The sequence below is a fragment of the Triticum aestivum genome, chromosome 7D (genome assembly GCF_018294505.1).
Source record: "Triticum aestivum cultivar Chinese Spring chromosome 7D, IWGSC CS RefSeq v2.1, whole genome shotgun sequence".
Classification (NCBI taxonomy): domain Eukaryota; kingdom Viridiplantae; phylum Streptophyta; class Magnoliopsida; order Poales; family Poaceae; genus Triticum; species Triticum aestivum.
This window is the reverse complement of record NC_057814.1, coordinates 577,506,588-577,578,676: the sequence shown is the minus strand read 5'-3', so window position 1 is coordinate 577,578,676 and position 72,089 is coordinate 577,506,588. Positions and strand designations below refer to the sequence as shown.

Here is a 72,089-nt window from a genome sequence, read left to right as displayed (position 1 = left end):
GATCGAACCCATCACAAAGCACCTCTGTCATTGCAAGAAAAATCAATCTAGTTAGCCAAACCAAATCATAGATCGTAGAGAAATACGAAGCTATAATAATCATGCATAAAAGAGTTCAGAGAGGACTCAAACAATATTCATGGATAATCTAATCATAAACTCACAATTCATCAGATCCCAACAAATGCATCGTAAAAAGTGATTACATTGAATAGAACTCCAAGAACATGGCGAAGAACATTGTACTGAAGATCAAAGAGAGAGAGAGAGAGAGAGAGAGAGAGAGAGAGAGGAATCCAACTAGCTACTAACTATGGACCCGTAGGTTTGTGGTAAACTACTCACACATCATCGGAAAAGCAACAAGGTTAATGTAGAGCCCCTCCGTGATTGATTCCCCCTCCAGCAGAGTGTCGGAAAAGGCCTCCAGATGGGATCTCGTGGTACAGAAACTTGTGGCAGAGGAAAAAGTATTTCAGGTGGTTCTCTGGTGGTTTCCTAATTTTAGAGAATTTATAGAGGCGGAATTAGGTCAAACAGAGCAAAGGTGGGCCCATGAGACACCTTTGGCGCGCCCTGGTGGCTCGTGGGCACCTCCTTCGTCTTCTGACTTCCTCCAAAAGCTTCTAGTGTCTCTTATGTCCAGAAAAAGAATCTTCATAAAGTTTCATGGCATTTGGACTTTGTTTGGTACTGATATCCTGGAACACCAAAAACAAGTAAAAACAACAACTGGCACTAAGTTAATAGGTTAGTCCAAAAAATGATATATAATTGCTTGTAAATGCATATAAAACATCCAAGATTGATACTATAATAGCAGGGAACAATAAAAAATTATAGATGCGTTGGAGACGTATCAAGCATCCACAAGCTTAATTCCTGCTCATCCTCGTGCTTCTTCTTTGATGACAGGCTCTCCCACAAAACGCTAGAGTTTGTAGTCATGGTGGCCGTGGTGCAAGGGAGGAGGATGTGGAGCGGATGTGTTGTGGAGTTAGCCAGGTGTGACTGCCTATAAATAGCGGATTCTGGTGAGGCCAACGATCCAGGTGCGTTAATGTGTCGCACCGGAGTTGGTTCCTTGACCGGCGAGCATGCTTAATGGTGGCATACGGACGGACGAGCATTGAATGGGTGTGGTAGATATCCGTCCTGTCCTGCCCAATAAACATCTCTCACGCATTGAATAGGTGCGGACACCTTGGACGCGGCGAGGGCGACGCTCTCTCGGCCGACGGGCCGCTTCAAAGCCGGCAGTGAGAGATCGCATGCCTCTGGGCCGGCGTCAATGTGGAGCGGCCGTTGTACAATGGCATGAATGCAGGTAGCTGGCATCCAGCAGGAGCATGCGGGGGTGTGGGAGGAGGGTTTTTGGTGGGCCAGGTTAACCAAGAGCGGGCGTGGCAGTGGTCCAGACGCCTGCAAAGCCCCCCTCCCCCTGCTTGTCTCCATTTTGCGGAAAAAAGCACATCTGGACTGGCCTGCGGACCGATGCAGGACCAAGTTGGATGCCAAACATGTTCGGAATGCGTGGTACGGACGGTTGCGGTCGGTCTGAGGGTCGGCGTTTGAAGATGCCCTCAGTATGTTTTTAGCTCCAACCACGACTGGCTAGATTATTCACATTTTGCCCATTTTTTGATATTGATCGAAGTAAGTACGCTGTTTCATATACAATGCTTATAATTGCATATGTAGCTGTATGATTTATGTGATTATCATAGTACAATGAATATCCTATTATCCACTCTATTACCACTCAATTTACAAGAGCAAACGTAGGAACTGACATTATATATACAACAATATCAATGATGTCCTAGTTATTATTGACATGTAATTTTCCATTGCTCCTATTTTCAACTAACTTCCACAATATATTCATATACATGTAAATTACTATTTTTGGTGTAAAATGGGCATTCACCATTCAAACTTGTATACTAAATTAAATAATGTAAAAAGCAAAATGGTTAATGACAGATTAGTACTTCAATTCTTTTCATGGATAATTTTTAATATGTTAAACAAAGTTATTATGAAGTCCCAAGTTTTTCTAAAGTTCTTCTTGTATTTGCTGATAGGTGATTATATTTTTTGAAAGGAATATATATTGACTGTTGTATGCAAGAGAAATCTAAGCAAAACATTTTTTTCAACCAAAGAATTTCTTTGCTGCATAGAAATAAAGGCTACAATCGATAGACACACAAATAGACCTGATACGGACATCATGAGTGTATTTCGGTTAACGGCCTCAGTTTGTGATGAGATGACTCGCTTAATGTGGCAATACTGATGGGGCATAGAGGGGGGAAAAGGAAGACGCCATGCCTAAGTTGGGATAAAATAATCATGTCAAAATCTAAAGGAGGTATGGGATTCTGCGATATGCATGCTTTTAACCAAGCGCTGCTAGTGAAGCATGCTTGGCAGCTCTTGGAATCTCCGGACAACTTATGTGCACGACTTCTTCATGCAAAGTATTATCCCCACAAGAATGTGATGGCGTGGCATGGTGTGGTATAGAGCATGGACTTGAATTGTTAAAGAAAGGGCTCATTTTGAGGGTGGGCCATGGCACTTAGGTTCGTACTTGGCTGGACCCATGGATTCCTTGTGGTCCTACTTTCAAATCAGTCACTCCAAAGAGGAATTGCCGATTGAACTGGGTTTCTAACCTCATGCATGACGATGGCACTTGGAATGTACATTTACTTAACACACACTTTTGGCCTATGGATGTGTTGCACATTCGAAAAATTCGTACATCGGAGAAAAGTGGTCATTTTACCGTGAGAAGTGCTTGTCATTTAGCTATGCAAAATCATGAGGAAGCCTTCTCCAACGGAGCGTCTAGAGTTCATCCTGGTGGTGCAAGAAAATTTTGGGACCTGATCTGGCAGACCAATGTTTCGCAGAAGATGAAGGTAATGGCATGGGAGATTGCTATGGGCACCCTTGCGACATTTAAATGCATGCAATATAGACATTTGCGTACACGTGCAACTTGCCCGCTGTGCGGTGTTGAGGACGAGAGCTCTTTTCATGCCTTGGTGACCCTGCACATCAGCAGTACAACTCTAGGAAGGTATGAGGAGAATCTGGCCACTTCCAACGAATGACCAATTAGTAGATACTGGGAAGGAATGGCTGCTAAATGTGCTCTCAAACTGCATAGAAAGAGCACGAGATATGATCATTATTTTGTTGCCGAGGATTTGGGACTTGCCGACAGATGTTGTGCATGGGAAACATAATGCTCCGGTACAATTTTCAGGTCACTATCTGGATAGCTACCAAAATTCTATCTGGTATGCTAAACAACATAGCAGAGATGAGATGTTAAAAGGTAAGATGGCATTGGGTGATGGTTGGTCTGAACCCAGAAATAAGGGAATTGCACCGATTCCATCATGGTTTGCTCTGGCTATCGGGCGGGTCGCCTTGTCGGCCGATGGGTCCTTTGCCTAGGACGGGTCGGCTGGTGTAGGAATGATCTCAGAGACTCGGATGGACATATGACTTTTGCTGCTTACCGATATTTCTTTTTCTGCAATGACGCTTTGGAAGCGGAACTACATGCAACACTAGTGCAGAACCGGGCTTTAGCGCCGGTTCGTAAGGGCCTTTAGTGCCGGTTCTGCAACCGGCACTAAAGAGTGGAGACTAAAGCCCCCCCCCCCCCTACTACCGGTTCGGCACGAACCGGCGCTAAAGTGCCACCACGTGGCACGAGCCAGGCCCGGGTGCTGGTAGACCATTAGTACCGGTTGGTAGTACCAACCGGTACTAAATGTAGGGGGGGTTGGTTTTAATTTTTATTTTTCCATCAATTTTGTGTTTTCCATTTAATTTTTTTTGTTTGCTGGTATTTTACGATACTACATATTGTACACGTTATGCATATATATAAATAGATTTTCTCGTAGAATCGATCATATATATATATATATAATTGAATGTATCACAACCATCATTAATTATTCACACATACACATGTATATATATACAATTTCTCCTACATGTTGCCTTGGTGCCTTCGGAGCACGATGACAAGTGGTTCATGGGGGCGGTAGCGGGTAATAGTATTCTCCTTTAGGATCTATGACCTGGTCGAGCAAAAATCCCGCTATTTCCTCTTGAAGTGCTCGTATGCGCTCTGTTGGTAGGAGCTGGTCCCGCACCTCTTTGAACTGTTAAGAAGGAGATCAATATGCATGTGTATTAATTGTGTGACTAGATATCGACAATCATGTAAGATTTGTGAATAGTGTTCTGGCAAACGTACCCAGTCCTGTCTATCAGATCTGCTCCTTTCGGACGCCATCATGCGAATGTTCTCGCAAACGTAGTATGCACACACTTCAGTCCCCGGCGCCTGCTTCAGGGTCTTTACGAGAATAGAATTTAATCAGATAATTATTAATCAAGCATGTTAATTAATTAATGGTATTGAAACAAGAATTAAAGAGATGGTAGCTAGCTAGCTAATACTACTTAATTACTTACCTTGAGTCGATACCAACATAGCTTTTGTCGCCATTTTCCTGGAGTCACCTTGATGTACTTTGCCCAAGCCCTGCCCGCCGGCAAAGAAAATTAATAAAGGGGTTATTAAAAATAGTTCATATCAGGAAATGAAGAACTAAATAGGCCGAGATATAGTTAATATTGATTGAAATAACCTGCCGACTATCCCCTTCACGATGCTGTAGTCACTATCTTTTTTAAGTAGTGAGTCCAGTACTTCAACTTTTCCTTCGTCAACTTTAATGTCTAACAAGATCCAGTGGAAGCTGCATGCGCATAAGTTTGCATGTATAAATTAAGCGGGCATGTGCATAACACTAATCAACTATAACCCTAAACCCTATACATTTATTAACATCTAGCTAGTAAACAAAAACAGAATTTGTAGTACAAGACAGTGTGACTCACTCGAAGTTGTAAGGAAGTAGTATATCTTCATTACTGTTGAGGCGCTTCAAGAACTCTACCATGTTTTCCTCTACATCTTGTCTACACCATTCCAATTTTCATGTGTATTCATTAACGGTATTTGGGTCAATGAACCCAATGCCATAGCGTCGAGATTTTTTCATTTCATACATCTTCATCCTGCATAATACCACAGAAAAGAATATATAGTGAGGATATATAATTACAGGTAATCAATGATCAATCAATGAGCACTAGAGCTAGCTTGAGACTTAAATTACAGAAAGAAATCACTTACAGACAATAGCAACTGACGATAGATTTGTCGAGTGCATCTTGATTGAATAACTGAAATAGTTCTGAATACTCAACAGACAGAGCTTTCTTATTAAAATAATGATCTTCCTCGACTTGCACCATGAGGGACTCTCGATTGGAAATCTTGGTAATTTTCATGTACCAATCATGCAACTCATACATTCTCGTTGGGAGGTTCTTGACCTCCTCGGGCTCGACCAAAGGTTGGCCCCGGACATATTTCCGTTTTATTTCCTCCTCTCTAAGCGGAGACATGGGCTCGATATCGAGGAGTTGTCCAACAGTGATCTTGAGCATTTCAGCCTGCATTATATGCTCCTCGGTTATTACCACATCGCCCAGCTCGGGAACGTAAACGGTTTGCCCACAATAATATTGGGCGCGCGTACTCTCATGTGTTGTTGGCACAACAAGCGCGTGGGTCGATTGCGCCGCCTGTTCTCCCAGCTGGGGAACGGTTTTCCCGCATTTTTTGACAGCTGCTTGTTGGCTCGAGCTCGAGCTCGCTTCTTTCTGTAGTCGTGCTCGATGTGCCTTCCTGATTTGGCGCTCATAGTCTGAGTCAACAGGCTTGGGAGCTGGTGGTCTAGCCATACGAATGAAGTGGTCAATCTTTTCCTCAGGCACTTTCTCCCTCGGCGGCGTTGTTGGTTTCGGTCGAAAATGAGCGTCCACTTCGGCCCGCACTATTGCATCGTTTTGCTCCTCGGTCATGTCGTAAGGCCTCTGAGGAAGAGGAGCGAGGCTGCTTGGACCATATTTATATCGCTTGTCTCCGCCTGTACTTTATGTACTACCTCGACTCGTACCGCTACGCACCATAGCTGCGGCGTGTCTCTTCTGCGATTGCTTAGGCGGCGGAGACGGCTGACGTGGCTTAGTTGGAGCAGGAGGAGTGGCCTGACGCTGTGCCGGACTTGAAGCAGGAGGTGTGGCCTGACACGGTGTCGGACTTGAAGCAGGAGGTGTGGCCTGACGCTGTGCTGGACTTGAAGCAGGAGGTGTGGCCTGACACGGTGTCAGACTTGAAACAGGAGGAGTGGCCTGACGCTGTGCCAGACTTGAAACAGGAGTCTGCTCACGCGTTCGTGGACTTGGAGGAGCGGGATCTGCTGACACGGTGGCGGACTTCGAGGAGGAGTCGGCAGACGCGGTGTCGGTGGACTTCGAAAGATGATGCAATCCTTTCTCCATAGGATGAGACGATGTATGGCCTCTCCCAGTGTGTGCTCGTCGTCACCTCCAGGAATGTCAAGCTCTAGCCCCGAATATGGGTCCACCACCTCATCAACCAAGACACGAGCATAGCCCGCTGGAATCGGGGCGCAATGGAAGGTTGCTTCGGGGGTAATTGTAAAAGCAACGGCGTCCGCTACCTTCATGGATATGTTCAAGTGTAGCTCACAGTTAGTGTTCACTATGATGTCATCCACAGGGTATGTATCCAGCAGTGCGTCGCCCGGGGCGGAACCAACGCTACTGCTCGGCATGGATGGGACAGTGCTATCCAATGCTGGATGATCATCCGCTTGCTGCTGCCGCTGCTGAGACCCCCTTTCCTGGCTAAGTGAGTCGATCTGCTGCTGCTGCTGCTGGAATTTGAGTGCCAAGTCCGCGTGCCTTGCTTCTAGGCCTTGAAGGCATTCCGCGTCCTGCTTCCTCTGCTCCTCCTCCAGCTTCCTCTTCTTCTCCTCCTCCATCTTATTTCTTGCACGGGTCCTGTAGTCGTTGTTCCATTCCGAAAAGCCCTCATACCAGGGAATAACGCCCTTGCCTCGTGTTCTTCCCGGGTGTTCAGGATTTCCCAGGGCGCGCGTAAGCTCGTCGTTCTCTCTGTTGTGCTGAACACCCCCTTTCGAGCATCTTCTATTGCGTCAAGTAACTTTTGTTCTGCTCCTTTTAGACTTGCCTCTTCGAAACCAGGCATGTCTTCGGGTCCAACCCCCCCCCCCCCATGCGCATAGAACCAAGTTCTGCACCTGGGGGGCCAGCTCCTAGTAACCGGAGTGACCCCTGCATCTGTTGGAAATATGCCCTAGAGGCAATAATAAATGGTTATTATTATATTTCTTTGTTCATGATAATTGTCTATTATTCATGCTATAATTGTATTGTCCCGAAATCGTAATACATTTGTGAATGCATAGACCACAACGTGTCCCTAGTAAGCCTCTAGTTGACTAGCTCGTTGATCAACAGATAGTCATGGTTTCCTGACTATGGACATTGGATGTCATTGATAACGGGATCACATCATTAGGAGAATGATGTGATGGACAAGACCCAATCCTAAGCATAGCATAAAAGATCGTGTAGTTTCGTTTGCTAGAGCTTTTCCAATGTCAAGTATCTTTTCCTTAGACCATGAGATCGTGCAACTCCCGGATACCGTAGGAGTGCTTTGGGTGTGCCAAACGTCACAACGTAACTGGGTGACTATAAAGGTGCACTACGGGTATCTCCGAAAGTGTCTGTTGGGTTGGCACGGATCGAGACTGGGATTTGTCACTCCGTGTGACGGAGAGGTATCTCTGGGCCCACTCGGTAATGCATCATCATAATGAGCTCAATGTGACTAAGGAGTTAGTCACGGGATCATGCATTGCGGTACGAGTAAAGAGACTTGCCGGTAACGAGATTGAACAGGGTATTGGGATACCGACGATCGAATCTCGGGCAAGTAACATAGCAATTGACAAAGGGAATTGCTTACGGGATTGATTGAATCCTCGACACCGTGGTTCATCCGATGAGATCATCGTGGAACATGTGGGAGCCAACATGGGTATCCAGATCCCGCTGTTGGTTATTGACCGGAGAGGCGTCTCGGTCATGTCTGCATGTCTCCCGAACCCGTAGGGTCTACACACTTAAGGTTCGGTGACGCTAGGGTTGTAGAGATATATGTATGCGGAAACCCGAAAGTTGTTCGGAGTCCCGGATGAGATCCGGACGTCACGAGAGGTTCCGGAATGGTCCGGAGGTGAAGAATTATATATAGGAAGTCAAGTTTCGGCCACCGGGAAAGTTTCGGGGGTTATCGGTATTGTACCGGGACCACCGGAAGGGTCCCGGGGGTCCACCGGGTGGGGCCACCTATCCCGGAGGGCCCCGTGGGCTGAAAGTAGAAGGGAACCAGCCCTTAATGGGCTGGGGCGCTCCCCTTGGGCCTCCCCCCATGCGCCTAGGGTTGGGAACCCTAGGGTGGGGGGACTTCCCCCTTGCCTTGGGGGGCAAGGTAACCCCTTCCCCCCCTTTGGCCGCCGCCCCCCGTTGGAGATCCCATCTCCCAGGGCCGGCGCCCCCCAGGGGCCTATATAAAAGGGGGGGAGGGAGGGCAGCAACCTACAGCCTTGGGCGCCTCCCTCCTCCCCTGCAACACCTCTCTCTCTCTCGCAGAAGCTCGGCGAAGCCCTGCCGGAGACCCGCTACATCCACCACCACGTCGTCGTGCTGCTGGATCTCCATCAACCTCTCCTTCCCCCTTGCTGGATCAACAAGGAGGAGACGTCGCTGCACCGTACGTGTGTTGAACGCGGAGGTGCCGTCCGTTCGGCACTCGGTCATCGGTGATTTGGATCACGGCGAGTATGACTCCGTCATCCACATTCATTGGAACGCTTCCGCTCGCGATCTACAAGGGTATGTAGATGCACTCCCTTCCCCTCGTTGCTAGTACACTCCATAGATGCATCTTGGTGAGCGTAGGAAAATTTTAAAATTATGCTACGATTCCCAACAGTGGGATCAGAGCCAGGCCTATGCGTAGTTACTATGCACGAGTAGAACACAAAGCAGTTGTGGGCGTTGAGTTTGCCAATTCTTCTTGCCGCTACTAGTCTTTTCTTGTTTCGGCGGCATTGTAGGATGAAGCGGCCCGGACCGACCTTACACGTACGCTTACGTGAGACAGGTTCCACTGACTGACATGCACTAGTTGCATAAGGTGGCTAGCGGGTGTCTGTCTCTCCTACTTTAGTCGGAACGGATTCAATGAAAAGGGTCCTTATGAAGGGTAAATAGAAATTGGCAAATCACGTTGTGGTCATACATAGGTAAGAAACGTTCTTGCTAGAAACCTACAAACCACGTAAAAACTTGCAACAACAATTAGAGGACGTCTAACTTGTTTTTGCAGCAAGTGCTATGTGATGTGATATGGCCAGAAGATGTGATGAATGATATATGTGATGTATGAGATTGATCATATTCTTGTAATAGGAATCACGACTTGCATGTCGATGAGTATGACAACCGGCAGGAGCCATAGGAGTTGTCTTTATTATTTTGCATGACCTGCGTGTCATTGAATAACGCCATGTAAGTTACTTTACTTTGTTGCTAAACGCGTTAGCCATAGAAGTAGAAGTAATTGTTGGCGTGACGACTTCATGAAGACACAATGATGGAGATCATGGTGTCATGCCGGTGACGAAGATGATCATGGTGCCCCGAAGATGGAGATCAAAGGAGCATAATGATATTGGCCATATCATGTCACTATTTGATTGCATGTGATGTTTATCATGTTTTTGCATCTTATTTGCTTAGAACGACGGTAGTAAGTAAGATGATCCCTTATAATAATTTCAAGAAAGTGTTCACCCTAACTGTGCACCGTTGCGAAGGTTCGTTGTTTCGAAGCACCACGTGATGATCGGGTGTGATAGATTCTAACGTTCGAATACAACGGGTGTTGACGAGCCTAGCATGTACAGACATGGCCTCGGAACACACGCAATACACTTAGGTTGACTTGACGAGCCTAGCATGTACAGACATGGCCTCGGAACACGGAGGACCGAAAGGTCGAGCATGAGTCGTATAGAAGATACGATCAACATGGAGATGTTCACCGATCTTGACTAGTCCGTCTCACGTGATGATCGGACACGGCCTAGTTAAACTCGGATCATGTTTCACTTAGATGACTAGAGGGATGTCTATCTGAGTGGGAGTTCATTAAATAATTTGATTAGATGAACTTAATTATCATGAACTTAGTCTAAAATCTTTACACTATGTCTTGTAGATCAAATGGCCAACGTTATCCTCAATTTCAACGCGTTCCTAGAGAAAACCAAGCTGAAAGATGATGGCAGCAACTATACGGACTGGGTCCGGAACCTGAGGCTCATCCTCATAGTATCCAAGAAAGATTATGTCTTAGAAGCACCGCTAGGTGATGCACCAATCCCACAGAACCAAGACGTTATGAACGCTTGGCAGCAACGTGCTGATGATTACTCCCTCGTTCAGTGCGTCATGCTTTACAGCTTAGAACCGGGTCTCCAAAAGCGTTTTGAGAAACATGGAGCATATGAGATGTTCGAGGAGCTGAAATTGGTTTTCCAAGCTCATGCCCGGGTCGAGAGATATGATGTCTCCGACAAGTTCTTCAGCTGTAAAATGGAGGAGAACAGTTCTGTTAGTGAGCACATACTCAGAATGTCTGGGTTGCATAACCGCTTGTCTCAGCTGGGAGTTAATCTCCCGGATGACGCGATCATTGACAGAATCCTCCAGTCGCTTCCACCAAGCTACAAGAGCTTTGTGATGAACTACAATATGCAGGGGATGGAAAAGACCATTCCTGAGGTATATTCAATGCTGAAATCAGCGGAAGGGGAGATCAGAAAAGAACATCAAGTGTTGATGGTGAATAAAACCACTAAGTTCAAGAAGGGCAAGGGCAAGAAGAACTTCAAGAAGGACGGCAAGGGAGTTGCCGCGCCCGGTAAACCAGTTACCGGGAAGAAGTCAAAGAATGGACCCAAGCCCGAGACTGAGTGCTTTTATTGCAAGGGAAGTGGTCACTGGAAGCGGAACTGCCCCAAATACTTAGCGGACAAGAAGAAGGCCGGCAACACCAAAGGTATATGTGATATACATGTAATTGATGTGTACCTTACCAGTACTCGTAGTAGCTCCTGGGTATTTGATACCGGTGCGGTTGCTCATATTTGTAACTCAAAACAGGAACTACGGAATAAACGGAGACTGGCGAAGGACGAGGTGACGATGCGCGTCGGGAATGGTTCCAAGGTCGATGTGATCGCCGTCGGCACGCTACCTCTGCATCTACCCACGGGATTAGTTTTAAACCTCAATAATTGTTATTTAGTGCCAGCTTTGAGCATGAACATTGTATCTGGATCTCGTTTAATTCGAGATGGCTACTCATTTAAATCCGAGAATAATGGTTGTTCTATTTATTTGAGAGATATGTTTTATGGTCATGCCCCGCTGGTCAATGGTTTATTTTGATGAATCTCGAACGTGATGTTACACATGTTCATAGTGTGAATACCAAAAGATGTAAAGTTGATAACGATAGTCCCACATACTTGTGGCACTGCCGCCTTGGTCACATTGGTGTCAAGCGCATGAAGAAGCTCCATGCAGATGGACTTTTGGAGTCTCTTGATTACGAATCATTTGACACGTGCGAACCATGCCTCATGGGTAAGATGACCAAGACTCCGTTCTCCGGAACAATGGAGCGAGCAACCAACTTATTGGAAATCATACATACCGATGTGTGCGGTCCAATGAGTGTTGAGGCTCGCGGAGGATATCGTTATGTTCTCACTCTCACTGATGATTTAAGTAGATATGGGTATGTCTACCTAATGAAACACAAGTCTGAAACCTTTGAAAAGTTCAAGGAATTTCAGAGTGAAGTTGAGAATCAACGTGACAGGAAAATAAAATTCTTACGATCAGATCGTGGTGGAGAATATTTAAGTCACGAATTTGGTACACACTTAAGGAAATGTGGAATAGTTTCACAACTCACGCCGCCTGGAACACCTCAGAAAAATGGTGTGTCCGAACGTCGTAATCGCACTCTATTGGATATGGTGCGATCTATGATGTCTCTTACCGATTTACCGCTCTCATTTTGGGGCTATGCTTTAGAGACTGCCGCATTCACTTTAAATAGGGCTCCGTCAAAATCCGTTGAGACGACACCATATGAATTATGGTTTGGGAAGAAACCTAAGCTGTCGTTTCTAAAAGTTTGGGTGCGATGCTTATGTCAAGAAACTTCAACCTGAAAAGCTCGAACCCAAATCGGAAAAATGCGTCTTCATAAGATACCCTAAGGAAACTATTGGGTATACCTTCTACCTCAGATCCGAAGGCAAGATCTTCGTTGCCAAGAACGGGTCCTTTCTGGAGAAGGAGTTTCTCTCGAAAGAATTGAGTGGGAGGAAAGTGGAACTTGATGAGGTGATAGTCACCCCTTCCGAACCGGAAAGTAGCGCAGCGCGGGAAAATGTTCCTGTGGTGCCTACACTGACTGGGGAGGAAGTTAATGATGATGATCATGAAGCTTCGGATCAAGTCACTGAACTTCGTAGGTCCACAAGGACACGTTCCGCACCAGAGTGGTACGGCAACCCTGTCCTGGAAATCATGTTGTTAGACAACGGTGAACATTCGAACTATGAAGAAGCGATGGCGGGCCCGGATTCTGACAAATGGCTAGAAGCCATGAAATCCGAGATAGAATCCATGTATGAAAACAAAGTATGGACTTTGACTGACTTGCCCAATGAGCGGCGAGCCATATAAAGCAAATGGATCTTTAAGAAGAAGACGGACGCAGATGGTAATGTGACCATCTACAAAGCTCGACTTGTCGCTAAGGGTTTTCGACAAGTTCAAGGGGTTGACTACGATGAGACTTTCTCACCCGTAGCGAAGCTGAAGTCTGTCCGAATCATGTTAGCAATTGCCGCATACTATGATTATGAGATATGGCAGATGGACGTCAAAACGTCAATCCTTAACGGCTTCCTTAAGGAAGAGTTGTATATGATGCAGCCGGAAGGTTTTGTCGATCCTAAGAATGCTAACAAAGTATGCAAGCTCCAGCGCTCAATCTATGGGCTGGTGCAAGCATCTCGGAGTTGGAACATTCGCTTTGATGAGATGATCAAAGCGTTTGGGTTTACACAGACTTATGGAGAAGCCTGTGTTTACAAGAAAGTGAGTGGGAGCTCTGTAGCATTTCTCATATTATATGTGGATGACATACTATTGATGGGAAATGATATAGAATTCTTGGAAAGTATAAAGGCCTATTTGAATAAGTGTTTTTCAATGAAGGACCTTGGAGAAGCTGCTTATATATTAGGCATCAAGATCTATAGAGATAGATCAAGACGCCTCATTGGTCTTTCACAGAGTACATACCTTGACAAGATATTGAAGAAGTTCAATATGGATCAGTCCAAGAAGGGGTTCTTGCCTGTATTGCAAGGTGTGCAATTGAGCACGGCTCAATGCCCGACCACGGCAGAAGATATAGAAAAGATGAGTGTCATCCCCTATGCCTCGGCCATAGGGTCTATTATGTATGCCATGCTGTGTACCAGACCTGATGTAAACCTTGCCGTAAGTTTGGTAGGAAGGTACCAAAGTAATCCCGGCATGGAACACTGGACAGCGGTCAAGAATATCCTGAAGTACCTGAAGAGGACTAAGGATATGTTTCTCGTTTATGGAGGTGACGAAGAGCTCGTCGTAAAGGGTTACGTCGACGCTAGCTTCGACACAGATCTGGATGACTCGAAGTCACAGACCGGATACGTGTATATTTTGAATGGAGGAGCAGTAAGCTGGTGCAGTTGCAAGCAAAGTGTCGTGGCGGGATCTACATGTGAAGCGGAGTACATGGCAGCCTCGGAGGCAGCACAGGAAGCAGTCTGGATGAAGGAGTTCATTACCAACCTAGGGGTGATTCCCAATGCGTCGGGCCCGATGACTCTCTTCTGTGACAACACTGGAGCTATTGCCCTTGCGAAGGAGCCCAGGTTTCACAGGAAGACCAGGCATATCAAGCGTCGCTTCAACTCCATTCGTGAAAGTGTTCAAAATGGAGACATAGATATTTGTAAAGTACATACGGACCTGAATGTAGCAGATCCGTTGACTAAACCTCTCCCTAGGGCAAAACATGATCAACACCAGGACGCAATGGGTGTTCGATTCATCACAATGTAACTAGATTATTGACTCTAGTGCAAGTGGGAGACTTTTGGAAATATGCCCTAGAGGCAATAATAAATGGTTATTATTATATTTCTTTGTTCATGATAATTGTCTATTATTCATGCTATAATTGTATTGTCCGGAAATCGTAATACATGTGTGAATGCATAGACCACAACGTGTCCCTAGTAAGCCTCTAGTTGACTAGCTCGTTGATCAACAGATAGTCATGGTTTCCTGACTATGGACATTGGATGTCATTGATAACGGGATCACATCATTAGGAGAATGATGTGATGGACAAGACCCAATCCTAAGCATAGCATAAAAGATCGTGTAGTTTCGTTTGCTAGAGCTTTTCCAATGTCAAGTATCTTTTCCTTAGACCATGAGATCGTGCAACTCCCGGATACCGTAGGAGTGCTTTGGGTGTGCCAAACGACACAACGTAACTGGGTGACTATAAAGGTGCACTACGGGTATCTCCGAAAGTGTCTGTTGGGTTGGCACGGATCGAGACTGGGATTTGTCACTCCGTGTGACGGAGAGGTATCTCTGGGCCCACTCGGTAATGCATCATCATAATGAGCTCAATGTGACTAAGGCGTTAGTCACGGGATCATGCATTGCGGTACGAGTAAAGAGACTTGCCGGTAACGAGATTGAACAAGGTATTGGGATACCGACGATCGAATCTCGGGCAAGTAACATACCAATTGACAAAGGGAATTGCTTACGGGATTGATTGAATCCTCGACACCGTGGTTCATCCGATGAGATCATCGTGGAACATGTGGGAGCCAACATGGGTATCCAGATCCCGTTGTTGGTTATTGACCGGAGAGGCGTCTCGGTCATGTCTGCATGTCTCCCGAACCCGTAGGGTCTACACACTTAAGGTTCAGTGACGCTAGGGTTGTAGAGATATATGTATGCGGAAACCCGAAAGTTGTTCGGAGTCCCGGATGAGATCCCGGACGTCACGAGAGGTTCCGGAATGGTCCGAGGTGAAGAATTATATATAGGAAGTCAAGTTTCGGCCACCGGGAAAGTTTCGGGGGTTACCGGTATTGTACCGGGACCACCGGAAGGGTCCCGGGGGTCCATCGGGTGGGGCCACCTATCCCGGAGGGCCCCGTGGGCTGAAAGTGGAAGGTAACAAGCCCTTAATGGGCTGGGGCGCCCCCCTTGGGCCTCCCCCCATGCGCCTAGGGTTGGGAACCCTAGGGTGGGGGGACTTCCTCCTTGCCTTGGGGGGCAAGGCAACCCCTTCCCCCCCTTTGGCCGCCGCCCCCCCTTGGAGATCCCATCTCCCAGGGCCGGCGCCCCCCAGGGGCCTATATAAAAGGGGGGAGGGAGGGCAGCAACCTACAGCCTTGGGCGCCTCCCTCCTCCCCTGCAACACCTCTCTCTCTCTCGCAGAAGCTCGGCGAAGCCCTGCCGGAGACCCGCCACATCCACCACCACGCCGTCGTGCTGCTGGATCTCCATCAACCTCTCCTTCCCCCTTGCTGGATCAAGAAGGAGGAGACGTCGCTGCACCGTACGTGTGTTGAACGCGGAGGTGCCGTCCGTTCGGCACTCGGTCATCGGTGATTTGGATCACGGCGAGTACGACTCCGTCATCCACGTGCATTGGAACGCTTCCGCTCGCGATCTACAAGGGTATGTAGATGCACTCCCTTCCCCTCGTTGCTAGTACACTCCATAGATGCATCTTGGTGAGCGTAGGAAAATTTTAAAATTATGCTACGATTCCCAACAGCATCCTCCATCTCTTGCTCAGACTTATCCCACTTAGGCATTGCCACCGCGTAGCCACCTGGACCCAGCCTATGGAACTGCGTCTTTTTTGCGGCATTGGCCTTGTTTTTTCTTGACCGTTCCTTAGATAATTCTGATTCCTTGAATTTCACGAAAGCGGGCCAGTGTTCTCTTTGCTTCTCCAGTGTTCCCTTGAATTCTGGAGTCTTCCTTTCTGCAGCGAGGTAGTTGGCCCATACAGTTTTCTTGTGGGTGTTGAATGCAATTGCCATCTTCTTAAGAGCAGCGTCCTTGACTTTCTGCACATCTGCATCAGTGAAATAATCTGGTAGGGTGAAATGTTCCATCAGAGATTCCCAAAGCTGTTGTTTTGCTCTGTCGTTGACCCAAGTAACATCTGGGCATTTAGTTTTTGGCTCTTTCCATTCTTGAATGGAGATCGGGAGTTGGTCCTTCACAAGAAATCCACACTGACGAACGAACTTGTTCGCAATGTTCTTAGGCGTGAGGGGTTCGCCACTAGCTTTGATGGAATCGATGTTGTACTTTACACCCTCCTTCAACTTTTTGCCCGGGCCGCGCTTTGTCCTGCTGTCTGTAGAAGCAGATTTGCTCGATCCGGAGGGCTGAAAGAAGAAAGATCAATTCGTTAATATATCTTCAAATAAAAAAACATGTGATGATCACTAGATGCCTGCTTATATAAATATACCTCGCCGGTAGTCTTTGTTATTTCAAGATCAACATTGTATTCATCATCATAATCATTGTCTGCGTCATCATAATCATAATCATAGTTCATGACTTCATCAGCTCGGTCGTCGAGATCGAATATCTTATCATCACCCTCCCCGGTATTGTTCAGATATTGGGAGCCGTCATTTGCTTCATTCAGATCATCTGGCCTGCTAGGGCTGCGTATGATCTCGAACAGAGCCTCTTCTCCCTCTCTGCCGGTATTGTCCGCCATAGCTTTTATTTAACTAATACAGAAGAAATATAAAACAATTTAGTATTCAAATTACAATGCATGGATGCAATCAATAAGGAAAAACTGAATCATATAGTACATAATATGCATCGTCTCGAATAATATATAATCTCGAATACATCGTCTCGAATAATATATAATCTCGAATACATCACTGGCTAGGTAGCTAATAAAGATCGAATACTATAGAAGAATCTAGGCCACTCGCGGTTCCTGGGGCGCGGGCGGTGGACACCCAAAGACAAGGAACCATCACATGATCATATCTCCGGTTATCTGCCCAAAGAACCTGCCAGGTATTGGAGAACCTGACGTCCATAGCAGCCATGTAGCGATGGACGTGCTCGTCCTCCTCCCTGACACGACGACGCACCACCTCCGGCGGGGCCGGCTCCCTCTGCACCGAATGTGGCCCACGCGAACGCCACCAAAGGAGATCAGGGTCGACGACGGGACCCGAGGCCGGGTTCCTCACCAAGCGGCGCGCCCCTCCAGGTAGCACCTCCCAGTGCCAGCCCGGCGGAGCCCAATCCCGGACATGGGCCAGCCGGACGTCGTCGCGAATGGGTCGACGGCGAGGATGCGGGCCGGGCATCGTCGAGAACAAATACTATATGCCCGCAAAAAGTAACATTTTTTAAATGATTGGATTGTGATAACTAAAATTCTTTATGCAAATTCTAACAATTTGACATTAATCTAATTCATCTAACTAAAACTAATTCTAAAATTTCTATATATATAACTAACATTTCTAATATTTCTATAACTAAAAAACAAAAAAATTGCTAACATTTCTATAAATATTTCTATAACTTAAAAACAGAAAAATTTATAACATTTCTATATAACTAACATTTCTATAACATTTCTAATATTTCTATAACTAAAAAACAGAAAAATTTCTATAACTAAAAAACTACAAAACAATGTGTGTGTGTGTGGACATGGCGGCCGGGGCAGGAGCTCACCGGCGAGGCGAGGCGACGGGGGGCGGCGACGGGGATGGGGACGGGGCGGTGACGACGGGGATGGGGACGGGCCGGGTGGGGACGACGGGACGACGGGGCGGGGCGCGGCGACGACGGGGACGGGGACGGGGCGGCGACGGGGACGGCCGGGGCGGCGACGACAGGGACGGGGCGGCGACGTGGGCGTCGACGAGGGGTGGCGACGGGGGGCGGCGGGCGACGGGGCAGAGGAGAAGAAGCAGATGAGAAACTGAATTTTTTGAAGTGTTTTCTTATATAGGATGGGCCTTTAGTACCAGTTGGAGCGACCAACCGGTACTAAAGGTCAATTTGGCCAGGCCAAGCGGCGGGAAGCGCCCACCTTTAGTACCGGGTGGTGGCTCCAACCGGTACTAAAGACCCTCCCTTTAATACCGGTTTGAGCCACCACACGGCACTAAAGGTGGTGAGCTAGCGCAGGTGCGGTGTGTTATGTTTAGTCCCACCTCGCTAGCCGAGGGGCGTCCGCACTGGTTTATAAGCCCCAGTGCGGTAGCTCTCTCGAGGTCCTCTCCAAAGCAGGCGTACTGGGCCTAAATGTTCTATGCTGCCATGTGGGCCTACTGGGCCTTTGCGGGCCTGCATCCTGGCCCAACAACAGGTTGAGTTTCTAGTCGTATGCAGGCCGCTGTGGCGCAGTAGGCGGGCTTTTTTATTTTCTTAATTTTTTTGCTTTATTTTTTTGCTTTATTTATTTTTGAATTGTTTTTTTGCTGTATTTAGAGTTTCTTTGTGAATATTTTTGCTTTAGGTACAAAAAATTACAAACTTTCTATTAGTGTCGGTAGTTTACAAATTTGAATAGTTTACATTTTAAATTATTTGAAATTTGTGTGAATCACTAGTTTGTGAATAACTTAACTTTGAAAATAGATTTTCAGTGATTCTTTTTTCTTATGTTTAATATTAGTGTGTTTTATCATTATATTCAATTTGGTAATGCTTAGGTTATTTAAAAAATGAAATGCCTTTGTAACGGATGAGTTTTCGTCCGAAACCCTGATACTTCGAAAGAGATTGTCCATTTTATACACGAAGTGCATCCAGTTTTTGCGGTAACCCTCTCTACTTTTTTGCACATGCTATGTGGGTGAAATTATGATACCATGCTAACTTTCAACCTTTTCTGAGTTCATTTGAAATGCTTTTCAATTTCAGGGTCATTTAGCTGAAAAAATCAGTAAATGCATGAAAGAATTTTTTTGCACATAAAATTTCTTCGCGTTTCAAATGCCAAAACACATAACTACCCTAACTATTACAGAGATTCCCTCCTGGGTGTGAAACACAGAAGAAAGTGATGATAGTGAAGCCGATCACATCCCAGATCTTTGGGTGTGAAACTTTTTCTTCGCGTATGTCCCTTTGCGCCGTAGCCATGGAAAATCTTCATCATTTAACTGGATGCTCGGGTCAATATTCACTGTGAATGGAGCAATTTCATCAAACTTTTCATAATCTTCTGACATGTCTGTCTTGTCATCCACTCCCATGATGTTTCTCTTCCCAGAAAGAACTACGTGGCGCTTTGGCTCATCGTATGATGCATTCGCTTCCTTATCTTTTCTTTTTCTCGGCTTGGTAGACATATCCTTCACATAGAAAACATGTGCCATATCATTAGCTAGGACGAATGTTTTGTCTGCATACGCAAGATTGTTGAGATCCACTGTTGTCATTCCATATTGCGGGTCTTCCGTTACCCATATCGTGCCATATTGACCCATTTGCACCGAAACAAAGGGACCTTCAAACCACGTCCATAGTCAAGTTTCCATATCTCCATTATGTAACCATAATATGTTTCCTTCCCCGTCTTGGTTGTTGCATCAAAGCGGACACCACTGTTTTGGTTGGTGCTCTTCTTATCTTGGGCGATCGTGTAAAATGTATTACCATTTATCTCGTACCCTTTGAAAGTCATTATATTCAAAGATGGTAACTGGGACAGCGAGTACAAGTCATCTTCAATAGAGGCGTCATGCATGGTACGTGTCTGCAACCAGCCGGCGAAACTCCTAGTTTGTTCACGTGTAATCCAGTCATCAGACCGCTCCGGGTGTTTGGAGCGTAGAAAATTCTTGTGTTCGTCCATATACGGAGCCACCAAGGCGGAATTCTGTATAACTGTGTAGTGTGCTTCAGTGAGAGAATGTCCATCCATACATATTTTTTGATTCCCTCCTAGCGTGCTTTTTCCATCCAGTCTGCCCTTATGCCGCGATTCAGGAACACCAATCGGCTTAAGGTCAGGAATAAAGTCAATACAAAACTCAATGACCTCCTCATTTTCATGGCCCTTGGAGATGCTTCCTTCTGGCCTAGCACGGTTATGAACATATTTCTTTAAGACTCCCATGAACCTCTCAAAGGGGAACATATTGTGTATAAATACAGGACCCAAAACGTTAATCTCTTCGCATAGGTGAACTAGGACGTGCGTGATGATGTTGAAGAAGGATGGTGGGAACACCAACTCGAAACTGACAAGACATTGCACCAAATCATTCTCTAACCTTGGTATGATTTCTGGATCGATTACCTTCTGAGAGATTGCATTGAGGAATGCACATAGCTTCACAATGGCTAATCGAACGTTATCCGGTAGAAGCCCCCTCAATGCAACCGGAAGCAGTTGCGTCATAATCACGTGGCAGTCATGAGACTTTAGGTTTTCGAACTTTTTCTCTGCCATGTTTATTCTTCCCTTTATATTCGACGAGAAGCCAGACGGTACCTTAATACTGAGCAGGCATTCAAAGAAGATTTCCTTCTCTTCTTTGGTAAGAGCGTAGCTGGCATGACCCTGATGTATGCCGTCTTTTCCATGCATACGTTGCTGGTCCTCCCGTGCCTCAGGTGTATCTTTTGTCTTCCCATACACGCCCAAGAAGCCAAGCAGGGTCACGCAAAGATTCCTCGTCACGTGCATCACGTCGATTGCAGAGCGGACCTCTAGGTCTTTCCAATAGGGCAGGTCCCAAAATATAGATTTCTTCTTCCACATGGGTGCGCGTCCGTCAGCGTCATTCGGAACAGGTTGTCCGCCAGGACCCTTTCCAAAGACTACCTTCAAATCCTTGACCATATCATGTACATCAGCACCAGTACGGTGGCGAGGCTTCGTCCGGTGATCCGCCTCACCTTTGAAATGCTTGCCTTTCTTTCTTACGGGATGCCTGCTCGGAAGAAATCGACGATGTCCCAGGTACACATTCTTCTTACAATTGTCCACATATATACTGTCGGTATCATCCAAATAGTGCGTGCATGCGCGGTATCCCTTGTTTGTCTGTCCTGAAAGGTTACTGAGAGCTGGACAATCATTGATGGTCACGAACAACAAGGCCTTTATGTCAAATTCTTCCCCATGTGCTCATCCCACGCACGTACACCTGTTCCATTCCACAGCTGTAAGAGTTCTTCAACTAATGGCCTTAGGTACACATCAATGTCGTTGCCGGGTTGCTTAGGGCCTTGGATGAGCACTGGCATCATAATGAACTTCCGCTTCATGCACAACCAAGGAGGAAGGTTATACAAACATAGATTCACAGGCCAGGTGCTATGGTTGCTGCTCTGCTCCCCAAAAGGATTAATGCCATCTGCGCTTAGACCAAACCATACGTTCCTTGCGTCATCTGCAAACTCCTTCCCGTACTTTCTCTCGATTTTTCTCCACTGCGACCCGTCAGCGGGTACTCTCAACTTTCCGTCTTTCTTACGGTCTTCTCTGCGCCATCGCATCGCCTTGGCATGCTCTTTGTTTTGGAACAAACGTTTCAACAGTGGTATTATAGGAGCATACCACATCACCTTGGCAGGAATCTTCTTCCTGGGGCGCTCGCCCTCGACATCACCAGGGTCATCGCGCCTGATCTTATAGCGCAATGCACCGCATACCGGGCAAGCGTTCAAATCCTCGTACTCACCGCGGTAGAGGATGCAGTCATTAGGGCATGCATGTATCTTCTGCACCTCTAACCCTAGAGGGCAGACAGCCTTCTTTGCTTCGTACGTACTCTCGGGAAATTCGTTGTCCTTTGGAAGCATATTCTTTATCATTACCAGCAACTTTCCAAATCCCTTGTCAGATACACCATTCTCTGCCTTCCATTGCAGCAATTCCAGTGTGGTGCCCAACTTTTTCTTGTCAGCTTCGCAATTCGGGTACAACAATTTCTTGTGATCCTCTAACATGCGCTGCAACTTCTTCTTCTCCAAATCACTTGCGCAGTTTCTCTTTGCATCGGCAATGGCCCGACTTAGATCATCAGCGGGCTCATCTGATGCCTCTTCTTCAGCTTCTTCCCGCATTGCCAGCTCAACTTCTTCCCCCATTGTTGTATCATCGTATTCAGGGAACCCATGGCCAGGATAGCTGTCGTCGTCCTCTTCTTCTTCATTGTCTTCCATCATAACCCCTCTTTCTCCGTGCTTGGTCCAAACATTATAGTGGGGCATGAAACCGGACTTAAACAGGTGGACGTGAATGGTTCTTGACGTAGAGTAATTGTGATCATTCTTACAGACTAAACATGGACAAGGCATAAAACCATCCGCCCGCTTGTTTGCCTCAGCCGCAAGCAGAAAAGTTTGCACGCCATTAATGAACTCGGGAGAGCATCGGTCATCGTACATCCATTGTCGGCTCATCTTCATTACACAACACCGAATAGACCAAATTAATACAAGTTCATACAAGACTTAAATGCAACAAACAAATAACTCTCTAACTAAAGAATTTAAATGCAACAACAAATGCGATCAAGATCGCAACTAAGTTAACAATTGACCCAACAGCATAATGATACCAAGCCTCACTATCAATGGCATATTTTCTAATCTTTCTAATCTTCAAGCGCATTTTCTCCATCTTGATCTTGTGATCATCGACGACATCGGCAACATGCAACTCCAATTCCATCTTCTCCCCCTCAATTCTTTTCAATTTTTCTTTCAAATACTCATTTTCTCTTTCAACTAAATTTAACCTCTCGACAATAGGGTCGGTTGGAATTTCTGGTTCACAAACCTCCTAGACAAAAATATCTATGTCAACTTGATGGGCATAATTTGTCATAAAAACGAAATGCAACAACTAGTTTTAAAAGAGAATATACCACATCCGAATCATAACAAGGACAAGGGCCGACGGGGACGGATATCAAAACCATGGCACTATGTATAACAAACAACGTACGGGTAAGATAATTATACGAGTAACTATATATCCAAATCACACAAACATCAATTTGGTAATGTAAAACATTCATGAACAAGAGGCTCACCACAAGGTGGTGCCGGCGACAGAACGGTGCGGGCGATCGACTGTGGTTACGACGGAGATTTAGAAGGCACTAAGTAAACCACACCTACATATGCAAACTAAGTGTTAGTTTTGACCACAAATTGCATATAAATCATATACTAGCACATATATTTTCTACCAAATTACTAAACTCACAAATTAATCACTATACAAAGCATTGCAAGAGCTAATCTAGCAATGAGAGATGAAAGGACAAAGTTGCTAACCTTTGTGATCATTTGAATGGATGGGGGCCTTCAAATCTTGACAAATTTTGGGCAAAATGTGTGATGAGCTCGAGAGGAAGAGGGGAAGAACAGAGAGGAGAGGGGAAAGGGGAAGAACAGAGCGAGCTCGGGTGGACGAAGGGTTTATGTAGGACGACCTTTAGCACCGGTTCGTGCCATGAACCGGTACTAAAGGTGCTGGAGGGGCCCCGAACTGACAACATCCTGCCACCACTCACTTTAGTACCGGTCCGTGGCACGAACCGATGCTAAAGGTCGGCCACGACCGATACTAATGAAAGCAAGCAAACCGGCACTAATGTGCTTGACACTTGACCCTTTTTCTACTAGTGCAATAAGAGAGGGCCTCGCGTTGGCTTTGGGACGATCAAACCTTCCAGTGATTATCCAATCTGATTGTTCGATGTCGCTTTCTTCCTTGTCCATGGATAGACTTGATAAATCGACTTACGTTCATTTAGTTTCGGAGATTAAGCATCTACTTGTTGGCAGAGAGTTTGTTCCTTTAAAATTTTCTAGAGCTCAAAACAGAGTAGCAGATCGCTTGGCGAACTATGGTAGAATAGAGTGTAGCACGGCTTGTTGGCTACATGATTGCCTACTTTGTATCGCTGAGCTTTTGCCAGCTAACTGTAACTCTGCATCTACGGAAAAAATCTCTTTATCCTCGAAAAAAAGACCTGATTTATCTTCTGTTTTTTTCTCGCAGGAAAAACACCTGGGTTCTCAACCTGAATTCTGTAGTTGTATTTTTTTTCTGTAGGGTGTAATTGTAAGGTCCAGAGGCTTAAAATAACCTCTTTCTTTTTCTTTCGATGGAAATAAACATGTAATGTGAAAAACGAAAAGAGTGGCGTATATCTCAGGCCTCTGCATCATGAGAAGTAAACATGCCACTCTCATTCTCATTTGATAAGAGAACTGCCAAAAAAAAGGAACCAATATTAGAAAGGAAACATGTGCATATATGCCAAACAGAGAAAGTAGTGGCTGCACCCACGCAATGAACAGTAAAATCAAATAAAATTAAAACTTTTTGAAAAAAAATCAGAAACTTTTTGGCATTGCTTATGAGCAAATCTTTTATTAGCTTGCAAAGTTTGGTCGCCAAATAACAACGAATGAACACCATATGAAATGAAATACAAACTCTTGCTCTCCACCCACGTTTCAGATTTTATATTTGAGAGCAAACTTTGTTTTTGTAGAAAGCTCCTCGGATGTCATTTGGTCACAAAATTTTGCAAGCACCTAAAACATTTGCTCATAATCGGATCCGCAAAGTTTCAGATTTTTTTTATTTCTTTGTGCTAAGTTTTCGATCGTGGGTGTAGCGTGGGTGCAATGTCCGTGGGTGTAGAACAGCCACGCTCATACCGAATAATCAGTTATTTCACTTGTTATTTATATGACAGGAGGTCTATCCGTAAATTACAATGTGCATTATAAAGCGCACAATACATATGGCAACCTTCTCATGTCATTGACCAACCAGAGAAATCAAAAGGCAAAAGAGAAGAAACGTGGTGTAGGAGAGTCAACTAGTCAACAGCACCAAGGAATCGCTCCTTAATTACCCGAAGAAGTCCACCGATGGATTAACTAGAGAATTAATTAGTACTAATTAGTAGTTCTTGGAGACGGCGGCGGTGGTGAGGGCCTGCCTGAACTGGTGGACGGCGCAGGGGACGCGGAGGATGCCCTCCTGCTTGTACCCGAACTCCTGCGCCGCCATCTCCAGCAGCGCCGACAGCGACGGGTGCCGCAGCGCCTCCACCCTCACCACGAACCGCTCGCATTCCTCCTCGCCGTCGCCCACCACCAGCACCGGCACCCACCCGCGCGGCACGTCGCCCTTGTTGCCGTCGCTCACCCGATCCGAGAAGCTCAGCCGCCGGATCAGCTCCCTCATCGTCGGTGTATCGCTGACGAACGTAGGAGATACAGTACTAGCTAGTATATATATAGCTAGCTGTTACCTGTTAGCTAGAGGTTAGATTTCGATCGATCTGAATTTACATGTGTGTTTGTGTTTCTTGGCGTTGGCGTTGGCTCTCCTTTTATAGGCGATGGAATGGTTGATTGGATCATGAGTACGCGAGCGTGTGGTTAGAAGGAGAGAGAGAGATGTGGCGGGTAGAGAGAGGGAGAGAGAGGAATGGAAGGATTACTGTTCTGTGGTGGCGTAGCAGTCGTGGTTGGGGTCAATCTCCACTGGATTCAAACATGTTGGCTATCGTATCATCAGCATCGTTGAAAGTTATGAGCATGGAATTTGGTTAGCTACACGCATTATAATATACTAGTACTACTGCCCCTCAATTACCCAGCTATAGCTAATGGAATAAGACTTTTCAAAGTTGATGAACCGGCCGCTAGATTGGATTAGTTAATTATTATATATCTAGATCATGCATGGGCATTGATCCTTTTCCAAATTAACATTAATTTGACTATAAGAGAGTTTATGCTTCTTCGAGATGTATCATGTATATATGTTCCTTCATTGAGCTAATTAGACATGTACCTGGGTTTTTTTCATGACATAAACACTATTAATGCATACAGATGATGAAAAATATGTATCTCCATCCTCTGACATGTAGGTGTGTGAGCGCCGCATGCAGAGTTTCTTTTAAACGTACGCATAGAACTGGAATATGGATGTGCATGCATGATGTAATTACATGTTTTGTACCAGTTAACCAAACTTGAAGATTAAGAATAGTCCCTCTCTCACGTTGAGAAGATGAGTTCGTCGTGGATTAATCAGTTTGAAAAATACTGAAACCAAACCTAGCTACCACCGGCAGCTAGAAGACGGCGCCACAAGTTTGTATGTTTGTGTTCTGCCCTACGAACTCTTCTTTTTCTAGGTGGGAGGTGGACTTTGGGGGTTCTAATTAACATGCATGCAAAATGGTATTTCGTGGTGGGATAGGATTTGACGTTGACAGCGCTATCGAGCAGGGATAGCGAATGATCTCAATTGTATGATCAACCAGCGGAACTTCTCAACTTTTTCAAAGGGTTTTGCCCCTGGAAATAACTTGATTGACCAGTATGTCAAACAACAATGCAACCCTTTTTTCCTACAAGGAAGAGGTGAGTGTGCATGAGCATCACATCCGCACGTGAGCTACGCACCGGATTGGAGCACATGGTTTATCTCATCTCTTTTTTTAGTGGGGAAAGGGTTTCGTATTAATTAACCTAGACCATGGTGATCCTGTTCACATAAGTTTAGAACTCTCTCAAGACCTGAGCATAACCAGACGGCCTTCTGAATCTAGCTAAGTGCATGTGGGATGCAATGGAATGATGTACCAAAAGATCAACATCCTGTAATGTGCAAGTTGTGTAGATTGTAGATAATTATAAACACAGCGGTACTCCCCCGGGCCTTTCATCGGACAATTATAGTGTGGAACAAAGAAAAGCATCGCGAACGTTTATGGAGAACAGGTACATCGGACAAGGGCAAGAACTTAGAGTCAACACACAAGGATGACCGGGGAGGACCTTGACGATGGCGAGGTCGACAAGGGGTGCCTGAAGTACACGATATGTTAAGCGTCCATGGCGGTGGGCATGGTAGGGGGTTCGTTATTCCCCAGCAAAATTTGCATGGGGCGTGTTCTTCGCACTATTTATTTCCAAATTTTCAGTTGCACTAAAGCTCTGCTGATTGCAAGTTTGTGACATCACAATCGATTTGTACATTGTCTTGTTCGGTCATTACTTATGATAGTCAAGTCAAAGGTCGCGTGAGTTTAGACCGAGCCAAAGGCGGTAGCAATGTGGAGTGGAGCCTACATGGCCACGATGGTGGAAGCGAGGATGGAGGTTCATGGTACCAGGGTTAGGGTTTGTTTCAATCATGATGGGCTCTCTGTCTAGGGTTCCATTTCAAAGATACAAGATTATACATGATTCAAGCACATGTCAGGCATAACTAGGATACAAAAACCTGCAAATTGAAAGTAAAAGGTAACTGAGGCATTAGATCTCGCTAGGCACGCAAGCACGTTGACATCAAGACCTACAACCTCCTGACCTCACGGCTGAATGTTATGGACCACGTTGTTGGCTTCAATATTCTGCTAAAAGAAGGTGAGAGTACTTCTTCCACCCATCTTCGTGTCTCCGGTTGATTTTTCCAAGAGGCATCATTCCGTGCTCTAGTACCTTAGCCTGTTTCCAAGTTTAGAGGCAATCTCAGCTTGTTGATCAGCAAATTCATGAATATTCCAAGACTTTCATTGAAAGTGTATTTGGGGATTTGGGGGTTAGGGTTGGGGCGAGGGGTTCCCGGAACAGCCAAAGAAGATGATCCAAGCACGACGTTTTGAGAGATGGCCGTACAAACCACCATTGGTGAGTGGTGACGGTTTGGGTTAGAGCGGGGTGGTACTTTTTCTTTCTTTCTGTTTTAACGTCCATGTTAGAATCCACACAATTCTCTAATCAACAAATGGTGTATCATTAATAAAATTAAAATGCAGTGCATATATAACACACACGCGCGTGCTTGCAAGTTACTTCCGTGCTGAAGATTGTTTATTAAACTTAAATAAATGAACGGTTTTGTGTGTCGCAATGATGCAGAGGCCAGGGGATCCTTCTTTTCTGGATATTTTTTTTGAAAAAAATGTGTGCTTGCAAGTTGCTTCTGAAGAAATGGTCCAGCTGACCCACCTTAATTAATTTAATGCGGTTAATACTAATCAAGCGGGCGGCGATGACTCAGTTCCGGTCACTGGCCATGGTGCTGGACGAGTCGATCGGCGACTTGACCGGAGCACGCGGCTCCATCACAGCACAGACCGCACCGCACGTTGCCACCAACCCGTATTAGCAGACAAAAAGCCAGTCAGGCAGGACTACGTATGTACTCCCTCCGTTCCGAATTACTTGTCGCAGGTATGGATATATCTAGATGTATTTTAGTTCTAGATACATCCATTCATGCGACGAGTAATTTAAAACGGAGGGAATACATAACATGTTTTGGTAGTATAAATTTCATCGAGAGCTAGCTTGGATAATTTGGGCGATCGACACCTCCATCCATGGCTCCGTCTCCATGTGGATCGATCGTACGGTGCTGTCGTGTCGCCGAGCTTCAGATGGAAGATGTTCAGTTGGAGGAGCTACTCCACGTACGGTCGCTTCCTGCCCCCGAGATTCTCCTTTGGCAGGTTTTACTGGTCCTACTACTTACTTACCTCGCGCACACGTGCTTAATTGCGTTACTGATTGAGATTGAGATTGCAGGTGACACAAGGACTATTCTCTTGGCATGACTGGGTACATACATCTCCTTGAACTCCTGAAACTAGAGTTGTCCGGGAGAAGCATCACGGACCAGAATTATCCAGCCGACTCTTACATCTCTCTCGGCCATAAAATCTGTGCCCAGTCTAGCTTTAGTCGTACGGGACATCTGTATCATCTTTACGCAATAGCAGTACAAGGTTCGCAAAACAAAGCGCACGTTTCAAGTCAAGAGCTAGTTCAAGCTACATGAGCGCACATAATTTGAATATTCTCGCAGCCTGATTAGTGATTTCCATATCATGTGCATGAGAGTTCGAGATTGAGTATTATTTGAAGGAAAAGGCTAACGCTCAAGGACTAATTTTTGTTGCGTCTTCCGTCGCCTGGCGTGTGTGACGCATGTCCTATGCGAGATCAAATGGGATTGCAACATGACCCTGTTGCAGTCGCCAACACAAGCCATCTTTGCAAAAGACGGGAATGGTGTGAGAAGCTCAGCCTGGAGATTACAATATGGCCCATGTTACAATCCATGTGGGAGCTCAACCTGGGAATTGCAACGTGACACATGTTGCAGTCACAACACCCGTGTTACAGACACAACATGTACCATGTTGCAAAGGACGGGACAACGTGAGGCATGTGATGTGTGTCCCTGTGGGTGCTCAATTTGGGATTGCAGCATAGCCCATGTTACAATTGCAACACTAACCATGTTGTAAAGGATGGGGCAGCAGCAAAGACTGGCGCAACATAGACCATATTGCGATGAAAATATATTTTTAGCATGAACCATAGAAAATGGTTCAACGAAACACAGCACGACTCATGTTGCAATCCCCGAATGCAGTACAAGCCATGTTACGTACTACTGGGGTCCACGGCTGGTGCGGGGAGAGATCAGACGACTTCTGAGGTGGCTGATGCGATCCAATTATCATCCAGCTGACGCGTGGTCTCGCCTTATTTAATTTGCTACTCTAAATTTAAAACCGCTCAAATGACAAAGAAAAAAAAACATGACTAGTGTTCGACCTGTGGGCTTTCGCATTTGCCATAAGATGCAATTAGGACAAGCCACCGTCCACCATTGTTGGTGTTGAGCTCATGGGTCCCCCACTCCCCTCGCCTCTCTCGCGATATGAGGGATGAGGAACCCCAATGTCTTTGTCGCAACACATAGATATGTCCGGGGTAGGATTCCGTGGTGGTGCATCATCGATGGTGGTGGTGGCGCCAGCCTAGTGAATAAGTTCTCGGCCCGTCTCATCACAATGGGCGGTGTCGATGACACCTGTATGTAGATTCCTACCATCCTTTTGAATGGTGAAGCTAGATTTGTAGGGTATGTAGGTGTGGCGGCGGTGGCGGCACGGCTTACCTGTTGCCTCCAGCCTCGTCCCCCTCATGTAGGTCCGTTGTCCAATGCCGACTTGAGGCCTGTCAGAAATAATGGAAGTCTAGCTCTTTGATATGCCGTTCATCTGGTTGTGAATGCCTTCTCTAGGACGACAGTCTGACGGGACTGTAACCTTAATGACTTCCCATCTGCGATCAACAATAACAGGCTTGTTCTGCCGATGGAGCGACATGCAGTGAGACATCATCGACCCATTCGGGAGGAATAAGAGGGTCAGCCTCCAGATACTTTGACGTAAGAAAAACTAGGGTTGTTTGTACTACTAATTTGGTTAATGTGTAATTGATCTTGAATTGAACTCCGCTTATTAATATTGTCCTTTGTGTTTGCATCATGCCCTCTTCATTTGGTGTGTTGGAGGATTCCAACATGCCAGTGTGAGCATCATCTAAGCCGTATGGGAAACTTTAGCCCATGCACTTTTAACTGTAGCACCACAAGCATCATTTGAGTCTCGTTATGGTATGCATCCAACGTCACGCTGCCCACCACATGTGCGGACAACAGATAGACACCCTTGTTTTGCACCAACTTAGCCGTCAAGATCGCCACCACTAGCATCAGATGTGCATGAGGAGATCTTGAATTTGGTGGTAACAAATCTAGTGGTGTGCCACAGATTGAACCCAATGTTGTGGATGGAGCCTCCATGAAGCTTATCGGTGACATTAGAGGTGCTTTCGAGATTGTCATGGATACGAAAGTAATCCACCTCATCAAGCATGGTGTGTGCCTCGTCCTCCCATTGTCGCATCACGTGCAACAAGTTCTTGAGTTCAGAGTTGGTGATGTCCCTTAATATACCATATACATGTGATTATATGATACAAATAATGATCATCAGACAAATGTACTCAATGTACTCAACAACAAACAACTATTGAAGAGATATAGTGTGGTGTCGTGCATGGGGGCCACCGTAATATAATGCAGGGGAGCAAGCAAGGCCTGTAATCCTAAATTGACTATTCATTCATGCTTGATCGAGTTAGGTTTGCACAAGTAGGGGCGGAGCCAGGAATTGGGCATAGGGCGTGCCAGCCAAGTAGATAGAAAAATCTTGTGCAAAAGATACTATATAGAACAATCTTGAGAATTTGCACATCAACTTCATTAACAATTCAGTACATTGAGAACTCGATGAACCGGCTGTTGGGGAACGTAGTAATTTCAAAAAAATTCCTACGCACACATAGGATCATGGTGATGCATAGCAACGAGAGCGAAGAGTGTTGTCTACGTACCCACGTATACCGAAAGCGGTTGATGTAGTCGTACGTCTTCACGATCCGACCGATCCAAGTACCGAAAGCACGGCACCTCCGAGTTCTGCACACGCTCGACTCGGTGACGTCCTCGCCTTCTCGATCCAGCAAGAGGGGCGAAGTAGTAGATGAGTTCCGGCAGTACGACGGCGTCGTGACGGTGTTGGTGAAGAACAATCTTCGCAGGGCTTCGCCTAAGCACTACGAAAACTATGACGGAGGATAAACTAGAGGAGACGGGGTTGCCGGCACACGGCTTGGTGTTTCTTGATGTGTCTTGGGTGCTAGCCCTACCCCTCTATTTATATGTTGATCCTTGGGGTCGAAACTTGGAGTAAAAGCCTCCACAAAGTCGGTTTCACCCGAAAGGCAAGAGTCCTTCTCGGACTCCAGGGCCAGACGCCAGGGTTCCCGGCGTCTGGCCCCAGACGCCAGGGACCCTGGTGTCTGGCCCCTTGACTCTGCAAAACTTCCTTTTGCGCTTTCCAAAAACCTCGTGGGCTTTCCCCTTTGGCCCAGATAAAGTGTTCTCGTTCCCAAACATTTCGGGAAACATCCGGAACCCCTTCCGATGAATTCCGGAACCCTTCCGGAGTCCAAACACTATTATCCCATATATCAATCATTATCTCCGGACCATTCCGGAGTTCCTCGTCATGTCCGTGATCTTATCCGGAACTCCGAACAACATTCGATTACCAACATACATAACTCATACTATATCGTCAACGAACATTAAGCGTGCGGACCCTATGGGTTCGAGAACTATGTAGACATGACCGAGACACCTCTCTGGTCAATAACCAATAGCGGAACCTGGATGCCCATATTGGCTCCTACATATTCTACGAAGATCTTTATCGGTCAGACCGCATAACAACATACGTTGTTCCTTTTGTCATCGGTATGTTACTTGCCCGAGATTCAATCGTCGGTATCTCAATACCTAGTTCAATCTCGTTACCGGCAAGTCTCTTTACTCGTTCTGTAATACATCATCCCGCAACTAACTCATTAGTTACAATGCTTGCAAGGCTTATAGTGATGTGCATTACCGAGTGGGCCCAGAGATACATCTCCGACAATCGGAGTGACAAATCCTAATCTCGAAATACGCCAACCCAACAAGTACCTTCGGAGACACCTGTAGAGCACCTTTATAATCACCCAGTTACGTTGTGACGTTTGGTAGCACACAAAGTGTTCCTCCGGTAAACGGGAGTTGCATAATCTCATAGTCATAGGAACATGTATAAGTCATGAAGAAAGCAATAGCAACATACTAAACGATCAAGTCCTAAGCTAACGGAATGGGTCAAGTCAATCACATCATTCTCCTAATGATGTGATCCCGTTAATCAAATGACAACTCATGTCTATGGCTAGGAAACATAACCATCTTTGATCAACGAGCTAGTCAAGTAGAGGCATACTAGTGACACTCTGTTTGTCTATGTATTCACACATGTACTATGTTTCCGGTTAATACAATTCTAGCATGAATAATAAACATTTATCATGATATAAGGAAATTTCCTTCAGTCTCCCACTTGCACTAGAGTCAATAATCTAGTTCACATCGCCATGTGATTTAACATCTATAGTTCACATCTTTATGTGGTTAGCACCCATAGTTCACATCGATATGTGACCAACACCCAAAGGGTTTACTAGAGTCAGTAATCTAGTTCACATCGCTATGTGATTAACACCCAAAGAGTACTAAGGTGTGATCATATTTTGCTTGTGAGATAATTTTAGTCAACGGGTCTGTCACATTCAGATCCGTAAGTATTTTGCAAATTTCTATGTTTACAATGCTCTGCACGGAGCTACTCTAGCTAATAGCTCCCACTTTCAATATGTATCTAGATCGAGACTTAGAGTCATCCAGATCGGTGTCAAAGCTTGCATCGACGTAACCGTTTACGACGAACCTTTTGTCACCTCCATAATCGAGAAACATATCCTTATTCCACTAAGGATTATTTTGACCGCTGTCCAGTGATCTACTTCTAGATCACTATTGTACCCTCTTGCCAAACTCTTGGTGAGGTACACAATAGGTCTGGTACACAGCATAGCATACTTTACAGAACCTATGACTGAGGCATAGGGAATGACTTTTCATTCTCTTTCTATTTTCTACTGTGGTCGGGTTTTGAGTCTTTACTCAACTTCACACCTTTGTAACACAGGCAAGAACTCCTTCTTTGAATGTTCCATCTTGAACTAATTCAAAAACTTGTCAAGGTACATACTCATTGAAAATCTTATCAAGCGTCTTGATCTATCTCTATAGATCTTGATGCTCAATATGTAAGCAGCTTCACCGAGGTCTTTCTTTGAAAAACTCCTTTCAAACACTCCTTTATGCTTTGCAGAATAATTCTACATTATTTCCGATCAACAATATGTCATTCAAATATACTTATCAGAAATGATGTAGTGCTCCCACTCACTTTCTTGTAAATACAGGCTTCACCGCAAGTCTGTATAAAACTATATGATTTGATCAACTTATCAAAGCGTATATTCCAACTCCGAGATGCTTGCACCAGTCCATAGATGGATCGCTGGAGCTTGCATATTTTGCTAGCACCTTTAGGATTGACAAAACCTTCTGGTTGCATCATATACAACTCTTCTTTAATAAATCCATTAAGGAATGCTGTTTTGTTTATCCATTTGCCAGATTTCATAAAATGCGGCAATTGCTAACATGATTCGGACAGACTTAAGCATAGATACAAGTGAGAAACTCTCATCGTAGTCAACACCTTGAACTTGTCGAAAACCTTTTGTGATAATTCTAGCTTTGTAGATAGTAACACTACTATCAGCGTCCGTCTTCCTCTTGAAGATCCATTTAATCTCAATGGCTCGCCGATCACTGGGCAAGTCAATCAAAGTCCATACTTTGTTTTCATACGTGGATCCCATCTCAGATTTTATGGCCTCAAGCCATTTTGCGGAATCTGGGCTCATCATCGCTTCCTCATAGTTCGTAGGTTCGTCATGGTCAAGTAACATGATCTCCAGAACAGGATTACCGTACCACTCTGATGCGGATCTTACTCTGGTTGACCTACGAGGTTCGGTAGTAATTTGATCTGAAGTTTCATGATCATCATCATTAACTTCCTCACTAATTGGTATAGGAGTCACAAGAACATATTTCTGCGATGAACTACTTTCCAATAAGGGAGCAGGTACAGTTACCTCATCAAGTTCTACTTTCCTCCCACTCACTTCTTTCGAGAGAAACTCCTTCTCCAGAAAGATTCCAAATTTAGCAACAAAAGTCTTGCCTTCGGATCTGTGATAGAAGGTGTACCCAACAGTCTCTTTTGGGTATCCTATGAAGACACATTTCTCCGATTTGGGTTCGAGCTTATCAGGTTGAAGCTTTTTCACATAAGCATCGCAGCCCCAAACTTTAAGAAACGACAACTTTGGTTTCTTGCCAAATCCATAAGGAGTCGCTCAACGGATTTAGATGGTGCCCTATTTAACGTGAATGCAGCTGTCTCTAGAGCATAACCCCAAAACGATAGCGGTAAATCAGTAAGAGACATCATAGATCGCACCATATCTAGTAAAGTACGATTACGACGTTCAGACACACCATTTCGCTGTGGTGTTCCGGGTGGCGTGAGTTGCGAAACTATTCCGCATTGTTTCAAATGAAGACCAAACTCATAACTCAAATATTCTCCTCCATGATCAAATCGTAGAAACTTTATTTTCTTGTTACGATGATTTTCAACTTCACTCTGAAATTCTTTGAACTTTTCAAATGTTTCAGACTTATGTTTCATTAAGTAGATATACCCATATCTTTTTAAATCATCTGTGAAGGTGAGAAAATAACGATACCCGCCGCGAGCCTCAATATTCATCGGACCACATACATCTGTATGTATGATTTCCAATAAATTTGTTGCTCGCTCCATAGTTCCGGAGAACGGCGTTTTAGTCATCTTGCCAATGAGGCATGGTTCGCAAGTACCAAGTGATTCATAATCAAGTGGTTCCAAAAGTCCATCAGTATGGAGTTTCTTCATGCGCTTTACACCAATATGACCTAAACGGCAGTGCCACAAATAAGTTGCACTATCATTATCAACTCTACATGTTTTGGTTTCAATATTGAATATGTGTATCACTACTATCGAGATCCAACAAACCATTTTCATTGGGTGTATGACCATAGAAGGTTTTATTCATGTAAACAGAATAACAATTATTCTTTAACTGAAATGAATAACCGTATTGCAATAAACATGATCAAATCATATTCATGCTCAACGCAAACACCAAATAACACTTATTTAGGTTCAACACTAATCCCGAAAGTATAGGGAGTGTGCAATAATGATCATATTAATCTTGGAACTACTTCCAACACACATCTTCACTTCACCCTTAACTAGTTTCTGTTCATTCTGCAACTCCCGTTTCGAGTTACTAATCTTAGCAACTGAACTAGTATCAAATACTAAGGGGTTGCTATAAACACTAGTAAAGTACATATCAATAACATGTATATCAAATATACCTTTGTTCACTATGCCATCCTTCTTATCCGCCAAGTATCTAGGGCAGTTCCACTTTTAGTGACCAGTCCCTTTGCAGTAGAAGCACTTAGTCTCAGGCTTAGGTCCAGACTTGGGCTTCTACACTTGAGTAGCAACTCGCTTGCTGTTCTTCTTGAAGTTCCCCTTCTTCCCTTTGCCCTTTTCATGAAACTAGTGGTCTTGTCAACCATCAACACTTGATGTTTTTCTTGATTTCTACCTTCGTCGATTTCAGCATCACGAAGAGCTTGGGAATCATTTCCGTTATCCCTTGCATATTATAGTTCATCACGAAGTTCTAGTAACTTGGTGATAGTGACTAGAGAACTCTGCCAATCACTATCTTATCTAGAAGATTAACTCCCACTTGATTCAAGCGATTGTAGTATTCAGACATTTTGAGCACATGCTCACTAGCTGAGCAATTCTCCTCCATCTTGCAGGCAAAGTACTGTCAGAGGTCTCATACCTCTCGACACGGGCATGATTATGAAATACTACTTTCAACTCTTGAAACATCTCATATGCTCCGTGGCGTTTCAAAAAAACGTCTTTGAAGCCCCGATTCTAAGCCGTAAAGCATGGTGCACTAAACTATCAAGTAGTCATCATATCGAGCTTGCCAAACATTCATAACGTCTGTAGTTTCTCCTGCAATCGGTCTGTCACCTAGTGGTGCATCAAGGACATAATTCTTCTGTGCAGCAATGAGGATAATCCTCAGATTACGGATCCAATCCGTATCATCGCTACTAACATCTTTCAACTTAGTTTTCTCTAGGAACATATCAAAAATAAAACAGGGGAGCTAAACGCGAGCAATTGATCTACAACATAGATATGCTAATACTACCAGGACTAAGTTCATGATAAATTAAAGTTCAATTAATCATATTACTTAAGAACTCCCACTTAGATAGACATCCCTCTAATCCTCTAAGTGATCACGTGATCCAAATCAACTAAACCATGTCCGATCATCACGTGAGATGGAGTAGTTTCAATGGTGAACATCACTATGTTGATCATATCTACTATATGATTCACGCTCGACCTTTCGGTCTCAGTGTTCCGAGGCCATATCTGTTATATGCTAGGCTCGTCAAGTTTAACCTGAGTATTCCGCGTGTGCAACTGTTTTGCACCCGTTGTATTTGAACGTAGGGCCTATCACACCCGATCATCATGTGGTGTCTCAGCACGAAGAACTTTCGCAACGGTGCATACTCAGGGAGAACACTTATACCTTGATAATTTAGTGAGAGATCATCTTATAATGCTACCGTCAATCAAAGCAAGATAAGATGCATAAAAGATAAACATCACATGATATGGCCATCATCATCTTGTGCTTGTGATCTCCATCTTCGAAGCACCGTCATGATCACCATCGTCACCGGCGCGACACCTTGATCTCCATCGTAGCATCGTTGTCGTCTCGCCAACTTATGCTTCTACGACAATCGCTACCGCTTAGTGATAAAGTAAAGCATTACAGGGCGATTGCATTGCATACAATAAAGCGACAACCATATGGCTCCTGCCAGTTGCCGATAACTCGGTTACAAAACATGATCATCTCATACAATAAAATTTAGCATCATGCCTTGACCATATCACATCACAACATACCCTGCAAAAACAAGTTAGACGTCCGCTACTTTGTTGTTGCAAGTTTTACGTGGCTGCTACGGGCTTAGCAAGAACCGTTCTTACCTACGCATCAAACCACAATGATACTTCGTCAAGTTAGTGTTGTTTTAACCTTCTCAAGGACCGGGCGTAGCCACACTCGGTTCAACTAAAGTTGGAGAAACTGACACCCGCCAGCCACCTGTATGCAAAGCATGTCGGTAGAACCAGTCTCGCGTAAGCGTACGCGTAATGTCGGTCCGGGCCGCTTCATCCAACAACATCGCCGAACCAAAGTGTTACATGCTGGTAAGAAGTATGACTTGTATCTCCCACAACTCACTTGTGTTCTACTTGTGCATATAACATCTACGCATAAAACCTGGCTCTGATACCACTATTGGGGAACGTAGTAATTTCAAAAAAATTCCTACGCACACACAGGATCATGGTGATGCATAGCAACGAGAGGGGAAAGTGTTGTCTACGTACCCTCCTAGACCGAAAGCAGAAGCGTTATATCAACGCGGTTGATGTAGTCGTACGTCTTCACGATCCGACCGATTCAAGTACCGAAAGCACGGCACCTCCGAGTTCTGCACACGTTCGGCTTGGTGACGTCCTCGCCTTCTCGATCCATCAAGAGGGGCGAAGTAGTAGATGAGTTCTGGCAGTACGACGGCGTGGTGACGGTGTTGGTGAAGAACAATCTTCGTAGGGCTTCGCCTAAGCACTACGAAAACTATGACGGAGGATAAACTAGAGGAGACGGGGTTGCCGGCACACGGCTTGGTGTTTCTTGATGTGTCTTGGGTGCTAGCCCTACCCCTCTATTTATATGTTGATCCTTGGGGTCGAAACTTGGAGTAAAAGCCTCCACAAAGTCGGTTTCACCCGAAAGGCAAGAGTCCTTCTCGGACTCCAGGGCCAGACGCCAGGGTTCCCGGCGTCTGGCCCCAGACGCCAGGGACCCTGGTGTCTGGCCCCTTGACTCCGCAAAACTTCCTTTTGCGCTTTCCAAAAACCTCGTGGGCTTTCCCCTTTGGCCCAGATAAAGTGTTCTCGTGCCCAAACATTTCGGGAAACATCCGGAACCCCTTCCGATGAATTCCGGAACCCTTCCGGAGTCCAAACACTATTATCCCATATATCAATCTTTATCTCCGGACCATTCCGGAGTTCCTTGTCATGTCCGTGATCTTATTCGGAACTCCGAACAACATTCGGTTACCAACATACATAACTCATAAATACTATATCGTCAACGAACGTTAAGCATGCGGACCCTATGGGTTCGAGAACTATGTAGACATGACCGAGACACCTCTCTGGTCAATAACCAATAGCGGAACCTGGATGCCCATATTGGCTCCTACATATTCTACGAAGATCTTTATCGGTCAGACCGCATAACAACATACGTTGTTCCCTTTGTCATCGGTATGTTACTTGCCCGAGATTCGATCATCGGTATCTCAATACCTAGTTCAATCTCGTTACCGGCAAGTCTCTTTACTCGTTCCGTAATACATCATCCCGCAACTAACTCATTAGTTACAATGCTTGCAAGGCTTATAGTGATGTGCATTACCGAGTGGGCCTAGAGATACCTCTCCGACAGTCGGAGTGACAAATCCTAATCTCGAAATATGCCAACCCAACAAGTACCTTCGGGGACACCTGTAGAGCACCTTTATAATCACCCAGTTACGTTGTGACGTTTAGTAGCACACAAAGTGTTCCTCCGGTAAACGGAAGTTGCATAATCTCATAGTCATAGGAACATGTATAAGTCATGAAGAAAGCAATAGCAACATACTAAACGATCAAGTGCTAAGCTAACGGAATGGGTCAAGTCAATCACATCATTCTCCTAATGATGTGATCCCATTAATCAAATGACAACTCATGTCTATGGCTAGGAAACATACCCATCTTTGATCAACGAGCTAGTCAAGTAGAGGCATACTAGCGACACTCTGTTTGTCTATGTATTCACACATGTATTATGTTTCCGGTTAATACAATTCTAGCATGAATAATAAACATTTACCATGATATAAGGAATTAAATAATAACTTTATTATTGCCTCTAGGGCATATTTCCTTCACCGGCTTAGAAAATGAATTAATCTTGGTGTTTGCCAGCGTTTTTTTGTCTCTTCATAGTTGAGGAATTTCAATTTAAGAATTAGCTATGGTGCATATAGTCAAAATAGAAAATTTTAGCATCACTAATAGGAATTCAAATAAGATAATCTGCATCATAATAATTTATAGGACACAGACAATATATGAATTCTTGATACTCATATGACAAAACTAAACAACTAAAATCGGATGTATAGTTTCAACACTGATACAAGACGAGTATATAGAGAAATTTGGGAATTAATATAGGGTGATGTGTTAACCTGCTAGTTTGTTGGCTGGAGCAGTGAACTACGTTGTGTCCCGACTCGCCGTATGAATAAGATTATGAATAAGATCGTGAGAAACAGATCAAGGAGATTAGAGGCAGGAGGGCAGCAAGGGCACACGCTGGCAGCAACAACGCCTAATCCCACCATGTACGCGCTAATCACGGACGAGAGAACGCAGTTGTGTGAGACTTGGATCGGTGGTTATGTTGCCAATATAGCCGCTAATGGGCTTTCACTACGGGCTCTTCTTATTTAAGTATACATATTAAGAACCTAGATTGGGGGGGGGGGGGGGGACAAGTATGCATGTATGTGTGAATGTGTTGATGGTTGCATATACCTATCCCATGTACCGCTCGATCATTTGGGTGGGGGAGGGGGGGACTCTGCCACTGGGCACAAGAGATTGTGGAAAAGATACCTAGGTTATAGGTGAAAAGGAACATGTTGCCGTTGAAGAGCTTACCAGACAATGATTAAAACATAAGAAGTTCTTGTTCGTTTTGGATGATGCACGGACATATCACAAGGATGATGGAAAAAAATTGTAAGCATATGCTTAGATTGTCCGCAAATGTTTCACATTTTTTGAGGCAGTGATGTTGGGGTCATGACCGTCGATGGCTTCCTATTTTCCCAACAAGCCATCCAAGCAGGGGCAATTCCTTGCCTATGACCTAGGGTGCCGCAGTGACGATCGTGTTCATCCTCACGTCGCTCTTGTTGATAAATTTGTTTCAGGTGCCGCTCCACGAGCAATGCTATACGTACGGGAGCTTTTAAGAGAAGCATTGACGGGGATGAGGTGGAGGCTTAGAGGTTAATCATGAGCTGGGCCCCATGGTTAAATTCAGGGGGGCGGTTAATGATATTGGGACATGTCCTCGCGTATGTTCCTTCTGTAATCCAAGCCCTAAGTCTAGAATTTTTGCTGCTCCATATAGGAAGAGGAATGTGCTTCAGTTAGTCACAACTCCCTCCGTATCACTAATACATGTTGTTTTGGACCTTTCTTAAGTCGAAGTTTTTAATGCTTTGACTTTCAATATTGTTTCCGACATTTAGATTCAAAGCTTGTAAATCATATGTTTAGATTGTCTCAAAAAGTGTATTTGTAAGAAAGTGGTTTTCTTGCCTTGTGTATATATACTAGAAAAATAGTGGTCAAAAGTAAATCTTGGAAGACCACTTGTGTTCTATCATTTCAAAACAACTTCATTTAAACCATGTTCTTCTGTTTGTTTTAGCGTTTTAGACTTACTTGTAGTGCCCTTTAGTATATGTGGATTAGAATAATAATAAGTAACCTAATAGAAAAAGGGTTATGTGGTACAACATTCCTCCAAATGTCTTGATGTACACTTTACATGTAGAAAGGCAAAGTGCACGTGCAGTAAAGTAAACATTTTTCTTAGTTTTGACAGCCATCTCTTTCTCCTGATTTCTTCATGAGTTTCTGCTGATATGATGCATACTTTATCTCATACACCATGTTCTTTTCTCTATTTTATTCTACTTGTGGCATTCCACAAGAACTAATACGAGTGCGGTCATGACCAAACAATTTTAACCACGTTGGGTTCTTGTCAAAAGGGTGTTTTTAAACATTGGGTGAGTTCATATTAGCATGAACATTTGGAAGGCCGGTTTAGTTTCCTGCACTTCTTTCTCTTGGACAATGTCTTATATTCTAGGTGAGGGCTTTTGAGAGGTGGGTTCTACTTTCCCCCTAAAAAGTGTCATGATATGCACAACTGTCTAAGGGCATGGCCAACGCTCCATCTTGGACTATTACCCTTTGTTAGCTGAGAAGCTCCAACTCAGCTCAACCTGATGCTTGCAGAGGGAATAAGACTCTTGCAGAGAAACCAACTTCCTCATTGAAAAAAGCAAGTCATACACATTAAATGTAAGAGGAGGAAGATGAGCTTACACAGGGGAAGAACGCCGAAGAGAGAGAGAGAGAGAGAGAGAGAGAGAGAGAGAGAGAGGGTGTGAGAAAAAGCTGGAGACGAGGGTCCTACTGTTCTAGAGTGATGTTGCTTGTGTTGGAAGGTAGTAGCCATCAATGGTTGCTCCAATAGTGTTCCTCCATACAAATTTATGTAGGTGGATCACCTACTCTGGCATGGGGCAACACCATACGGCTGCTCTCATAGTTCATCCCTAAGAGGAAAATCTCACTCTATGCTCTAGGTCGAATATATGATTGTTAATGTATCATGGTTTTAGTTGGTATTTTAGCCGCTAAGTTAAGCACACAATAACGAGAGAATCATATTGGTTTTTCTTTTCTTTCTAAATGGTGTCGTAACAAACTTTTTTTCTCAAGAAAATGGCAGAAGCAATGTCATTCCTAATACAGATGGACCATTATCAACACCCAGATATTCGCTTATTCTCTTAGCGCAAAGCTTTTATGTCAGTGACACGCGAAAGAAATCGCAATTACTATATATCACCTTTACGATTCCTCACAGCTGCACGCCTACAACGCTGTGGTAGGCCGGCCACTAGCTATTTCGTTTTGCTCTTTCTTGAGCGCTTGGTTTTCGCAGTGGCTTATTGTACAATTTTATCCATCTTTTCGCAGCGTTGGTTTTCTTCAATTTTCCTTCTGGTTTTTTACTTCCATTTTATTTTCCTTTTCCTTTCCTTTTTAAATTTGGTCTTTTCCTTTTTTTATTCATGTTTTTTTTCTCATTTCTTTATTTTCCTATTTTTTTTCATTTATTCTGATTATTTCTGCCATCATGTATTAAAGAAATTATCAACTAATTTAAAAATATTGACCATATATTAGAAAATAGTTTATGTCATTAAAAATGTAAATAGGTTTATTTTAAAAATATTTGTCATGTATTAAAGATGTTTAATGCACATTTAAAAATTGTTCGTCATGTATTGCAAACAAATCATGTGTTTAAAAATGTTCATCGTGTATTTCTAAAATGTTTCACTGTCTATTAAATAACATTCATGTGTATTAAACATGTTTATTAGACTTTCAAAAATATTATTCATGTATTAGAAAAATGACATCATGTATTTAAAACTGTTCATATTTCTCCTTTTTCACTTTTTTCATTTTCCCTACATATCTTGCTATTCCTATTTTTCTTCTCCTATTTCGTTTTAATTTAATTTATATTTCCTTTCCAGTTTCAATTCTTGTTTTTTTGTGTTTTGTTGCCCTTTTCCTATTACTTTTCTACTTATGTATTTTTTTGCATCTTTTCCTTTTCTGTTGTTATCTTTCTGTTTATCGTGTATTTGAGAAAAAACATTGGAGTATTTCAGGAAATATTCATCATCTAATAAATTTTATTATTTATTTACAAAAAATCTTAGTTTAACCAAAACTGTACATACAGGGCCGGCCCTGAGGGGGGGCAGGGGGGCGGCCGCCCCGGGCTCCCAAAATCCAGGGGGCCCCTCTCAGGGATGCAAGTAGCCCACGGATTCACCTGAGGAAAAAAAGCGGCTGGAACTGCGAAATCACTAATTAAGGAGTACTCGTTGCAAAGAACACTCCACCTTCCCAGGTCACGACAAGTGGCGCACATGCAGCGCGCCACTTGTCGCAACCTGGTAGATTTCCCTTTTTTCGTAGATCCGTTTATTCAAAACGTTTTATCTCTTAAACCATGCGTCCAAATCTCAAACCGTTTTCACCATTGGATTCCTCGCGTCGAGATCTTCAAAACTAGATCACATGTTGATAGGTTTTGACGAACTTTTTTTCATGAAAAAAACCGGACCAAAAAAACGGATGAAAAAACCACTCCGGGAGAACGGTTTTTTCCCTTTCTGAAAGAGGCACGCCCGTGCCTTTCGCGAAATCACAACCGTGCCTCTCGGGGAAGCAAAACCGTGACTCCCGTGGAAGGAAAAAAAAAACAGAAAACGCGTTTTTCCCCTTTCCGAAAGAGGCACGCCCGTGACTCTCGTGAAAGCACAACCTTGCCTCTGGCGAAAGCAAAATCGTGACTTTTTCGCGAAAGAAAAAAAATAAAAAACACGTATTTTTTTCCGTTTCCGAGAGGCACGGCCGTGACTCTGGCGAAAGCACAACCGTGCCTCTCGCGGAAGCAAAACCGTGACTCTCGCGAAAGAAAGAAATAGAAAACACGTTTTGTTTTTCCCTTTCCAAGAGGCGCGGCCGTGACTCTCGCGAAAGCACAACCGTGCCTCTCGCGGAAGTAAAACCGTGACTCTCGAGAAAGAAAAAGAAAACAGAAAACGCGTTTTTTTTTCGAAAGGCACGGCCGTGACTCTCGCTAAAGCACAACCGTGCCTCTCGCGGAAGAAAAACCGTGACTTTTCGCAAAAGAAAAAAACACGTTTTTTTGCGTAAATTTTTTTCAAACATTTTTTTGATCGAAAAGCTAAGGAAGACACAGGGAAAATCAAAACGTAAAAAAAACCCGAAAAAAACCGTTTAAAAAGCCAAAAACGCGTGCGGAAAAATAAAAATAAAAATAAAATCTGGAGGGAGCGTCCAAAGCGCGACACGTGGCGAATGGCTGAGAGCGCACCAAGTGACGCTGATCGTTGCGAGGCTCTCGAAAGAGCGCTCGTTAACTAGTTGCTCCCCTGGATCTTGGACTGACTCGTAGCATGCCTTCAGGCCTTTTGCGTGTACAGCTTGGATATGGCCCAAATTGATTGCTGCTGCTGCGCATGTACACACGATTCTCGGAAAGAAAAACGCACGCATCATTACTACTCGATCAGATCACATCACATCACATCACGGAGGGGCGATGTATCACGCACGACGCTGGCGAGGGATGAATTTCGCCTCGCGCCGAGCGCCCTTGCCATCACCTGATCTTCGTCTCGTCTCGCCCCTCGCCTCAATTTCTCACCCTCATGCGGAGCAGCAGCGAGGAGCAAGTGACAAGAGCAGACAAGGGCTGCTTACATTGGATCGGAATCTCTCAGTTGATTTTTAAATCCATGTTCTACAACTCAAAGGTAACCTCTCTAGTAGTCCCTAGTTTCTAAATTTTCTGTTTCTTAATTGAAGTCGGTGCAGAGAATTGTTTTTTATAATCCAATCATTGGCAGGATTAGTGTGTTGAAAAACTGCACTATCCGTGCTTAATTTCGAGATTACACAAATCAATAGTCCCTAGTTCCTAAATTTTCTGTTCCTTAATTGAACTTGATGCAGAGAATTGCTATTGATATCCAATCATTGGCTGGATTAGTGTGTTGAAAAACTGCACTATACGTGCTTAATTACGAGATGACACAAAAATCAACTTTGTAATGGTTGTGGATTGCATTCCAATCGAACCCAATTTGCTCATGGAACAACCAGAACGGTTGTTGTACAAGTATATTCAAAGTTTAGAGGATATTGTTCTTGCGACTTTCAACAGATTTCTATTTTGGAAGAACTAGTCTATATTTATACATGATCAGTTTTTCATTACAACATGAAAGACGTAGATAACTTCATGTTGAACATCCTGATCTACTTGTTTTCTTCATTTGGTAAAATCAATCACGATTTGTAGTCTAGAAATTTGGAGTTCAAATTAAAGGAAGAATCCAAGCTATGCTTGTATATTTACCTAGTACTGGTAATAATTAATTCGCTAGCTCTAGGAGATATTTACAAATATATTAAGTTAATGAAAAGCCAAGGCTAACATATAAATTATTGTTTTATTTTTATATTAAAGGGCCTCGGGTTCTACTTTCATCCCAGGCCCCCAGTTTTACTTTCGCCCCGGGCCCCCGAAATGTCAAGACCGGCCCTGTGTACATAGCTTAGTAAATAAGTTGTCGTGCATCCAACGTATTTATCATATATTTAATAAATGTTTGTCTTGCATTAAAAGGTGTTCATCGTCTTTAAAAAATGTTCATCATATCTCTAAAAAAAATTATCATGTTTTTAAAATAATCATCGTGTATTCAAAAATTTACATCGCATTCTTCTTGTATTTAGAAAATGTTCGCTCTATACCACAAAATGTTTGCACGGTCTAGGTTTTCAATTTTGAGAATTCGCACCGTGTTGGTTAGTTTTAGAACATGCAGCGTAAATGTGGGTTAGGGAAACTACAATGCGGCTCACCAAATCGCCCACAAATGTTTGGAACAGATGGTCTGGACATATTTATCCATCTAATGGCGGTCACCAAAATTGTCCGGACCGGTCTGCATGTCTAAAATCCCGCAAAGGGAAGCGAGACTGGGGGGTTGGGAAGTTTGGGATCGACAACCCGCATTCATAGAAACTGACCGGCCGTCTGCCTATCCGATATTCACACCGAGGAGGAGGTTGCTATTTGTGATATGCGCTGGGATTTTCCCGAAGAGAAAGTGTGATGTAGTATAGTAGCAGATAATATTTCCCTCAGTTAAGAACCAAGGTTTATCGAACCAGTAGGAGACGCACATAAACAAATATAAACAATACCTAACACACACTAAACAAATATTTGCACTCAACGCGAACAAGAGGGTTTTCAATCCCCTTGTACTCTCTCATGAGTTTAGCAACGGTGGGTAGAAAAATTACTGTTAGGCAATTGATAAAAAAGCCCATAGTTGTGACATTATTCATGGTGTGATCATTATATAGGCATTACGTTCGAGACAAGTACACCGAAGCGATTCTGCATCTACTACTATTACTCCACCCCTCAACCGTTATCCAGCATGCATCTTAAGGTATTAAGTCCATAACAAACAGAGTAATGCTTGGAGCATGATGACAGAATGTACACAAAGTCAGACCAAATAATATGTTCGAACCCTGTCGTTTTACCCTGGTAGCAACAATACAAGTACGTGCCTCACTACTCCTCCTGTTACAGAGTGAGGACAGCGCAAGATTGAACCTACTACTATGCACCACTTCCTCCGAAGATTTAATCATCAACATGGCCAAATAAAACTCATAGATTGAAAAGCATACATATCTATAAAATCACACATAATGAAGTTCAGAAAAGACTCAATTACTTTCAATGAATAATCAGATCATAAACCCATAATTCATTGGACCCCAACAAACACACTGCAAAAGGGTTACATCATCTTCAAAGAGAACATTGTATTGAAGATCAAAAAGAAAGACGGAGAGAGAGAGAGAGAGAGAGAGAGAGAGAGAGATCTAGGTACTGCTATGGAGGCATCAAGATTGACGAAGATGGCCTCCGTGATCGATTCCCCCTCCAGCTAGGTATCGGCCAAGACCTCCAGATGGGATTGCAAAAGAACATAGGCTTGCGACAGTGATGAAATTGTTTCGGGTCTCACTTTGGGGGGTTTCTCGATTTTAGGGAATTTATAGTGCAGGAATTAGGTCAAACAGAGCTACGAGGGGCCCAGAAGCTTAGGTGCCCCCCTGGGGGGCGCCATGTGAGCTTGTAGCTCTGTCATATATCTTCTGGCCTCCCCTCGAAGCTTCTAGGGTCTTCCCTAGTCCAGAAAAAATCATCGTAAACTTTTATCGTGTTTGGACTTCGTTTGTTATGGTTTTTCTGTGAAACAAAGAAATGAGCAAAAACAAAAACTGACACTTGGCACTAAGGCCGCGTTTGGCTTCCCTCTGCTCCGTGGCTCCGCACCGGAGCGGAGCGGCAATCCAGTTGATTAAGGTCATAATTTGCGGAGTTGAGTAAAGCCCGCTCCGCTCCGCGGATGACTGCCGAACGCGGCCTAACTTAATAGGTTAGTTCCCCAAAATGGTATAAAATTGCATGTATTGATAATATAATAGCATGAAATAATCAAAAATTATAGATATGTTGGAGACGTATCAGCATCGCCAAGCTTAATTCCTGCTCGTCCTCAAGTAGGTAAATGATAAAAACAAAATTTTGGATGCTGAATTCTACCTAGCATGTCTTAATCATGTAACCTTTTTAGGTACGAATGTTGAAAAATGATGACGTAATAGACATCAAAACGATAATATAAAAGAATGCGAGAAAATAATAATTAGAATGTTATTCCTACTCATTTAATCGTGTAAGCATGGCATAACTCGGTCTTCTTAGTACAAATTATAAATCATCAACACCCTGGTGCCAAAGCAAGCAATTGCATCATATTTTTTCTTGCTTTAGCATTTTCAACTCCACTCAATATTTTAGCATGAGCCATGGACTTAGCACTTTGGATGACAGAGAGAATGATGGTAAGGGTTTATAAGGGAAGACAAAGATTGAGAAAGTCTCGCATCAACTCAGCGGATCGTCATGCAATGGAGCGGCCTTTCAATCGATATCGATACGAGGAGTAGGAGTAATACTATTTAAACAGACTGAGGCACTTGCCCTATGCTAGAGACGAGGCTATTATAGCTCTCCTGCAATTGATATCGATATCAATATGGAGGTATGCCAGTTCATTAAATGAAAAACCCAACTGCAATAGGGTAAGCAACAAATGTGGGTGGAGAAAGGGTAACAAATTTCATGTAGAAGCAATCTATTGTTCGTAATTAACTTAAAAATTCCAATGAAAATAGTAATAGAAACGTAGACACTAATATATTATGCTGGACAAGGAAGACATGGAGGAATTAATCTGATTTTGATGTTGAGCTGCAAACCTCAATGTTTTCCTCCTTTGTTATCGACGAAGGTCTTCAGCCAAAACCATATAAACCTTTATGAGCAGATTTCAATTGTAGTGGAATATTTAAATTTTGGAAATGATATACTGATAATCCCCAAGTGCAGGGAATCATCGTAGCAATTCCCAATGGTGGAAGTGATAAGTATGGAGTGTCGAACCCACAAGGAGCTAAAGGTAAGATCAATATTCTCTCAAGTCCTATCTGCCACTGATGCGACTCTACATACACCGAGCGCTTGCTTCCAACTAGAAACGAGAAATAAAACTACGTTGTGGGTATGAAGAGGATAACTTTGCATGATATCGGTGAGCTAAAATATAAAAGTAGGTGTTGTTATCATAAAGTTAGAATGTATTACTAAATATTATAAATAGCGAGTGTGGAATAATGATGGATCGGTGTGCGGAATTGTCCTAGGCAATTGTTAACACGACCGGTAGTCGTCATTGCAATTTCATATCAGGGAGAGGCATAAGCTAACATACTTTCTCTTCTTGGATCATATGCACTTATGATTTGAACTCTAGGAAGCATCCGCAACTACTAAAGATCATTAAGGTAAAACCCAACCATAGCATTAAAGCATCAAGTCCCCTTTATCCCATACGCAACAACCCCCTTACTCGGGTTTATGCTTCTATCACTCAAGCAACCCACTATAAGCGAATCATAAACGTATTGCAACACCCTACAGCGGGAATCCCTCATGCTTGCGCGACACGGAGGGCACAATAGGACAGCACCAAAATAAAACATACAACTCGTACCTATCTAGATCATCAATCAACCCAAAGACAAAGGATGTCTACTCAAAACATTATAGAATGGCAACATATCATTGGATCATAATATGTGGCATAAAGCACCATGTTCAAGTAGGGATTACAGTGGGGTGCGGGAGAGTGGACCGTGTAAAAGAGATGAGGATAGTGATGATGGTGGTGATGTTGATGAAGACGATCACCGCGGCGATGATTCCCCTCCCGATGGCACTCCGGTGCCACCGAGAGAGAGGAGGAGAGGTTCTCCCCCTTGTGATTCCTCCTCCATGGCCTCCCCCCTAGATGGGGAGAGGTTCTCCCTCTGGTCCTTGGCCTTCATGGCGATGATGGCCCCTTCGGGATCCTCCTCCATGGCCTCCGGTGATGATGGCCCCCTCCGGCAGGGTGCCAGAGAGGGCCTAGATTGATTTCTCGTGGCTACAGAGGCTTGCGGCGGCGGAACTTCCGACCTAGGTTATTTTCTGGGGGTTTCTGTATTTATAGGAATTTTTGGCGTCGGTTTCACGTCAGGGGGGTCTCCGAGTCGTCCACGAGATAGGGGCCCACGCCCAGGGGGAGTGGGCGCGCCCCCACCCTCGTGGACAGCCCGGGACTCTTCTGACCCAACTCTTTTACTCCGGGGGCTTCTTTTGGTCCATAAAAAATCATCCAAAATTGGCACGTCAATTGGACTCCGTTTGGTATTCCTTTTCTGCGAAAGTGAAAAACAAGGGAAAAACAAAAACTGGCACTGGGCTCTAGGTTAATAGGTTAGTCCCAAAAATCATATAAAATAGCATATAAATGCATATAAAACATCCAAGGTAGATAATATAATAGCATGAATACTTCATAAATTAGAGATACGTTGGAGACGTATCAGCATCCCCAAGCTTAATTCCTGCTCGTCCTCGAGTAGGTAAATGATAAAAGAAATAATTTATGAATTTTGAATGCTTGCAGGTGCACAAGTTTGATCAATGATAATTTCAATCACCTTTTCTAGCATCATTATATGTCATAACAGTAGCTCATCTCATAAAACTTTTCATGATCAAGTAACAAGTTATTCACATGTTAAAGCATAGATCATATACTTTCTTGAAAACTAAGAAACAGTGCTCTTAGTCATCAAACAATTGCAATTCATCTTATTTTCGGGAAGGGTCTATGTAAGAGCTTTGATTTAACAAACTCCACATACTCAACTATCATTTAGTCTTTCACAATTGCTAACACTCATGTGATATTTATAGGTTCAAAGTTTTAATCGAACACAGAGAAAGATAGGGGCTTATAGTTTCGCCTCCCAACCTTTTACCTCAAGGGTAATGTCAACAATAATAATTTATGAAAACCTACATCCAAGTGGATATATATATCCGAATCGCTCCAACACAAAGTGCTTGCCAAGGGAAAAGGTGTAAAAAGGAAAGGTGATGATCACCATGACTCTTGTATAAGGGTAGAAGATAAAAGTAAAAGATAGGCCCTTCGCATAGGGAAGCAGAGATTGTCATGCGCTTTTATGGTTGGATGCACAAAATCTTAATGCAAAAGAACGTCACTTTATATTGCCACTTGTGATAAAGACCTTTATTATGCGGTCCGTCGCTTTTATTTCTTCCCTATCACAAGTTCATATAAAGCTTATTTTCTTCGTGCGAATAGATCATACATATTTAGAGAGCAATTTCTATTGCATGCACCGATGACAACTTACTTGAAGGATCTTACTCAATCCTTAGGTAGGTATGGTGGACTCTCATGGCAAAATTGGTTTAAGGGATGTTTGGAAGCACAAGTAGTATTTCTACTTGGTGCAAAGAATTTGGCTAGCATGAGAGGAAAAGGCAAGCCCAACATGTTGGATGATGCAAGACAATATAACGTTTCGGATATTGGAAAACATAACCCATTAAGTTGTCTTCCTTGTCCAACGTCAACCTTTTAGCATGTCATATTTTAATGAGTGCTCACAATTATAAAAGATGTCCAAGATAGTATATTTATATGTGAAATCTCTCTTCCTTCAATATTCTTTCATGAATTGTTCAAGTGACCAATTCTGCGTTTGCTAACTTTCAATAAGTTCACTACCTATACTTATTCTGTGTGAAGTCATTACTCCCCATGGTATAAGCATATGAAACATATATAAATTCAGATTTATGATATTCAATTCATTCAACCATTTACTCATAGGATATATGTGAAGCACGTGAGTAAATGACAAACTACTCCAAAAGATAAAAGTGAAGAACACTGAGTAGTTAAATAATTAACTAGCCATGGGAGGATTCTTTTTCATTCAAGATTTCAGATCCAATGATTTTATGCAAACAGCAAGTAAAATTGAAAATACGCTCCAAGCAAAACATATATCATGTGACGAATAAAAATATAGCTCCGGGTAAGTTATACCGATAGTTTTGAACACAAAAGAGGGGATGCCTTCCGGGGCATCCCCAAGCTTAGGCGCTTGATTCTTCTTTGAATATTACCTTGGGGTGCCTTGGGCATCCCCAAGCTTAGGGTGTTTCCACTCCTTATTCTCCTCATATCGATATCTGACTCAAAGCTTGAAAACTTCAATCACACAAAACTTAACGGAACTTCGTGAGATAGGTTAGTATGATAAAGAGTAAACTATTCACTTTGGTACTGTCAAAGACAAGGTTCATCATTGTTCTCACACAATTCCTACTTTACCATACCATTTCTACAATTTATATTGAGAAATATAAGCCATAGAAACTAGAAAACAAGCAAACTATGCAATGAAAACAGAATCTGTCAGAAACAGAACAGTCTGTAATGATCTGAACAGCAACCATACTTCTGCTACTCCAAAAATTATGAGATAAATTGGTGGACGTGAGGACTTTTTCTATTAATCTTCTGCAAAAAGAATCAACTCAAAAGCACTCTTCTGTAATAAATGGTAGCTGATCCCGTGAGCGCAAAGTTTTTATTTTTTACAGCAAGATCACATTAACTCTCACCCAAGTCTTCCCAAAGGTCTTACTTGGCACTTTATTGAAACAAAAACTATAAAACATGATTACTGCAGTAGCTTAATCATGCAAACACACAAAAACATTAAGGGTAAATATTGGGTTGTCTCCCAACAAGCGCTTTTCTTTAATGCCTTTTAGCTAGGCATGATGATTTCAATGATGCTCACATAAAAGAAAAGAATTGAAACATAAAGAGAGCATCATGAAGAATATGACTAGAACATTTGAATCTAGACCACTTCCTATGCGTAGGGATTTTGTGAGCACATAATTTATAGGAACAAAAATCAACTAGCATAGGAAGGCAAAACAAGTATAACTTCAAAACTTTAAGCACATAGAGAGGAACTTGATATTATTGCAACTCCTACAAGCATATATTCCTCCCTCATAATAACTTTCAGTAGCATCATGAATGAATTCAACAATATAACCATCACATAAAGCGTTCTTTTCATGATCTACAAGCATAGAAATTTTTCTACTCTCCACATAAGCAAAACTCTTCTCATTCGGAATAGTGGGATCACTAATTCCTAAAGTTGACACTCTTCCAAACCCGCTTTAGATGATAGTATTATTCATACTCCAAAAGATATAAGTTAAGTTCATGGAGCATTCTACAATTAATATAGACTAACCAATATCCAAGCTCAAAATATATAAGTGAAGCACACGAAGCATTCTATAAAACCATACTCAAAAGATTTAAGTGAAGCACAAAGAGCAATTCTATAAGATCATACTTAAAAGATATAAGTGAAGCACATGAAGCATTCTATAAATCAATGAATGGCTATCTCATACTAGCATGGTTCTTAAAGGAGAAACAAAAACGCAAAGGACACAAATCATGTGAACAAAACAAAAACCGAGGTATACCGATAATTGTTGAAGAACAAAGATGGGATGCCAACCGGGGCATCCCCAAGCTTAGATGCTTGAGTATCCTTGAAATATTTACTTGGGGTGCCTTGGGAATCCCCAAGCTTGAACTCTTGCCTCTCTTTATTCTTCTCATATTGATAGCTCCTCGATCTTCGAACACTTCATCCACACAAAACTTTAACAAAAACTTTGTGAGATCCGTTAGTATAATAAAGCAAATCACTACCTTTAGGTAGTGTTGCAAACTCATTCCAATTTCATATTAGCACTTTATCTACTGTATTCCAACTTCACCATGGTTCATAACCCCCCCCCCCCCCCCCCCCGATACTACCCATAGATTCATCAAAATAAGCGATCAACACATAGAAAACAGAATCTGTCAAAAACAGGACAGTCTGTAGTAATCTGGAAGTTTAGTAAACTTCTGTAACTCCAAAAATTCTAGAACAAATATGAAAATTTAAAAAAATTGTACAGAAGTAAAGTGCAGAAAGTTTCAGACCCATTTGACTTTCCAGTAAAAAATGTAAATTCACGCGCTACAGCCAAAGTTTCTGTTTTTGTACTGCACAAAGTAAACAAGCAATCTAATCATCCTAAAACCAAAGCTTGGCACATTATTTTTATAATACGTTGGATATATACATGGGGATAATTATTTACAGAGAAACTTCCATGAAAAATTCTACATTGTTTCCATGAGCATGAACACAGGTGCTCAAGGTCGACCCTCACTTCTTCAATGCATAACTTTCCAATCACTTCTCTTTTTGAAAAACTTTTTAGGCATGAGAGGCAAGTAAATTTTTTTGTATTTTCATTCTTTTAAACTTTTTTTGTATGTTTCACCCACAACTAAACAAAAACAAAAAGGAAAAACAAAATCTACTTAGTGAAGAAAGCAAACAAGCACACACGAGAATATCAACCCCACGCTATTGCTCCCCGGCAACGGCGCCAGAAAAGAGCTTGATAATCCCCAAGTGCAGGGAATCATCGTAGCAATTCCCAATGGTGGAAGTGATAAGTATGGAGTGTCGAACTCACAAGGAGCTAAAGGTAAGATCAATATTCTCTCAAGTCCTATCTGCCACTGATACGACTCTACGTACACCGAGCGTTTGCTTCTAACTAGAAACGAGAAATAAAACTACGTTGTGGGTATGAAGAGGATAACTTTGCATGATATCGGAGAGCTAAAATATAAAAGTAGGTGCTGTTATCATAAAGTTAGAATATATTACTAAATATTATAAATAGCGAGTGTGGAATAATGATGGATCAGTGTGCGAAATTGCCCTAGGCAATTGTTAACAAGACCAGTAGTCGTCATTGCAATTTCATATGAGGGAGAGGCATAAGCTAACATACTTTCTCTTCTTGGATCCTATGCACTTATGATTGGAACTCTAGCAAGCATCCTCAACTACTAAAGATCATTAAGGTAAAACCCAACCATAGCATTAAAGCATCAATCTCCTTTATCCCATACGCAACAACCCCCTTACTCGGGTTTATGCTTCTGTCACTCAAGCAACCCACTATAAGCGAATCATAAACGTATTGCAACACCCTACAGCGGGAATCCCTCACGCTTGCGCGACACGGAGGGCACAATAGGACAGCACCAAAATAAAACATACAACTCGTACCAATCTAGATCATCAATCAACACAAAGACAAAGGATGTCTACTCAAAACATCATAGGATGGCAACATATCATTGGATCATAATATGTGGCATAAAGCACCATGTTCAAGTAGGGATTATAGCGGGGTGCGGGAGAGTGCACCGCGTAAAAGAGATGAGGATGGTGATGATGGTGGTGATGTTGATGAAGACGATCACCGCGAAGATGATTCCCCTCCCGATGGCACTCCGGTGCCACCGAGAGAGAGGAGGAGAGGTTCTCCCCCTTGTGATTCCTCCTCCATGGCCTCCCCCCCTAGATGGGGAGAGGTTCTCCCTATGGTTCTTGGCCTTCATGGCGATGATGGCCCCTCCGGGATCCTCCTCCATGGCCTCCGGTGATGATGGCCCCCTTCGACAGGGTGCCAGAGAGGGCCTAGATTGATTTCTCGTGGCTACAGAGGCTTGCGGTGGCGGAACTTCCGATCTAGGTTATTTTCTGGGGGTTTCTGTATTTATAAGAATTTTTGGGTCGGTTTCACGTCAGGGGGGTCTCCGAGTCGTCCACGAGATAGGGGCCCACGCCCAGGGGGCTGGGCGCGCCCCCCACCCTCGTGGACAGCCCGAGACTCTTCTGGCCCAACTCTTTTACTCCGGGGCTTCTTTTGGTCCATAAAAAATCATCAAAAATTGGCACGTCAATTGGACTCTGTTTGGTATTCCTTTTCTGCGAAACTCGAAAACAAGGAAAAAACAGAAACTGGCACTGGGCTCTAGGTTAATAGGTTAGTCCCAATAATCATATAAAATAGCATATAAATGCATATAAAACATCTAAGATGGATATTATAATAGTATGAATACTTCATAAATTATAGATACGTTGGAGACGTATCATATACCATTGGCATTATAGTTGTGAAATTAAATCAAACAACAATTAGCCGCGGGTTATGCTCCAGATACTCTACACTGGAAGCTCTCCGTGTCAAGCGTATTCTCCATTAAATTCATGTATATAGATTTGATAAATACCGGTCCTATCCCAAGGTCGCTTAATATTTGAAAGGTGCCTTTAAACATAAAGGTATGTATGTGGTTTTGCACAAAGGAGTGATTTTAACTAAGGTTAACTTGGCGAAGCGTGGTTGGGAGGGTAGTAAACGTTGTTGTTTTTGTGATCGGGACGAGTCAATACAACACCTTTTTCTCAAATGTCCACTAAGCCAAGTTATTATGGCGTACTGTCCATGTGTCCTTTAATGTTTGTCCCCCCAGCACTATTTTCAGTTTATTTGAGACTTGTTTAACGGGGTAGAGCCCAAAACAGCGGCACATATTCAAGTAGGAGTGTGTGCATTACTTTGGGTCATATGGATGTGTCGGAATGATGTCACTTTTAACAGGTGAACTATCACAAAAACAGGTCATCTTTCGAGCGTCTGCTTGGATCCATACGTGGTCGTTACTCAACCATGCGGATCACTGGGAGGTTATGGCTATTGGATGCAACCGTTGGGAGACGGTAGTACGGGATACTTACAACCGGTTTGGATGGCAGCCTGAGAATAGAATAGGTGTTTAGTCATCTTACCCTATCTTTGCCAGTCGTGACACTTTTCTTTTCTTACTTAGACGGTTTACTTGAGACCTTTGTTTGGAACTCTGTATTTCGTTTAATAAAATGGCGCTGTTTTGACCCCTCAAAAAAAAGCATGCTAGTTATGAAGAAAACTATGAAGTCACCGCTTTTTCTAAAGTTGTTCTTGTACTTGCGGATAGGTGAGTATATTTTTCGGCAGGAATATATATTGAGTATTATGTAAGAAAAGAAAGGGCAAATCATCCTTCTTTTCAACTAGAAACCAAAGCATTTATTGCTGCATAGAATAATGTACAATTGATAGACACACACAAAAAAAATTGTTTATCTTCTGATTCTTGAGAAACGGCTAGAATGTTATCGACCTCAACTATGTTTCTACTTTTCTTTTTGTCTTTTTCTAACATAGTACAGACGCAAGCGCTCATACATACGCGCATACACTCATTCTTATGAACGCACACACGCACACCCCACTCCTATGAATTCTCTCTCTCTCTTTTGCAAGATGCCACGCTCATTCTCATTCGTTAAAAAAAACAGCCGAGTGAACCAATATTAGAGAGGAAACACGTGCATACCAAATATTCAAGTGACCAACCATGTGTAAGTTGACTGGATTATTTTCTCTGTAAGTCACTTTTCTGGGCCACCAGATCTCAATCCAACGGTTAGGATCGTGCCATTGTTCATTTTCTTTCTCCCGTGCTGCGCACTTCCCGCCCTATCCGCCTGCCTTTGCCACTCGCGCCCAATGATGCTACCGTTCGACCTCTCGCCACCCCGCCCTCCTTCACCTCACCCACCACGGTTGCCGCCGCCACCACCATCCCTCTAAACCGGCGCACCAACTGATTTTTCCGGCGACCCTGCACCCCGAACCATCAACCTTCTTGCTCGCCTCCGGCGGCCATTACTTGTTCCTGGTCGTGGCCTTGCCGGTGTCCTTGGGCCTTGATACCGCTCGCCCCGGCGGCCACAGTGCTGCACCTTGAACCGAGTTATGCCAAGAAAATTTCCACTCCACTTACATATAACCAGCACGAACATTTAATTATTTCACTTGTTGAGGAAAATCATTTCACTTGTTATTTCTGACAAGAGGTCCAACGTGAATTACAATGCGCGTTATAAAGCGCACATGCATACATATGGCAACCCTCTCATGTAAATCACCAACCAGAGAAAACAAAAGGCAAAAGAGAAGACAACAGGCTTAGGAGAGTCAACGAGTGAACGGCACCAAAAAATCGCTCCTTAATTACCTGAAGAAGTCGACCGATCGATTAACCGGAGAATTAACTAATTGCTAATCAGTAGCCCTTGGAGACGGCGGCGGTGGTGAGCGCCTGCCTGAACTGGTGGATGGCGCAGGGGACGCGGAGGATGCCCTCCTGCTTGTACCCGAACTCCTGCGCCGCCATCTCCAGCAGCGCCGCCAGCGACGGGTGCCGCAGCGTCTCCACCCGCACCACGAACCGCTCGCATTCGTCGTCGCCATCGCCGTCGCCCACCACCAGCACCGGCACGCACCCGCGCGGCACGCCGCTGCTGTCGTCGCTCACCCGGTCCGAGAAGCTCAGCCGCCGGATCAGCTCCCTCATCGTCGGTGGATCGCTGACGAACGTAGGAGATACTAGCTAGTATATACGTATATAGCTAGCTGTCAGCTAGAGGTTAGATTTCGATCGATGTGAATTTACATGTGTGTAGTATGTGTTACTTGGCGTTGGCTTGGGGCTCTCCTTTTATAGGCGATGGAATGTTTGATTGGATCATGAGTACTCCAGAGCATGTGGTGTGTGTGTGAGAGAGAGAGAGCGTTTACTGTTTGTGGTGGCGTTGCAGTCGTGGCTGGGGTCAACCTCACTGGCTTCAAACATGTTGGCTATCATATCGTCAGTCTCTTTGAAAAATATGAGTATATGACCATGGATTTTGGTTAGCTGCCCCTACACGCATTTGGCTAGCTAGCTAATTAGACTCGGCTAGTCGGTCTGCTAGAATTTTAAAAGTTGAAACAGCTCGTGCATGTGGCATGTAAATGACGCAATAAACAGGGGCGTAAGTCCCGCTTAGTTAACTTCAGTTAGCTCGATAGTTAATTTTCTCAGAAAAAAGTTGTATTGAACTGTTAGACTGATAAGTGGGCTTAAACGGGCCCGTTTACATCCCTACGTGCATGGGCATGAATGTTTTTACAGAGAGAAATGAACATGTGGCAGCCAAGATTTGCTTCTTGAAATAAACATTAATTAATGTGTATCCTCCCTCTGCTCCTAATTATGAGATGTTTTAGATATTTTGATGTGGAATTAATACAGATCAAAATGGATGAGCATACACACTAAAACATGTCACATAATATGAATCTAAAAACATCTTATATTTAGGAATAGAAGTAGTAGATGATAGAAAAAAAAGTGTGTATCCGCGTGTAGCTCATGCAGAATTTCGTATAAATGTACACATAGGATTGATACATATGCATGTACATGCATGGTCCGATTATTTATAGTATCATGTACTCCCTCTGCAAACAAATATAAAATGGTTTATTTAATGACCTAAAACCTTTTATATTTATTTGCAAAGGGAGTACTAATTAACCACAATTGAAGATTAAGAAAAGTCCCTTTCTGACGTTGACAAGACGAGTTCGTCGTGGATTAATCAGTTCGAAAGTGAAATCAAACCTAGCTACCATCAGCAGCTACAAGACGGTGCCACAAGCATCTATGTTTGTATTCTGCCCTACAAAATTCTTCTTTTTCTTGGTGCGTGGTGGACTTTGGGGGTTCTAATCAATATGCATGCAAAGTGGTATTCTGTGGTGGGCTAGGATTTGAAGTCGTTGATAGCGCTATCGAGTGGGGACCGCGAATGATCTCTATGTGACCAACCAACCAAACTGATCAGCTTAATTTTGCAGGATATTGCACTCTGGGAACTCCGTCGAGGAGTAAACCGGACGAACGTGTACGTGACATACCCTGGTGTAGAAATTTCATCGAGAGTTTTTTTTCTTCTGAGAATCAAAAATTACACCGAGAGTTAACAGGGCGACAGTTATGGATGGTTTGAGGGCCGGGGTTGGAGATGCCCTGTTAACTCTACGGTCCAGATAGTTACGGATGGTTTGAGGGGCTGGTAGGAGATGCCCTGGGAACCCTCGATGAAATTTCTACACCAGGACATGCCATGTACACGTTTGTCCGAAGGCCCGTCCGGGCGTATTTTTCCCCATAAACTGGAGACAAACTAGAGGAGTGGGGGCTTTGTGGGCGTCCGGACCGCTGCCACAACCACTCTTGACTAACCTGGCCCATCAAAAACCCTTCACCCCTGCACGTGTCCGTTCCTACCCGTCGCCAGCTGCTCGTATTTGTAGAAATTATAGGACCTCTAATATTATGTTGTATTGATCTGACCCTCTTGAGGGATTATATAGAGTACATGATGGCGTAGAGACTTGGAGTACAAGACAAGTCATAGTATATTAAAACTAATTCTACCTCCATCTCTCCTTATCTCTAACTAAACACGTCAATACTTCTAACATTCCCCCTCAGTCGTAGCGAGAGTGAAACGGACGATTATGACTGAATTTGAAGTCTTGTGCTTCTGTCGTCTTCTCCGCCACGCCATCATCAACTACGTCTCTAATGGCTGACAGTCGGTACCTAGGGAGTGTTGGAGTATAATGTCCGGCCCTCTCCCATAGTTCGAACTGATTGGTGAACTGGTTAGGTGCATAAACTTACAACCAAGAGGTTCAGGGTTCAAAACCCAGTAAACGCAATAAATAATTGCGGCCTGCCCCCGCTTCCGCTGCCCACGTCATATAGCTCCAAAGAAGTATAGACATGAGGGAGAGTGTTGGAGTATAATGTCCGGCCCTCTCCCATAGTTCGGACTTCTGAATGAGTTGGCTAGAGCATGTATTCAATAGTATTCACGCGGTTGTAGAGCGGTCACTCCACATTGACGCCGGCCCAGAGCGGACGCGACCTCTCACGGGCGACGACATTGATGTGGCGCGCTGGCCGAGAGCATCACCCGCGACGCGTCCTCGGTGTCCGCTTTAGTTCAATGCCGGAGAGAAGTTTACTGCCAACACGGGGCGTATATCTACCACGCCCATTCAAAGCCCGTTCGTCTGTATGTCACATTAGTTAGGCTCGACGTCCAAGAACCAACTCCGGCGCCGCACATTGACGCATCCGGGCGATTGGCCTCATCGTTATCCGCTATTTAAAGGCGGCCACACCCGATTAACTCCACGCACAACACATTCACTCCACATTCTGCTCCCTTGCACCACATCCGCCTTGACCGCGAGCGGGAACGCTTTGTGAGAAAGCATGTCATTGGAGATGAATCACAAGGTAGCCGCCCCTAGCGACCGCCTGGCAGAGCCGCCGCGCCTAGCGGATCGAGCACGGCATGCCGGCTAGCTCGCCTGGGGTCTCCGACGATGATCCCATGATGGAGCCGGGCTTGGACGACGACACGGTGTCAGACCCCGCGCCTATGCTTGCCGACTGGACCATGGAGCAGGCGCAGGCACACTTCGACGCTGCCATGGTGGGGGAGGAGGAGCCCGCATCGGCTCCCAAGTCGGTGTTTAGGCAAGCGCAAGAGGAGCAGCGGTACAACGTGTTCCTCTTGGAGTAGCACCGGCTAGCGGAGGGCCAAATCTACGGCGAACACGCAGACGAGGAGGCCATGGCCGCCATGGTCGCGCCGAACCCGAACTTCATTGCGAAGCAGCGAGCGCTCTACAAGGCCGCGTCTGCTCAACACGCCGCTCGCAATGAAAAGATGGCGCAGCCGGACACGGACGCGACAGTAGTGGCAGCGGTGGCGGCCGAGGTTGAGAACGCCGCCAGCAATGTGTCCTATGCGTCGTCGTCCAATTTTCGGGGGCGCATGTGGCAGGTGGACATTGACGGACTATCCACGTCCATCATTGACCTCACATCCACCGACACCGGCGGCGGACAGGTCGCGAACTCCTCCGAGAATGAGTAGGACATGGGGAGGCGGTAGGGCATTGTGTCCTAATTGGGCCGGTCCGCTTCCATGTTCTACTCTTCCTCATCGCAGACCGCAGCTTCACTTCACGGGTCTTACACACCACTGATGTTCATGGAGACGGCGGATGGAGGATGTGGTCGGCGATGCAGAATACAAAGGAAATGGACGATGGGTGCCGCCGTAGGATAGGTCTGTGTTCAGCAGCTTTCTTTGAATAAAAATGTTCGAATTGTTATGAATGTGTTCCGGTTTATGTGAAAATAAGCCGGTTTGCATGAATTACGTTCGGTATGTTTAAATTCGGTTTGAAATGTATGCGGGTAGCTTCTAGTAGTTGGCTTCCGTATCCATGTCAGCGAACGGATGCGAGATGCCCTTACTCCATCTTCCATCTCACCATCTGGTTCAATCGTACGGTGCATGGTGTCGTGCTTGTGTTGTACGTACGTCGTCCTCACGGTCGCCCTGCGAAGCTACCGCCGAGCTTCCGATCGATGAGAGCTGAAAGAAACAGTTCGTTTGGACGAGGTACGCCCCCGGCCCCTGGTATTCTCCTTTGGCGGGTTCTACTGGTCCTACTTATGTTCCATACACGTGCTTAATTGCGTTACCGACTGATTGATTGCATGTTAGACAAAGACTATCCTCTCCATTGGTATGACTATTAAGCGCGTACGTACATCTTGTGAACACCTCAAACTAGAGTTGTCCGGGAGCAGCATCACTGTCAGGATCATCCAGCCAACTCTTAGACTAAGTACAATAAAATCTTCCACAATGTGGTCAACGTCCAATGTATTAAAGTATTATTGGCTAGGCAGCGATGCACTAAAAAAATGTTTGCACCTTGCTCATAATGTGTGTGTTCCTAGACTGAAAAAAGTGGAACCCTCACATGCATTGAAAAATCAAATGAGTTATGAACTGCTTACTTACAAGACAACCTTTAGGCTACTTTGCTTCCGTGGGTGGTCCACCAGGAGTAATTGTTTGCTGCTTTGTCAGTTTGGCATTAGAACAAGTAGATGCTTCGATGCCTAGAATTTATTTTATGGCATCGATTGGGCAATGGAGGACATCGATGCCCAAAGAAAAAGAAATTTGACACCTCTTTTGGTCTACATAGTGGAGGACCTATAGCTTGCCTAGAGCATGGTTAATAATATAGCCAAAAATTGGCTATATGGAGTTGTCATGTCACTTTGTAACCAATTTAATAGACACCCATACAATAATTAGTCATACTAGTATGTTTATAACATTAATATATGACCCACCTTTTTCTCTCACAAAGGTTATTGGGTCTCGTGTTATATTCGGCTGTAAGTTTGTAGCCCATTTCTCTTCTATCTCCTTCAACTAGGCAAAATCTGATGTGGCATCTCTTATAGCCCACGTATGTCACTCGATTGTACTTGCTCTTACATGACAACATCCATGTAAAGAAAAGAGACATAAAAAAATGAGAAGAACAAACTCTCATGAAAGAACCTAAGTATATGTGTACTTCTCTAGACAAATACAATTAATGCAAAGAAAGACAAAGAGAGATGCTTATAGCCTGGGAGGCGGGCATTTGATCTATAGGTGTATACACCCTATATGTAAAAATATTTAGTAATTAAATAAAAATTCTAAAAATACTTTTGAAATAAACTTGACCTTTCATTGTACTTGTGAAAAACATTTGCAAAAAGAAAACCCCTAGACTTCTTTGCAAAAAAAGGCCAACATAGTGTCAATAATAACCCCATAATTAATAGCAAATAAATTTTGTTACTTTTTGCCCCGAAGTCAATGTTCAGTTTTTTTTCGTGAAAATTTATATACTGGTGCAATAGAAAGTCAGTTTATTGTAAAAAAAATTATGAAGTATTTTGACTTTTTCATAATTATTAATTTTTGTTTCACGGTATAGGTATAGATACAACCAGAAACTAAGAGGTATTTCCCTTACAGCCTGCCACTATATGAGTGACTACAGTAGATGGCTATAGATACCATGGCAGCTTCGTATAGCCATCTTTACGTGATAGCAGTACAAAGTTTTGTAGCTAGTGCTCGGGTGAAGAGGGGTCACGTTTCAAGAGCTAGTCCTAGCTAGATGCACGTGCAGATTTCGCAAGAAAAAGGAAAAAAAAGATGCACGTGCAGAATTTGAATATTGTCCCAGCCTGATTAGCGATTTGCATACCATGTCCATGAGAATGAGAGTTCTAGATCGAGCCTTAGTTAAGCTGCAACTCTAAAAGCTAGCCGGGGGCTCACGTGCCAAAGAAGACGAAAATTGCCGTCTGAAAGGAAAACACTAGAACTAACATTTGATCGCTCGACCGATCAAACAAGCAGATGCACTCTCATCAGGTCACTGTCCGATTATCAGTAGTACGAGACTAGACGTTGACCAGCGGTGACCTGTATGTGAGAAGCGCCTAGACTTCTGAAATCTACCCAAGAGTTTTTACCAGACAAATCCCCCGTCCCCGCCACTTCTTGTCCAGTGAAAAGATCCTCTTCCATTTAGTCAATTCTATTCAGCAAGGCCGGATGCATGCCAATATTGACCGGGACCGGTGAGTGGTGACGTTAGCATTTCCGCTAGATTCTTGATACTTGGTCGATCGACGACTCGTCGCTCCACGCACTCATGCATGGAAGTGTGTGGAGGAGATAACTGACACCACGTATATATACATAGTCCCTTCGTTCTTAAAAGAGTGTACTTTCAATTTTGTTGGAGGGTCAAACTATCTCAAAATTTAATTGAGTTTATGCAAAAATATATCAATGCTTATGAAACCAAATAGGTATATGACGAAAATATATTTTATCATAAATCTAATGCTACTAATTTGATGGCATAAATGTTGGTCTATTATTATATAAATATGGTCTAACATAAAAAAGTTTGACTTTCCAACAAAATTGAAAGTACACTCTTTTAAGGACGGAGGGAGTATGTTCCAGGAAATAATTAGAGGGCCAAGTTTGGTTCAAGTTTTTTCCTCTCTCTTTAGAAATGCAGTCCTCGGAGATTTCAAAGAAGTGGGTCATTTTATTACTAGTTATAATCTATACGGATGAGGTGTTTTGGCTCTCGGGTGCATCTGCATCCGAGGTGAATAGTAAATCCGTTTAAAAGACTAAAAAAATCAAAAACTTTTAAAAAAAAATTGTCATGCTACATGCTCATGTGCGTAAAGTCCGTGGCAAATTTCGTGGAGTTTAGACATTTCAATAGCTCTCAGCAAAAAATACAAATATTGGAGCTGTAAAAAAGCTTACTTTTACGTACTGTTTTGACTGATTTTGCCTTTTTTGCCCTGAGCTCATCAGATGTCCGAACAAACTGAAATTTGGCATGAACATCACGCATTGGAACATTTTCCATTAAAAAAAATTAGTATTATTTAAAATTTACTGTTCACCGGTAGCACCGAATTGAATATCCATAATCTATACGAGGTTCTCAAAACAATTCATCTGCACTTCGTATTTATCCAGGACAGATAAGTTAGGCTTAATCTTAGAAAGGCGCGCATCCAAACTCTACAATCGATGAAACCTATATGATGTGGTGTGCTACTCCCTATATATGATCTAGGCCATGGTTGTTGAAAGGATCGAGATGACCCTAGAGTGGGTTGAATAGGGACAACTACAAATTTTACTTCAATAATTAGCAATTTCATGCTATAAAGAATAAAGGTGTGCCTAAACATTGCTATTAATGCAATTAATATGACATTCATGTTTATAAAAAATTTATAATTATTCTTGTTTTAAAAATAAAATAAAATTCAATTAATTTAATTAATAAATGTTACTTTAAATTTATTGGTGATGTGATGGATACATCATTGAAATGGGGTGAGACGGTTGGATATAAGTGGTTAAATGGTTGGGATCATTTGGATTTATCTAACTCGTGATTTTATAGAAAGGTCCCCAAATATAATGAGGGGCACATAATCCTAAATCGACTATTCATCCATGGTACAATATTTTCCATGAGTAATACCCCATACATTGTTCTTTGAGTTTGTGGAAATATTAACTCTATTTATCTAACTCGTGCTTTTATAGAAAGGTCCCCAAATATTCATCCATGGTACTCCTTCTGTCCCGAAATTCTTGTCGCGAGGGTGGTTTTACATTTTAGTCCTCGTTGTTTAGCCGACCAAACCCGCGGTCATCTCTCCTTCCTCACTCTCCTCCGACGCCGGCCGATTTGGTCGCGCCTCCCTCGCCCCGCCCCGCCCCCACCGCCTTGCTCCCCGCCGCCCCATGCCGCCGCCTCAGCTACCTCCTTTGCCGCTTCCTCCTGCTCGCGCAGCTCCCGTACGCTTGCCTTCCCTGCTTCCCCTCCTTTACTATACAGTAAAAATCCTTGATTTCCCCATCGTCTGCCGCACTCTGCGCCGGCTGCCTCGACGAGGCTGATATGCGGTGGCTGTGAGGCTGATATACGACCTCCAGAGCAGTCGGCAGCTATTCTCCGGCCTGGTCACATCCGCCATAGCGCGCGCCACTTTGATTTGGGAGCCATGCCGCCGCTTCTCCATGCAGCCACGGCCTCGCCTCGCGCTGCCGCTTTGATTTGTGAAGTGCTCCCATGTACGCGGCCGCGCCATGCGTGAAGTGCCACCACGGCCAAGCCTGCACACAGTGTGGGCTGACCGGTGCGGGTGCTGCTGTCGCCGGCTTGCCGATCCGCTGCCCTGGTGCCCTCGCCATCCATCGCCAACCGGAGATGACTGGAGAGCCAACGAGCCCAACGACACAAGCAATCTAAAGGCTCCCCATTGCAAGCTCGGCGGCGGCGGCGGCGTCTTCTTCGCAGGTCTGAATTTGTTTTGCTCCTTCTAGTTTTGACAGTACAGTTCTGAAATTTGACCATAAGTACAGTTACAAAATCTGAGCATTTAAGTTGCAAACAAAAGTTGCTTACAAATCTGACCATTTAAGTTGCAAACAGAAATTGTTGATTTCAGTTACAAAATCTGATTCCAGTTGATACAACTTTTTGATGTTGGAGCCTCTGAAGTACTGATACGTCCATTTTGCATCATGCTTTTATATCGATATTTATTACATTATGGGTTGTTATTACACGTTATGTCACATTACTTATGTCTATTCTCTCTTATTTTACAAGGTTTCTATGAAGAGGGAGAATGTCGGCAGCTGGAATTCTGGGCTGGAAAAGGAGCAAATATTAGAGACCTATTATGCACAGCTCCAAAAGTCCTGAAACTTCACGGAGGCACGTTTTTAAATTAATAAAAAATACTGGCAAAAGAATCTACCAGAGGGGGCCACACCCTGGCCACGAGGGTGGGGGCGCGCCCTACCCCCTGGGCGCGCCCCCCTGCCTCGTGGGCCCTCTGGTAGGCCTCCGGTGCCAATCTTCTGCTATATGAAGTCTTTTACCCTGGAAAAAATCATAAGCAAGCTTTCAGGAAGAAACTCCGCCGCCACGAGGCGGAACCTTGGCGGAACCAATCTAGGGCTCCGGCAGAGCTGTTCTGCCGGGGAAACTTCCCTCCGGGAGGGGAAAATCATCGCCATCGTCATCACCAACGATCCTCTCATCGGGAGGGGGTCAATCTCCATCAACATCTTCACCAGCACCATCTCCTCTAAAACCCTAGTTCATCTCTTGTATCCAATCTTTGTCCCAAAACCTCATATTGGTACCTGTGGGTTGCTAGTAGTGTTGATTACTCCTTGTAGTTGATGCTAGTTAGTTTATTTGGTGGAAGATCATATGTTGAGATCCTTTATGCATATTAATACCCCTCTGATTATGAACATGAATATGATTTGTGAGTAACTACGTTTGTTCCTGAGGACATGGGAGAAGTCTTGCTATGTAGTCATGTGAATTTGGTATTCGTTCGATATTTTGATGAGATGTATGTTGTCTCTCCTCTAGTGGTGTTATGTGAACGTTGACTACATGACACTTCACCATTGTTTGGGCTTAGAGGAGGGCATTGGGAAGTAATAAGTAGATGATGGGTTGCTAGAGTGACAGAAGCTTAAACCCTAGTTTATGCGTTGCTTCGTAAGGGGCTGATTTGGATCCATATGTTTCATGCTATGGTTAGGTTTACCTTAATACTTCTTTTGTAGTTGCGGATGCTTGCAATAGGGGTTAATCATAAGTGGGATGCTTGTCCAAGAAAGGGCAGTACCCAAGCACCGGTCCACCCACATACCAAATTATCAAAGTAACGAACGCGAATCATATGAGCGTGATGAAAACTAGCTTGACGATAATTCCCATGTGTCCTCGAGAGCGCTTTTCTTTATATAAGAGTTTGTCCAGGCTTGTCCTTTGCTACAAAAAGGATTGGGCCATCTTTCTGCACCTTATTTACTTTCATTACTTGTTACCCGTTACAAATTACCTTATCATAAAACTATCTGTTACCGATAATTTCAGTGCTTGCAGAGAATACCTTACTGAAAACCGCTTGTCATTTCCTTCTGCTCCTCGTTGGGTTCGACACTCTTACTTATCGAAAGGACTACGATAGATCCCCTACACTTGTGGGTCATCAAGACTCTTTTCTTGCGCCGTTGCCGGGGAGTGAAGCGCCTTTGGTAGGTGGAATTTGGTAAGGAAAAATTTATATAGTGTGCTGAAATTTACTGTCACTTGTTACTATGGAAAGTAATCCTCTGAGGGGCTTGTTCGGGGTATCTTCACCCCGACCAGTAGAGCAAAGAGTTGCTCCTCAACCTACTGAACCTACTGAAAATGTTTACTATTAAATTCCTTCGGGTATGATAGAGAAACTGCTAGCTAATCCTTTCACAGGTGATGGAACATTACATCCCGATTTGCACCTAATCTATGTGGATGAAGTTTGTGGATTATTTAAGCTTGCAGGTATGCCCGAGGATGTTATCAAGAAGAAGGTAATCCCTTTATCTTTGAAGGGAAAGGCATTGACATGGTTTAGGCTATGTGATGATATGGGATCATGGAACTACAACCGATTGAAATTGGAATTTCATCAGAAGTTTTATCCTATGCATCTTGTTCATCGTGATCGTAATTATATATATAATTTTTGGCCTCGCGAAGGAGAAAGCATCGCTCAAGCTTGGGGGAGGCTTAAGTCAATGTTATATTCATGCCCCAATCGTGAGCTCTCAAGAGAAATGATTATTCAAAAAAGTTATGCTCGGCTTTCTCTCAATAATCGCTCCATGCTCGATACTTCTTATACTGGCTCTTTTATGATGAAGACTATTGAATTCAAATGGGATTTATTGGAAAGAATTAAACGCAACTCTGAAGATTGGGATCTCGAGAAGGTAAGGAGTCAGGTATAACACCTAAGTTTGATTGTGTTAAATCTTTTATGGATACCGATGTTTTTCGTGAATTTAGCACTAAATATGGACTTGACTCTAAGATAGTAGCTTCTTTCTGTGAATCCTTTGCTACTCATGTTGATCTCCCTAAGGAGAAGTGGTTTAAATATAATCCTCCCATTGAAGTAAAAGTAGTTGCACCTATTAAAGTTGAAGAAAAGACTATCACTTATAATGATCCTGTCGTTCCTACTGCTTATATTGAGAAACCACCTTTCCCTGTTAGAATAAAGGATCATGCTAAAGCTTCAACTGTGGTCAACAAAAGTAATATTAGGACACCCAAACCCCCTAAGCAAATTAAAGTTGAACCTAGTATTGCTACGGTTAAAGATATCTTGACTAATAATATTGATGGGCATGTTATTTACTTCTGCAATGAAGCTGCTAGAATTGCTAGACCTGATGCAAAAAATAAACATAGACCTATTGTAGGCATGCCTGTTATTTCTGTTAAGATAGGAGATCATTGCTATCATGGCTTATGTGATATGGGTATTAGTGCAAGTGCAATACCTCATTCCTTATACAAAGAAATTATGCATGATATTGCACCTGCTGAGTTAGAAGAAATTGATGTTACAATTAAGCTTGCCAATAGAGATACTATTTCACCAGTTGGTATTGTTAGGGATGTTGAAGTATTGTGTGGGAAAGTTAAATATCCTGCTAATTTTCTTGTTCTTGGTTCCCCACAAGATAAATTTTGTCCCATTATATTTGGTAGACCCTTCTTGAATATTGTTAATGCTAGGATAGACTGCGAAAAGGATGTTGTTACTATTGGTTTGGGGGATATGTCTCATGAGTTTAACTTTGCTAAATTTCGTAGACAACCCCGTGACGAGGAATTGCCTAGTGAAGATGAAATTATTGGTCTTGCTTCTATTGCCGGGCCTCCTAATGACCCTTTAGAACAATATTTGCTAGACCATGAAAATGATATGTTTATGAATGAAAGAAGGAAAATAGATGAAGTATTATTTAAACAGGGAGCTATTTTGAAACACAACTTGCCTGTTGAAATCCTAGGGGATCCTCCTCCACCCAAGGGTGATCCCGTGTTTGAGCTTAAACCATTACCTGATACTCTTAAATATGCTTATCTTGATGAGAAAAAGATATATCTTGTTATTATTAGTGCTAAAATTTCAGAGCATGAAGAAAAGAAATTATTGAAAACTCTGAAGAAGCATTGTGCTGCTATTGGATATACTCTTGATGATCTTAAGGGCATTAGTCCCACTCTATGCCAGCACAAAAAAAATTGGAGAAAGACGCTAAACTAGTTGTTGATCATCAACGATGGTTAAATCCTAAGATGAAAGAAGTGATAAGGAAAGAAATACTAAAGCTTCTGGAGGCAGGTATAATTTATCCCGTTGCAGATAGTCAGTGGGTAAGTCTTGTCCATTGTGTCCCTAAGAAGGGAGGTATTACCGTTGTTCCTAATGATAAAGATGAATTGATCCCACAAAGAATTGTTACATGTTATAGAATGGTAATTGATTTCCGTAAATTAAATAAAGTTACTAAAAAGGATCATTACCCTTTACCTTTTATTGATAAAATGCCAGAAAGATTATCCAAACATACACATTTTTGCTTTCTAGATGGTTATTCCAGTTTCTCACAAATACCTGTGTCAAAAGAGGATCAAGAAAAGACCACTTTTACTTGCCCTTTCGGTACCTTTGCTTATAGACGTATGCCTTTTGGTTTATGTAACGCACCTGCTACCTTTCAAATATGCATGATGGCTATCTTCTCTAATTTTTGTGAAAAGATTGTTGAGGTTTTCATGGATGATTTCTCCATATATGGAACTTCTTTTGATGATTGCTTGAGTGCTACCTCTTGAGCACTGCGTTGGTTTTCCCTTGAAGAGGAAAGGGTGATGCAGTAAAGTAGCGTAAGTATTTCCCTCAGTTTTTTAGAACCAAGGTATCAATCCAGTAGGAGATCACGCACGAGTCCCTCGCACCTACACAAACAAATAAGAACCTCGCAACCAATGCGATAAAGGGGTTGTCAATCCCTCAACGGTCACTTACGAGAGTGAGATCTGATAGATATGATAAGATAATATATTTGGTATTTTTATGATAAAGAGAAATAAAGATGCAAAGTAAAATAAAAGGCAAAAGAAATAACTAAGTGTTGGAAGATTAATATGATGGAAAATAGACCCGGGGCCATAGGTTTCACTAGTGGCTTCTCTCAAGAGCATAAGTATTACGGTGGGTGAACAAATTACTGTTGAGCAATTGATAGAATTGAGCATAGTTATGAGAATATCTAGGTATGATCATGTATATAGGCATCACGTCCGTGACAAGTAGACCGACTCCTGCCTGCATCTACTACTATTACTCCACACATCGACAGCTATCCAGCATGCATCTAGAGTATTAAGTTCATAAGAACAGAGTAACGCTTTAAGCAAGATGACATGATGTAGAGGGATAAACTCATGCAATATGATATAAACCCCATCTTGTTATCCTCGATGGCAACAATACAATACGTGCCTTGCTGCCCCTGCTGTCACTGGGAAAGGACACCGCAAGATTGAACCCAAAGCTAAGCACTTCTCCCATTGCAAGAAAGATCAATCTAGTAGGCCAAACCAAACTGATAATTCGAAGAGACTTGCAAAGATAACCAATCATACATAAAAGAATTCAGAGGAGATTCAAATATTGTTCATAGATAAACTTGATCATAAACCCACAATTCATCGGTCTCAACAAACACACCGCAAAAGAAGATTACATCGAATAGATCTCCACGAGAATCGTGGAGAACTTTGTATTGAGATCCAAAGAGAGAGAAGAAGCCATCTAGCTAATAACTATGGACCCGAAGGTATGAGGTAAACTACTCACACATCATCGGAGAGGCTATGGTGTTGATGTAGAAGCCCTCCGTGATCAATGCCCCCTCCGTCGG

General features: G+C 43.5%; 2 protein-coding genes across 2 annotated transcripts; both read right to left on the bottom strand.

The window, feature by feature from the left end:
* Positions 1–25,061: 25,061 nt before the first annotated feature.
* Positions 25,062–25,562, bottom strand: LOC123166097 (auxin-responsive protein SAUR71-like). The gene has a single exon (XM_044583860.1). The coding sequence runs from the start codon at positions 25,499–25,501 to the stop codon at positions 25,214–25,216; it is 288 nt and encodes a 95-aa protein (XP_044439795.1). The 5' UTR covers positions 25,502–25,562; the 3' UTR covers positions 25,062–25,213.
* Positions 25,563–57,781: 32,219 nt separating this feature from the next.
* Positions 57,782–58,409, bottom strand: LOC123163811 (auxin-responsive protein SAUR71-like). The gene has a single exon (XM_044581193.1). The coding sequence runs from the start codon at positions 58,307–58,309 to the stop codon at positions 58,019–58,021; it is 291 nt and encodes a 96-aa protein (XP_044437128.1). The 5' UTR covers positions 58,310–58,409; the 3' UTR covers positions 57,782–58,018.
* Between the last annotated feature and the right edge of the window lie 13,680 nt (positions 58,410–72,089).

What these genes read in the sequence shown, in the direction of transcription:
- LOC123163811 (XM_044581193.1), bottom strand. Translation starts at nt 58,309, where the DNA reads ATGAGGGAGCTGATCCGGCGGCTGAGCTTCTCGGACCGGGTGAGCGAC.
- LOC123166097 (XM_044583860.1), bottom strand. Translation starts at nt 25,501, where the DNA reads ATGAGGGAGCTGATCCGGCGGCTGAGCTTCTCGGATCGGGTGAGCGAC.